Source organism: Muscardinus avellanarius, assembly GCF_963383645.1.
Source record: "Muscardinus avellanarius genome assembly, chromosome: 2".
Classification (NCBI taxonomy): domain Eukaryota; kingdom Metazoa; phylum Chordata; class Mammalia; order Rodentia; family Gliridae; genus Muscardinus; species Muscardinus avellanarius.
The window spans coordinates 116,455,187-116,527,275 of NC_137787.1; positions in this window are offsets into that span (position 1 = coordinate 116,455,187).

Below are 72,089 nucleotides of genomic sequence, written 5' to 3' on the forward strand. Positions count from 1 at the left end.
TAGGAGCTTCCCAAAGATGCTATGGACATCACAAAGAACTGACCATAAAAAAATAAACAGCATGTTTGCTGCACTTAGCCACCACCATATTTTCTTAAGCCACAAAGGTAAGTGCTCTTAGATACTTTCTAGCTTGCCACAGTCCCCACTCCTCCCTAACATCTGAAATACATTTATGTATCTTACTCATTTGACCACTGCAGCCTTAGGATTTATGACCTCCACATTTATCTTTTAAGTCCAGAAACACAATAGCTTTATGTTTGGCATATTGGCTTTTTATCCCAACTTTCTAAGTGTATTTTATCATCCTTGTTATTTATTTTCCCTAAAGACTCTAGTGATAAGGTTAGAAATGTCACAGAAAAACTCATGGTATTTTCCTTTTTTTTTTTTTCCTTTTCTCCAGAAAGGCACAGTAGACAGGCAGTATTCTTTCACTTGGAAGTAATAATAAAATAGGAGCCCAAATACAGGGTCCTTGCAATTTCTCCAAGTTCCTCCTCACAGTACTTCTATTTACACCCTGGGGAGGCTGTGAGCTGGGGCAGTTTCTTGACCCATAAGAGATGTTCAACCAGGAGCAGAAAGGCAATAGCAATTAATCAAATGGAACCACCACAAGTTGTATCTATAGGGCTGGATGAAACCAGAGAGCTGCAGGATAGAGTAAATACATTTGTGATTAGAATTTCTGAACCCTGAAATACTGCATGTGATGAAAATTAATAGAAAGGGGAAGGAAAAGGGAGGTCAGGATGAGTTTTGGTGCCACCTTGATAGCTAAATGAGAAGAGCCCACAGGTCCCTCTATAATTTATTTTCCCTTGGCCTCCTGCAACTTCCTGTCTCCACTAGGGCTGACAATAGTGAGCTGCCTCAGGAATACCCAGGCCCTCACCTCACACCAGAATATCAGGTGAGAGGTTCATCAGCTATATTTTACATACCAGTTGGGTATGCACAGCCACCTTCTAGAATCCCTGTATCAGGGAAGGTCAAAATAACAATCATAATCATAACAACAACAATACTACTACTACTACTACTACTACTACTACTACTACTACCTTTTTCAGCCAAGTAGCCAGATACAAAATCAGCTCACAATAATTAATGCCTATCTATGTACCAGTAATGAATCCATTGGGAAAAAATCTAAATGCCATTCACAATAGAATATAAAGAAAAAATACTAAGAAATAAATCTAACCAAAAAGATAAAAGAACTCTACACTGAAAATTATAGGATACTGAAGAAAGAAATGAAAGCATAATTAGAAGATGGAAAGACCTACCACATTCTTAAATAGGCAGAATAAGTATTTTCAAAAATGCTATACTGGGGCACCATGGCAGTGTCATCTTCCCTCACTGCGCCCTACTCCAGAGACAAACAGGAAAACAAGCAAGGACTTGTAGTAAGTAGCAGCAGATCATTGGAATTTTAAGCCATCAGTTTCTCCCGTGCTAAAATTGGCTACAACTTGAAGCAGTGGTGGCTGCACTCACCATGCCCTCCAGAGATCCAAAACAGCATTCAGAAAAACCAATACTACTAAACATTCACAATTTCTAATCTCTACTATATACTACCTTACCAAACTCATACTCTCATTTTATTTGATCCTATGTGCAGCCTTACCCTATTCCTGCATTTATAACTTCACTTCCCTCCTATCTCAAATTTCACTGTTGAATACAATACAACTTGCTCTTGAATATACCAGTGGACACCTAAAGACTGAAAAAATACATTAAATGCAATAGATACAAACTTCTGAAATCACATGAAGGAGAAATAACAGACAAGCAATGAGCTCCCACAACTGCAAAATATCAGAACTATACAACACAGAATTGTAGAAATCTCCAGAAGGTCAAGTGAGGAATATAACTATAGAAATAATCCAAAAAGAATGTAGAGAGAGACTAAAAGAAATAAAAGATACACTCATTGAAGGCATCGATTCAAATAATAAGCAATCAATTAGATGACATGTAGAATAGAATCTCGCTCCTAGAAGATGATCACTCCAAAATTGAACACATAGTATAGTATATAGCTTAGAAAAAAACAATTCAACAGCATGAAATGTATACTGAAGAAATATGGGCCCATTTTAAAAGAGCTAACCTATGAATAATGGGCATAGAAGAGGGAATAAAGGGTGAAACCAAAGGGATCAATAATCTTTTCAAAGAAGTAATAGCAGAAAATTTCCCAAACATACAGCAAGAGGTCAATACACAGGTACAGGAAACTTACAGAACCTGCTTTAGACAAGATCAGAGAAAAAAGTTCACCATGTCATGTAATAGTCAAAATGACCAATGTAGAAGTCAAGGAGAGAATCTTGAAGGCTACAAAAACAAAAGACCAAATGACATTCAGAGGTAAACAAATTAGAATTAATCCAGACTTCCCAAACCAAGTCATGAAAGCCAGATGAGCCTGTAGTAGCATATTTCAAACACTGAAAGACAACTTGCAGCCAAAAATTTCCTACCCAGCAAAACTCTCTCTCAAATTAGACAGGAAAATAAAAATCTTCCACAACAAGCAGAAGCTAAAGTAATTTATGTCTTCCAAACCAGCACTAGAGAAAATACTCAAAGAGATTAACTGCAAAGAAGAAATAACTAATACATGCCAGAACCAGAGAAATGAAAATTCCACCCAGCCAACAACTATGCAAAGAAAAACAAACACTACGTCAAACAGAACTTAAATCTCAATATATTAGGAAATAAAAATCATCTTTCAATAATCACACTGAGCATAAATGATCTCTATTTCCCAATAAAAAGACATAAGGTAGCAAAATGGATTAAAAACCAGAATCAATCTACCTGCTACCTGCAAGAAACACAACTTACAAATAAACATAGTCACAAGCTAAATGTAAAGGGTTGAAGCAAGGTAATCCATGCAAAGAGAACTTGAAAACAAGCAGCAGTAGGAACTATGATATCAGACAAGTTAGACTTCAAGCCCAAGCTTATTAGACGAGACAAAGTAGGTTGTTTTTACTGATAAAAGGAACAATACGGCAAGAGGAAAAATAATATTTAACATTTATGCCCCAAACACAGGTGCAACTACTTTCATAAAACACTCTTTCCAACATTAAGTCACACATAAGTTCCAATACAATAATACTGGGAGAATTCAACATCCCTCTCATGCCGTTAGACTGATCATCTAGACAAAAGGTCAGTAAAGATGCCTCAGACCTAGAGAACACCATCAATCAAATGGATCTATTAGACACCTATAGAATATTTTACCCATCTACAATGAAGCTCACATTTTTATCAGTTGCTCAAAGGAACCTTCTCCAAAACAGATCACATCCTGAGCCACAAAGTGAGCACTAACAAATTCAAAAAAGTGATATACTTCCCTTTGTCTTTTAAGACCATAATGGAATGAAACTGGAAATCAAATGTAAGAAGAACCAGAAAAATCGCATAAATATGTGGAGAGTGAACACCACACTGCTGAATGAAGAATGGGTCTGTCATAGAAAATAAAGGATACAATCAATAAATTTCTAGAAACAAACAAAAATAGATATAACATATCACAACATCAGGACACTGGGGGCAGGATGTAGCTCAGTGGCAAAGTGCCTGCTTTGCAGGTGCAGCACTCTAGATTCAATCCCTGGTTCCAAAAAAGACAAAAAAAAGAAGAACCCCCTTAAAAACATTGGGACACTTTGAATGCAGTATTAAAGAGAAAAATTTATAGCACTGAGTGACCACATAAGAACAGAAAATCACCAAATAAATAACCTTATGACACACCGCAAAGCCCTTTAAAAACAGGAGCATTCTAACCCCAAAGCCAGTAGAAGACAGGAAATTATTAAAATCAGAGCAGAAATATATGAAGTAAAGAATAAAAAAATTACAGAAAATCAAAAAAGTTAATTTCTCAAAAAAATTAACAAGATAGATAAACCACTAGCCAACTTAACCAAAAAATCAACCCAAATTACAAAGACAAGATATGAAAAAGGAAATATTACCATCAACAGTGTAGAAATCCAGAAGATTATCAGAAACTGAAAAACACTACTTCAACAAAATATAAAATCTGGAAGACATTGACAACTTTATAGACAAATACAACCTTTCTAAACTGAGTCAAGAAGATATAGAAAATTAAAACCAACCAATAACAATCAAAGAGATTAAAATAGCAATAAAGAGCCTAACATCAAAGAAAAGCCCAGGACCAGATAGTTTCCCAAGTGAATTTTAAAAAATCTTTATAAAAGAGCTAATTCTAATACTCCTCAATCTACTTCATGAAATAGAAAAAAAAACTCCCCCAACTCTCCCAAATATATTCTACAAAGCCAACATCACATTAATACAAAAACTAAATAAAGACAGCTCAAGGAAGGAAAACTACAGGCCTATATCATTGGATGCAAAATTGCTAGCAACACACATTCAAAAGCACATCAAGAAAATCACATACCATGACCAAGTAGAGTTCATCTCAGGAATGCAAGGCTGGTTCAACATTCAAAAATCAATCCATGTAATTCATCACATAAACAGAACCAAAGACAAAAAATCAATGATCATTTCAGTAGACACTGAAAAAGCATTTTACAAAATCCAAAATCCATTTATGCTATAAAGACAATATGTCCACAGCCAACATCATATTATATGGGGGAAAATTGCTAGAATTCCCCCTAAAAATAAGAACAAGACAAGGAAGTCCATTATGACAACTTCTTTTCAACATAGTACCTGAAACTCCACCCAGAGCAATAAGGCAAAAGAAAAAGAAAATCAAGGAGAACAAATAGGGAAAAAAAGAACTTAAAATTTCACTATTTGCAGATGGCATTTTACTATACTTAAAAGACCAAACAAACTCTACCAAAAGGCTAATAAAACTAATCAACAAATTAAGCAAAGTATCTGGATACAAAATCAGTCTTTAAAAAATTGGATACTTTTCTGTATACCAACCATAAATCCACTGAGAAAGAAATCCAGAAAACATTTCCACTCAGGATATGATATTAAAAAAAAAAACTTAGGAATAAACTTACCCAAATAGGTAAAAGACCTCTACAAAGAAAATTATAAAACATTGAAAAAAGAAGTCAAAGAAGATGGAAAGATCGTCCATGTTTATGGATAGGCAAAATAAATATCATAAAAATGGCCATCCTTCCAAAAGTGATCTACATATTTAATGCAATACCCATTAAATTACCAAGGTCATGCCTTGGTAATTTAAAAAATCAGTACTTAAATTCGTTTGAAACAACAAAAACCCAGAATAGCCACAGCAGTTCTCAGTAACAAAACATAATAACTGACTTTAAACTATACTACAAAGCAAACAATCACAATAACAGACTTTAAACTATACTACAAAGCCATTGTAATAAAAAAAGTATGATCCTGGCACATAAACAGATACATAGATCAAGGGAACACAAAAATTAACAAATCAGATACTCTCTCTAATATGTAGAAGCTAGGGAAAATGGGTCACAGGAGGAGCTAGATTATAAAAAAGTAGACAATATAGATAAGCAAATAGGGTGACCTGAGGAGAAGGAAGGGAGGAAGAGAAAAATTCTTTAATATTCATGATGTACATTAACAATTATATCAAATTCTATCACTAAGCAAACATTAGAAAGAGGGAGGGGGAGGGAATGGGGTGAGAATTGCATAAGGGCTAATTGGATGATATATGCATGTATGCCTCCACCATCTTGTAATCCATTAAGATGTATGACAAGAATGCACCAATAAAATGTTTAAAATATTGCCATACTACCAAAATCAATCTATAGATTCAATGCAATACCTACCAAAATCCCTATTAAAATTAATGTCATTCTCCACACAGAAAAAAAACAGTTCTAAAATTCATGTAGAAGAACAAAAGACCCATAATATCCAAAGCAATTCTGTTCAATAAGAACCATGAAGTAGGCATCACAATACATGATTTCAAAATATACTATGGAGCTATAATAAAAAATTGCATAATATTAGCACAAAAATAGACACATAGATCAATTTTGCAGAATAAAAACTACAGAGATAAATCTGTATACTTATAGCCAGATTATTTTAAAAAGGAACAAAAATATATAGGTTGGATAAAAGATAACCTTTTTCACAATTGGTTTCAGGAAACTGGATATTCTTATTCTTTTGTTCTCTCACCCTGAACAAAAGTCAACTCAAAATTGATTGAAGGCTTAAAAATTAGATCTGAAACCTTGAAAATATTAACAGAAAACATGGGACCAACTCTCTATCATATAGGCATAAGCAGAGACTTCCTTAAAAGATTCTAAAGCTCAGGAAATAAAACCACTGAGAATCAATAAATGAGATGACATCAATTTTACAAAACTTCAAAGAAACAAGAGTGTGGAGAGAGAAATTAAATAATGGGAGAAAATCTTTATTATATACTCCTCTGATAGAAGATAAATACCTAGAATATATAAAGAACTAAAAAAACAGCCAGGCACAGTGGCACATGCTTATAATCCCAGCATTCAGGAGGCTGAGAGCAGAGGATCATGGTTTGCGGACAGCCACAGCTACTTAGTGAGGCCCTCCACAACTCAATGAGACCCTGTTTCAAAATAAAGAATAAAAAAATAGGGCAGGGGGTGTAGCTCAGAGGTTGAATGCCCCTGGGTTCCATCCCCAGACCTGCAAAATAATTAATAATAATAATAATAATAATAATAATAGTAATAATAATAATAACTCAAACACCTTAACACAAAAAACAATTTAAAAATTTGCAATTGAACTGGGTAGACACTTCTCAAAAGAAGAAATTCAACTGGCCAACAAACACATAAAAAATGTTTATTATATTAGAAATCAGGGAAATACAAATCAAAACTACACTGAGATTCCATCTAACCCCATTAGAATGGCAATCATCAAGAATACAAATAAGCCGGGCGTGGTGGCACACACTTGTAATCCCAGCATTTGGGAGTCTGAGACCAGAGGATCGTGGTTCGTGGACAGCCTCAGCTACTTAGTGAGGCACTCTACAACTCAGTGAAACCCTGTTTCAAAATAAAGAATAAAAAATTGGGCAGAGGATGTAGCTCAGAGGTCAAATGCCTCTGGGTTCCGTCCCCAGGCCCACAAAATAATAATAATTAATAATAATAATAATAATAATAATAATAATACTGGTTAGAATGTGGAAAAATAGGAACTCTTGTGTGCTGTTGGTGATATGGTAAATTAGTATAATCACTACAGAAATCAGTGTGGAGGTTCCTAAACAGACTAGGAATATGACTCAGCTATATGACTCCTCAAGATCTTTCCAAGATAAATCAGATAGATTTAATTCCAAAAGAATTAAAGGTATTATAGTGATCCATGCATAGCCATGTTTATAGCAGCACAATTCACAATATCCAAGCAATGGAACCAACTTAGGTGTCTGTCAACAAATGAATGGGTAATAAAAAAAATATATATGTTGTATAAACACAATAGAGTTTTACTTAGCCATAAGGAACAAGAAAATGGTCATTACAGAAAAATGAATGAAAGAAGAGAATCTATACTAAGTGAAATCAGCTAGTTTCAGAAAGTCAAAGACCTTGTTTTCTGTCATATGTGCAAGTTAGAGAGAAAAATAGAAAATAAAAAGAACTTTAAGGAGTGAAACCAATAAAAGGGTGGAAGGAGATCAGGAAAGTAAGCAAGGAAGGAAAAAAATGAAATCTTGAAGAAGAAAACAGATCAAATATTATGTTCATAGATGAAGGAATCACAGGGAGAGAGAAGCAGGGTGACAAGTGGGGTTTTGAAGGAAACACACCAAAAAATGCTATGTTCACATATGAATGTATTACTTTGAATATCACTACAAAATGTTAATTATATTACACCAATAGAATTATTTACATTTTTATCTTGTCTCAAATTTAATTTTTGTTACTGCATTGTAGTCATACATCTTTTTTAAATTTTTATTGGTGCATTGTAGTCATACATCTTAATGGGATAAAATATAGTGTAGACATATATTCACACATCATTCATTTAGCCCTTTCCCAATTCCCACTTTATTCCCTCCTCCCTCCTTTTCGTGTTTGGCTTAGTGATTGACTTTGATAAATTTTTAACAAAAAATAGTTTTGTATATTTTTGGTACAAATATAATGTGGACTCCCAAGACATCAGGACCTATCTATTTATACAGCATTAATTGCCCTCTACTTTGTGCTTTTTCCTACACTCTGCACAAAAGATGCAAAAAAATAAAAAATAAAATGCAGTCACTAGAGAACATAACCTTGCAGGGCACTAGGAAAAAATAACAGAAATAGAATTCAAGTATCCAGGGTTTGTGTTCATGTGAGGAGTGCCACTGGCCAGGCAGCCAAAGAAGCAATCAGAGTGGCTTGGAACATTCCTGGAAGAGGCACTGTGGAGATGAAAAAGAAATGCTCCCAATGGAGGCATCACTCAAGCATTTGAAAGACCTCTCTGGGTTCAGATAGCTAATCACCACCAAATTCATTCCTGCTGCCTTCCAGTGGCAATGCTGTTGCTCACTGTCCACCAGCATGAATAGGCACTAACTTACTACCCCCTGAAGTCCCAAATTCAGGTTGAGAAGTATAAACAGAACTGATGTTTGTGACATCTGAATTATCACCATCTTAAAAGGGAAGCCTCTTTCCATGAAGTAACATGATTCATTCAGTGTTTTATAAATTTCCTCTGGGACCCCAAATAATGTAAGGGAAACTTTAGTAGATCCAGAGAGATCATCTAAGGAAAGTGGAGGAGAACTAGTGAGATTTATTGAAGGAATTACTACCATGAGCTTTGTGTACATATGTTAAAATACCAATGTCAATCTCAGTACTCTGTATGGGGAAGAAGGGACATGAGGAGTCAAAAGGAGGGAAGAAATACCAAGTGCTGTGTGCATGTACACATTTTCAAAATTATTTACATTGTGATATAAGACTATATACACCAATAAAAACATTTAAAATAAAATAAAAAATATCTTCTAGCAGCAAGTGTGGATCTTAGATGATCAAGAAGAGAGAAAAGAACCAGGGAAGTTTGCAAGGAGATACCCATGTTCATTGCAGCTCAATTCGTGATAGCTAAGTTATTAAATCAGCCTAGATAATCATCAATGGCTAAATGGATGAAGAAAATGTGGCACATGCAGTACCTTTCCTGGGCATGAAAAAGAGGAACTATGCACCACATATCAATGATGTAGAAAGGAGATATTCAGAGAACAATAAAGTAACCATAGGAAAAAAACACATGACCACCCTCAACTGCCCTTCACATTGAAGGCCTGTTTTTCCTTGAGCCTGAATTCATAAAAGGCCCAGTAAATCTTAGAGCATTATATCAGACCAACTAAGTGGTGCCTGCATGTTTTGTTAGTTTACAGAATGTATTTTAGACTGATCAAAAGAAATCTAAAGAAAGACATTTTTCAATGCCCAATGACGTGGATAGTGCACATATGCCATTCAACAATCAGATGATGTCAGCCTAAAGATTCTAAGAACCAGACCTTTGTCTCTGCTCTTCAGACTGACATTACTATGTGCATCACTCATGCTTGTCCTGTGCCCACCACACTGCTCACCATTTACAAAGTTTCTCATAAAAGAAGAGCTATAGTCCCCTAGAAGTGTGTCTCTACCTCTGTGCCTTTCTGTGTATCTAGCTATTTGTCATCTATCTTTATCTCTCCCCCAACTCTCACCAGTCTTTTCACTGTCTGTCTATCTATCTATCTATCTATCTATCTATCTCCCTCTCCCTCTTTCTCTCAAGAAATGGCCCATATTCTTTTAAATAGGCTTTTCTGTTTTCCCCTAAACAAACTTGTCTGTATTTCTTCTCTTTGTCTTGGAAATTCTTTCCATGACAGAATGGAGTAGTGTTCAGCCCAGGAGGACTCTGCACACACTCCATGTGTTAATCTCATCCATCTCCTGATGCTGCTGCAAAAAGGATTTCTCTCAACTGGAAATGAATAACTCACCAATCAAGAATATAATCAGAGTTCTTGAACCAGGGTATAACCTTTCACTTTTTTCTATTTATTTTTAAGATTAATCATAGTTTTTACTGGGCTCATGTCAATAAACAAGCTTCCCCCAATATATACCACCTGCACATCAAATACATCCAAGAAAATAAAAATATATCCACAGGGATTAGTAGCCATGAATCACCAGGAGCCAAAGCAAAGACATCTATATTTTAATAGCCTCAACTATCTGTCTCTTCTAAGAGGAAACAGGGTCAGCACAGTTATCCCCTGCTCATGAAGGGGCTTGAAGAGTACCAGTGCTATGATATGATATGATGTGATGTGATATGGTATGATGGCTGTGCTGTGCATAAAGAAGGGCCTCAAGGATGAAGCATGAGCCTGACCAAGGTGAGTAAGAAAACAGGAAGGGAAGAGGGTATGGAAAAATAAGAAGAGAGAAGGAAGCTAGTGCAAGCAAGAGAGAAAAGAAAAACACCAATGGCAACCATTTGCTTTTCCCAAGGATAATGCTGAACTCCTCCATGACTCAGTTTCATGGGAACATATGACATATGGGGCTTTGTAAATCAATACAAAAAGGGCAGATCAGCTGTGACACATACCTGTAATCCCAATATTTGGGAGGTTGAATAAAGGGTTGCAGGTTGAAGATCAGTCTCAGAAATTTAAGTGAGATCCAAAGAAACTCAGCAAGATTCTGTTTCAAAATAAAAAGTTCTGGTGGTAGAATACCCCTGAATTTAATCCCCAGTGCAAAAAGAAAGAATTAAGACTTGGGTGACTGAGGGAAACAGGACAAATCAGTCATGCTGACACTTGATCTCTATCACCATGAAAGCAGCATCTTGACAAGAAAAAAAAAAACAGAAAAAACTGAGCAATACAATAAAAAATTAAAATGTGGTGGAAACAAAGACAGAAGACAGAACAGAGGACAGCAAAGTACCTTGCTTACCTTTCCTGAGAAACAGTTGTGGCCACAGGGGCCATGGCAGTGCCATCCTGCCTAGCTGTGCCAGGACTACCAGCACTATGGCTTCCAGAGGCCCTAAGAAGAAAAATCCAACAATGTGATGCAAAGAAAGAGGCTGCAAAAATGTAAGCAGTAGGCACCTTGATTCACACTCCCCAGAGATCCTACTGCCCAGAAGCCCAGCTAGAACCTGTGGCAGCAGTGACCAAGCCTACTTTGTCCTCCAAAGATCCAGAGCATTGCTCAAGAAGTAAATGAACTAGCCATCCCCACAGGAGACTGCCCAGCACAGCTGCAGGGACTCCCACAGCAAAAGATAGACTCACAAGGTCTGAAACTTTGTGGTCACCCTTGAGAAGGTGGGGGTGGAATATGCCATCAAACACAGCAGAGGCACAGATTAGCAGACTGCTCCCAGGGCCAATCCAACAAAGAGGCCTACCATCCACAGAGCACAGAATCCTAGTAGTGCCTCTGGAGATCGCCATAGACTACCCAAAAGAAAATCAACAGAACCAAAAGCTGGTTTCCTGAAAAAATAAACAAGATGGAAGAATCACTAGCCAACCTAACCAAAACAAAGAGAGAATCAATTCAAATTACTGAAATAAGAGATGAAAAAGGAGATATTGCCAATGACAGCATGGAAACCCATGGTTCTCAAAAACTACTTTGAAAAACTATACTCCAACAAAATGAAAAATTTAGAAGAAATTCACAAATTTCTAATTTCTTCCGAAACAGAGTCAAGAAAATATAAAAAATTTAAACTGACCAATAACAATCAGAGATCGAAGCAAAAATAAACAGCCTACCATCAAACAAAAGCTTAGGACCAGATGGTTTCCCAGATAAATTTTATAAAACCTTTATGGGAGAATTAACCCCAATTCTCCTCAATGTATTCCATGAAACAGAAAGAAATAGGACTCTACCAAATACATTATATGAAGCCAAAATCACATTAATAGAAAAATCAAATAAACACAGCTATGTTGGGACTTAATTTCTCAGTGCAGCAGTGTTGCAAACAGGGCAGAGTTAGAGGTGCTGGGTCCAAGGGGTGGTGTCCTCTTGATCAGATTGTTATTGATTACTGTGGTATGTTTCATCTTGTCCACTTCTGTACTCAGCTATTTGCCCTTTCTCTTGCCACCAAGAACCAAAGGAGCCTGTGGCCTCACAGAGATAGCCCTCTCACCTTGTATTCCACAAGTACAGAGTTGAGCCAAAAACTCTTTCTTTATAAATTATCCACCTGAGGGATTTTGTTATAGTAGCAGAAATGGACCAAGACACCTCCTTTTTCCAAAGACTTGTTTTTATGTGGCAATTAGCCTGTAACTGAAATTTAAGCAAGCAGAAAGATTTTCCCAACAAGGACTCTGAAGCTTCTGCTCAGCTCTATGAGTGCCACTGGAGGTCATGTGCATAAATCCTCAGAATCCTGGTCTAGTGGCTGTTGCATGTGTTGCAATTATCTGCTGACACACTGATTCTCCCACTGGACTCAGAAGAAATTTTGTGGGTTTTAACTCTTCTGTAAAAACACAGCACACTCAGTGCTGGGAACTCCCTAGAAGCTTTAAAAAATATTTCTGAATAAAGAAATAACAAATTGAGGAAAAAAAAAACAAGAACCCAAAGTAAGTGGCTCCAGATCATCAGAACTGTAAGTAATCAGTTTCTCCTGTGCCAATACTAGCTACAACTTCCAGCAGTGGCAGCCGAGCTCCCATGGCCTCCAGAAATCCAGAGTGGCAATCAACACCAAAAAAGAAATCTGCCCACCTTATGGCCTCAGGCACCACAAAAGCACCATTTACTTCACTGCATCCAACTCTAGAGACAAACAAGAAAACAACCAATGACTTGTAGTAAGCAGCTCATAATATCTTTATATGCCAACCATAAATTTAGTGAAAAAGAAATCCATAAAATGCATCCACTCAGGATATTCCACAAAAACATAAAATACTTAGAAAGAAAACTAATCAAAGAGGTAAAAGACCTCTACAAAGAAAAGCATAAAACACTGAAAAAAGAAATTGAAAAAGACCTTAGAAGATGGAAAGATTCCACATGTTCTTGGATAAGCAGAATAAATATCATCAAAATGGCCACTCTTCAAAAAGTGTTCTGCAGAGTCATCACAATATCCATTAATTAATCAAGGTAATTCCTCACAGATATAGAAAGTTAGTCCTTAAATTCATTTCGGAAAACAAAAAAAGCAAACTAACCAAAGTAGTTCTCAGCAACAAGAATCATGCAGGAGAAATCACAATACCTGACTTCAAACTATACTACAAATCCATAGTAATAAAAAGCACAAAAACAGACACATAGACTAAAAGAGCAGAATAGAAGACTCAGAAACAAATCAACACACTTACAGCCAATGACGTTTTACAAAGGGGCCAAAAACATATACTTTAAAAAAGATAGCCTCTTCAACAAATGGTATTGACAAAACGGGTTAACTATATGCAAGAAAATGGAAAGAATTTCCACTTACACTACACAAGAGTCAATTCAAGATGGATCAAATACTTGAAATCAGATGCAAGACCTAGCATCTCTTTGAAGAGGAAATAAGCCCAACTGTTCAACATATAAACACGGTAAAAATTTCTCAACAAGACCTCAAAGGCACAAGAAATTAAAAGGAGAATAAATATGTGGAATTGCAGTAAACTGAAGAACTTCTGTACAAAAAAGAAAACTATCAAGAACCTCAACAGACAGCTGACAGAATGAAAAAATATTTTTGTCTACTATTCCTCCAACAGAGCACTAATATCTAGAATATACAGAGAACTCAAGAAACTCAATGCTAAGAAAAAATAACCCAATGAAAAAAATGGGTAAGTGAACTAAGTGGATACTTCATAAAAGAAGAAAATTAAATAACCAATAAATTTATGAAAAAAATGTTCAACATCATTAGCAATCAGAGAGATGCAAATCAAAACTACCCAGAGATTTTACCTAACTCCAATTAGAATGGCAATCATTCAAAACACAAAGAACAACAAATGCTGGTGAGACTGTGGAGAAGTGGGAACTCTACTACATTGTTGATGGGACTGCAAATTAGTGCAACCACTTTGGAAAATAGTATGGAGGATCCTCAGAATAATGGGAATGTACCTACCATTGATCCAGCAATACCACTTCTAGGTATATACCCAAAATAATGGAAAACAAACTATCAAACTAATGCATGCATATCTATGTTCATAGCCACAAAACTCACCACTGGCAAACTATGGAACTAGCCAAGATGCCCATTTAGTGACAAATTGATGGAACTGGAGAAAATTATGCTAATTGAGATTAGTCAGTCACAAAAAGTAAGAAATCAGATGTTCTCCCTAATATGCAGAAGCTAGGGAGAAATGGGTAACAAGAGAAACTCCAGATAAAGAAGGAGATTCTATAGAGAAGCAAATAAGGCTACCTAACTGAGGGGATGGAATGGGGAAAGAGAGAAACTCTCTAAAGTACATGATGTACTTAAACAAATATATCAAAGTCAATCACTAAGCTAAGCATGGGAAGAAGGGATGGGGAGGGAATGGGATGGGGATTAGGTAAGGGATAATTGGGTGATGTGTGCATGCATGTCTCCACCATCTTTTATCCCATTAAGATGTATGACTACAATTCCCCAATAAAAATATTTTAAAATAAATAAAATATAATTAAAGTCAGAGCACCTCTAGATTCAATCCCCAGTACCACAAAAATTGTTTCCCAAAATAAATGTGTTAATTCTGAACAAAAATTTATAAAGCCAACAGTGGGGTTAATTCCATTTCTTGACACTCAAACCCTCAACCAGCTTAGTTCTTGAACAGAGAAGGAACCAAGACAGAGATGTTTGCAAATTCCCTTAATGTCTCTTTACATGTGGTGAGGTGCAATATTGTATTCCTCCTTAAGTTACTAGGATTTATTTCCTACTGGCCTGTCTCTGGAATAGACCTGAGCACATTGATCTAACACCCATCAATGCAGAGCTTTTAAATGGATCTTCTTACTCTTTAGTCTTTTAACAGAAAGGTCAAGGAGAACTTGGCCCCACTAGGGTGATTCTCACATGACCTGTTATAGGAATTTATTTGGTGAAGCAAAGGTTTTTTGCTTGTGGAGTGATTGCTAGCAACAGTAAAAGTGGTGTTAAGCACTGAATGCTTCCTGGGTACTATGATAGGCTAGAAAAAAATAAAATAAAAAGATAGAAAGGAAGCAAATAGGAAAGAAAAGGACTGCAGCTTTAAATCTAAAAATTTCAAGTGCACCCACCCCTCTGTTCCTCAGGCCTGTTTTCCTTTAGGCCTGAATTATTTAAAGGTCTATAAATCATAAAGCACTATAGGTCCAGTTAATAAGTGTCTATAAACCCCCTCTGGCCACTTGTGGGCTGCTAGCAAGCAGCCATAGCACAGATAGTTGCCACCTCCTCTAGCTGAGTTCCTGCCCGCTGCCTGCTGGAAAGGGCCAATCTCTAGTTATGAAGCTTATAAGAAGAAATTTCTCTCTCTCTCTCTCTCTCTCTCTCTCTCTCTCTCTCTCTCTCTCTCTCTCTAACTGCCTCTCTCTTTCTCTCCCAACTCCCCCCCTTCTTTCTCTTTCTTCATCCCTCTCTGGCCAAACACATTCTCCATTAAAGTGAGTGCTTAAAAGCACCTAGACAGGGACCCACTCTCTTTAGACTAAACAGCACATATATTTGGGCCCTGACACATTTAGCAGCCAACCTGTTAATTCCTTAAGGCTTTTGTTGTAAGTGTGATCTCTAAATTGATTTTATGTAATTGTTTCTTTTTACATGTACACATCACTGATTTAACCCCTACCCAATTCCCACCCCATTCCCTCCCCATCCCTCTTTCCCTTGATTGGCTTAGTGGGTGACTTCAATATGTATGTTTTAGATACTGTGTGTATTAGATATTGTGTGTTTTAGATATTTTCTCCTTCCCCCCTCCTTTCTCCTCCTTTAGGTTGTCTTGTTTGCTCCTCTATAGGATTTCCTTTTTCATCTAGAGTTCCTCCTATGAACCATTTCCCCTTACCTTTCACATATTAGGGAAAGCATCTGATTTCTTATTTTTTGTGACTGACTAACCTTGCTTAGCATAATGTCCTCCAGTTCCATCCATTTCCCTGAAATGATGTAATTGAGTTTTTTTTTAATGGCTGAGTAAAATTCCATTGTGTACATATCCCACAGTTTTGTAATCCATTCATCTGTTGATGGACATCTTGGCTGGTTCCATAGTTTGGCTATGCTGAATTGTGCAGCTATGAACATAGATACAGATGCATTAGTTTGGTAGTTTGATTTCCTTTCTTTTTGGTACATACCCAGAAGTGGTATTGCTGGATCAAATAGTAGATATGTTCTCATTCTTCTAAGGATTCTCCATACTGTTTTTCAAAGTGGTTGCACTAATTTGCAATTCCACCAATAATGTTTTAGAGTTCCCACTTCTCCACATCCTTGCCAGCATCTGTTGTTGTTTGTGTTTTGAATGATTGCCATTCTAGTTGAAGTTAGGTGAAATCTCAGGGTAGTTTTGATTTGCATCTCTCTGATTGCCAATGATGTTGAATATTTTTTAATGCATTTACTGGCCATTTGAATTTCTTCTTTTGTGAAGTGTCTAGTTCACTTGCCCATTTTGTTATTAGATATTCCTTTACTAGGTTGTATCGCAAAGTCTCAGACCCAGGGTGTTAATTGAAGCTGCATGAGACTGTGGGGGTACCAGGCTGGGTGTTTTTCCATGGGGAGCTGCTACTAGGGTGTGGTATCTCTGCCACCACTACTCCTTCACTGGGTTGGACTGCAAAATCTCAGACCCAGGAAGATTATCAAAGCTGTGCAAGTCCCTGGGGGTTCAGTACTGGGATTTCTCCCTTAGGGATTGCAATTTCACTTACGGTTATTGAGTGCGTTGATCTGGAGCTGTTGTGGGTGTGGTGAACTCACCTCCACCTCTGGCAATATGGCACTGCTGCCACACCCTTGGCAGGCATGAGGCTGGTGTTTTTCTTTTCTGGTTTTTAGCTCCATTCTGAGTCCCTGGAGGGCATGATGAGCTTGGCCACTGGGAGCTTTAGATGTTCTTTGCACTGAAAAAACTGCTGAATTACACCCAAATGATCCGCAGCTACTCACTTCAGCTCCTTGTTTACCTTTCTTCTCTGGAGCCTGGTGGGTTGTTGAGTGAGCTGATATGGAGCTATCATGGGTGCAGTGTACTTGCCTCCGCTGCTGGTGATATGGCACTGCTGCTGCACCATATCTGGTTTGGAGCTCCATTCTGAGTCCCTTCCTTCTCTGGAGCCTGGTGCTGCGAGGGAAGATGGCGCCAACGTGGCTTTGCCACTGCAATGTAGGCTGGTTTCTTTTCTGGTCTCTGGTTGTTCTTCCAGCCTTCTTTTTCTCTGTCCCTTGTATTTACAGTTTTTATTTCTCTGCTGATGATGTTTTCTTGCTATGAAAAGTACTGATTTTGTGGCAATAGAGATTGATTCTTAGCAGGACTCATAAACACTGCTTTTCTCAGTTGCCATCTTCCTGGGAGTGTCACCAATAAAAAATTTTAAAAAAGAAAAATTATAGCACAGAGTACTCACATAAGAAAAACAGAAAATTATCATAAATAACCTAATGACACACCTCAAAGCCCTTGAAACACAGGTACAATCTAACTCCAATGCTAATAGAAGACAGGAAATTATTAAAACCAGAGCAAAAATCAACAAAGTGGAGATAAAAAAAAAAACAACATAGAAAATCAACATAACAAAAGATTGGTTTCCCAAAAAAATTAGCAAGATAGATAAACCACTAGACAAACTAATCTAGAAAGAGAGAATTAATCCAAATTATGAAGATAAGAGATGAAAAAGGAGACATTACTACTGACAATGTAGAAATACAGAGAATTATCAGAAACTACTTTGAAAAACTATACTCCAACAAAATAGAAAATCTGGAGGAAATTGACAACTTTCTAGATAAATACAACCTTCCTAAACTGAGTCAAGAAGATATAGTAAATTTAAGCCAACCAATAACAATCAAAGAGATGGAAACAGCAATAAAGAGCCCACCATCAAAGAAAAGCCCAGGACCAGATGGTCTTCCAAATGAATTCTATAAAACATTTATAGAAGAGCTCACCCCTATATTACTCAAAACTATTTTGTGAAATATAAAAAAGGGACTCTTCCAAATACATTCTATGAAGCCAACATCACATTAATACCAAAACCAAATAAAGACAGTTCAAGGAGGGAGAACTACAGGCTTTTATCTTTGATGAATTTGGATTAAAAAAAATGGCTAAACAAAATACTAGTAACATGCATTCAAAACCACATAAAGAAAAGCATACACCATGACCAGGTAGGGTTCATCCCAGGGATGCAAGGCTGGTTCAACATAAGAAAATCAATCCATGTCATTCATCACATAAACAGAACCAAAAACAAAAATCACATGATCATTTCAATACATGCTGAAAAAGCATTTGATAAAATCCAACATCCATTTATGATAAAATCACCGCAGAGAATTGGAGTAGAAGGAACATATGTCAACATCATAAGGGCAATCTACAATAAGCCCACCGCCAACATTATATTAAATGGGGAAATTTTTTAAGAATTCCCCTAAAAACAGGAACATGACAAGGATGTCCATTATACCACTTCTCTTCAATATAGTACTTGAGATTCCAGCCAGAGCAATAAGGCAAGAAAAGGAAATCAAAGGATTACAAATATGGAAATAAGAACAAAACTTGCACTATTTTCAGATGACATACTATATTAAAAAACAACAAATTCAGCAAAGTATTTGGATATAAAATCAATCTTTAAAAATCAGAAGCTTTTCTGTAAACCAATCATAAATCCGCTGAAAAAGAAATTCAGAAAACACTTCCACTCAGTATTTCCCACAGAAAAATAAAATACTTAGGAATAAACTTAACCAAGGAGGTAAAAGAAAACTATAAAATATTGAAAAAAATAAATCAACGAAGATCTTAGAAGTTGAAAAGATCTTCCATGCTCATGGATAGGCAGAATAAATATCATCAAAATGGCCATTTTTCCAAAAGTGATCTACAGATTCAATGCAGTGCTCATTAAATTACCAAGAAAATTCCTCACAGACAGAAAAATCAGTCCTTAAATTTATTTGGAACAACAAAAAGTCCAGAATAACCAAAGTAGTTCTCAGCAACAAAAACCATTGTAATAAAAACATCATGGTACTGGCACAAAAACAAATACATAGGCCAATGGAGCAGAATAGAAGACCCAGAAATAAGTTCACACACTTTCAGCCAATTGGGCTCAAAACATACACTGGAAAAAAGATAGCCTGTTCAACAAATAGTGTTGGCAAACTTGTTAACCATATGGAGAAAATTGGAAATTTATTCCACCTTCTCACCCTGGACAAGAGTCAATTCAAGATGGATCAAAGACTTGGAAATTAGACCAGAGACCTTGAGACTCTTTAAAGAGGGCATAGGTCCAACACTTCAACACATAGGCACAGATAAAAACTTTCTCAACAAGACCTCAAAGGCACAACAAACTAAAAGTCAAATCAATACACAGGATTGCATGAAATTGAAGAGCTTCTGTACAGCAAAGGAAGTGGAAAAGTGGGAACTCTAAAACATTGTTGGTGGGATTGCAAATTAGTGCAACCACTTTGAAAAACAGTATGAAAAATTCTCAGAAAAATGGGACCAAATTTACCATTTGATTAAGCAATACCACTTCTGGGTATCTACCGAAAAGAAAGGAAACCAAACTACCAAACTAATGCATGTGTATCTATGTTCATAGCTGCACAATTCAGAATAGCCAAACTATGGAACCAGCCAAGATGTCCATCAACAGATGAATGGATTACAAAACTGTGGGATATGTACACAATGGAATTTTACTCAGCCATAAAAAAACACAATTGTAGCATTTACAGGGAAATGGATGGAGCTAGAGGACATATGCTAAGCAAGATTAGTCAGTCACAAAAAGTAAGAAATTTGATGCTTTTCCTAATATGTGAAAGCTAAGATGAAATGGGTCATAGGAGGAACTCTGGGTTACAAAGGAGATCCTATAGAGGAGCAAATAAGGCAACCTAATCAACCACTATGCCAAGCATGAGAGGGAGTGATAGGGAGAAAGTGAGGTGGGAACTTGGTGGGAGCTGGCTGGGTGATGCGTGCATTTATGTCTACACAAGTATTTTTTACCCCATTATGATGTATGAATACAATGCAGCAATAAAAATTTAAAGAAAGAATATTAAATTAAGCCAGGTGTGGTGGCGCATGCTTGTAATCCCTGCTCTTGGGAGGCAGAGACAGGAGGATTGCTCAGGTTTGAAGCCAGCTGCGCTGGCATAAGAGACCCCATTTCCAAATAAAAATATAAAAATAGGTCTGGAGTGTAGCCAAGGTAGAAGGGCTCCCAGGAACCCCAGTACCACCAAATATATATATATATATATATATATATATATATATATATATATATATATATATATATATGTGTGTGTGTCTCTCTGTGTGTGTGTGTGTGTGTGTGTGTGTGTGTGTATTTTTTTTAAAGATGAATGGATTTTGTTTTCCTCTGGTTAAACTAATTACTGTTCTATTATCTGTTCCTAGTTGATGTTTAAATTGCAATGTTTATTTTTTAGGATTTATTTTATTAAAATAATGACAAAGTACTGACTGGCTACTGAAATGGGTAAATAAGGTAAGTATAAATAAATAAATAGTTTCTTTGTGTGTGTGTGTGGTACTGGGGGTAGAACCCAAGGGCTTTTCTACCTCTGGGCTATACTCCCAGACCTATTTTATATTTTGTTTGGAAACAGGGTCTCACTAAGTTGCTGAGAGCCTCACTAAGTAGCTGTGGCTGACTTTGAATTTGTGCAATCCTCCTGTCTCAGCGTCCCAAGCACTGGGATTATAAGCATGCACCACCACGCCCAACTATAAATTATTTCTCCATAAATTGAAAGCTAAACATCAACTGCCAGATATAAAGTATACATCTGTGACCATAGATGTTTTCTAGGGCTAATATCTTGTATGTTTATGCATTCTGTTCCAGAACTTCAAAGGATGCTGATGCAGCAACCAAGAAAAAAACCTGACCTTCTCATGTCTTCTTTAGATTAGGCAAGAGAAGACTTTCACTTCCTGATTAGGTAGGGTCAGTGCCCTCTTGTCAGCTGAAAAGAAACTACAGAAAACAAACTTTCATTCTTCTGCAACCCTTATGATTAAGGGTCCAAAAGTCTCAGAGTGGGAGGTATAATGATGAGGTAGAATAGAAGAAATAAATTTTTAGGTAGAAAGCAGATGCATTGGAAAGGAAAGAAAAAATATTGTTTTAAAGTTTGAAATCTTTAACAGATCTTGATTATTCTTAAAAATACAGGCTCATACTTCGAATTCAGGCTTATATGGGCTGGCTTAAGAAATTTCTGAGGCAGTAAACCTGAGAGAGCTTCACTATTTGTCTGCCTCCAAAAATGTTCCCAGAAAAAGTCATACCTTTTTTTAAAAAGAGCCCTAAACCCTGGGTTCATGTCTCTGCTCCCTGGGATTCTTATCTCAAAGGAATTCCCACCTTTTGTGAACCAGAAAGCTTCAAAGAAGAAGCCCACCATTCCATATGCTTCTTGTCACCCCCTCTCTAGAGGACTCTATACAAAAGTGTACTTCTGAGGAGCTCTGGGCCATTTGGGGCCATTTCAGGACAGCTCATGGACACTGGGAAGCATTTTTCAGCTCTTGCTCTCTCTCTCCACAGCCACTCTCATACTCTCCAGATAGCCTGTGTTTCCCCTGAAAGTGTTTCTTATTTTACTTGAATTAAAACCTCGGCCTTTATCTCTGAAGAAAATGTGTCTATATACCTTAGTTCACAGACTATACTTCTAGACTCATTAAAAGAAGCTTAAAGAAAGGCACCATTGAAAACCCACAATATGAGTACAATTCAGGTGCTATTAACTAAATAGCATCAACCCAAAGATTCTGAGATGAACCAGCTCACTCTATGCTCTATTATCAAAATAATTAAGCTCATTAGGCTGAAACCACCCTTACATACCTCTCAGACTCATCTACAAAATCGCCTATAAAAGAAGATCCATGAACCCCCCCCAAATGTGTCTCACACCCTGGAGATGGCCCACATCCTCCCTTGATGTTTACTTATCACTTTTCTAAATAAATTTCTATGTCTCTGAGTAGCTTGGGCTCACATTCTTTTATGTCATGTAAGCCGGATAACCTCACAGGTCCTGAGTTGAGTTCCCCTCTCTTTATTCCACTGGGAACTCCTCCAGGTCCTTCACAAAATCAACCCTTTCCTGTGACAGTATTAAAGTTAATGCCAAGGGCTTTCTGTGTATCTGTTCATATAATCATCCCAATATTTCTATGAACTGTATAATTTTTAGTTTTTTAATTTTTTATTATTGCATTGTAGTCATATACCTTAATGGGGTACAAGATGGTGGAGGCCTATATGCATATACACTTTACTCATTTAGCCCCTCCTTTATTCTCACCTCATTCCCTCCCCTCTCCTTCTCATATTTGGCTTACTGATTGGCATGTTTATGAATGTGTGTCATGTACATTATGGAATTTTCCTCTTCTCCTCTCCCATTCCCCTCAGTTAGGTCACCTTATTTTCTCATCTATGGTTTCTCCTTCTATGGCAACTAAAGTTCATAGATTACACAGGTGGTACACAGCAAATAAGGGACTCCAGCAGGTCATTCCCCAATCCACTCTTGTGCTGGCAAATTGCTTTCCAAGAGCAGGCAAAAAAGTGTGATGCTGCCTCTTCAACAGGGCAGCCTTTTGGAAGATTTTCATCAAGACTCTTGGAAAGCTTTTATCAAGATGAATTTCTTTACTGAAGAAGACCTAAAAGACTGGTCAAGAAAAGTGGCAGTAACTGCTGTATCCCTGGCCTATGATAAGGTTTTGGAAAAAACAGATTCTAATGTTACCAGATTCTAATATGAGTGGGTGGAGAATCCAATCCTTTCTACACAGAGGTAATGACACTTCAATGATGGAAAAATTATTTTACAGTCTCTCAAGTTGCATCCAAAAATTACTCCTGTGGTCATTTTATTCTCCAAGTAATGGACCCTCATATCCTTAAATTCTATTGTATATTCCTTTTAAATCTTTTTTATGTTGAACAGGGTCTCACTAAGTTGCTGAGGGCCTATGTTGCTGAGGCTGCCTTGAACCTATGATTGTCCTGTTTCATCTTCCCAAATAATGAAATTACAGGAATGTGCCACCATTCCCAGCCTTAAATTCCATTATATGTCCTTTCTTATTCATGGGTTTAGCAGTTTTCCAGCCATTAATATCTCTATGAAGAGCAAAAATTTTTTTATATTAAGCTTAAAATGGTGGAGTGGGACCACCAAGTGCTATGTGCATGTATGACATTATCAATGTGATTTACATTATGATGTTAGACTATAATGTACCAATAAAAGCACATAAAATTTTAGAGTTTAATAAATATATCAGATATTTCCTCTAGTCTTGATCCTTCACTATCAAAGGGATAATTGCCTCTCACATTGGGTTGAAACTAATGTCAGTTCTTAACACATTGACTAGCCCATAATAAAGGCTTAGTAAATGTTAGCTGACATTAATAATAAATTCATATTAGATAACTGGTATAATTAGCATATCAAACACTAGCCTGAGAATCATGCCCTGCTTCTTTAACTAAAATTACATTCTTTGTAGGCAAATTGTTCTTCTAATATGTGTAATAATTTTATTCTCTTAAGTTGGTAAATATTCCTTCTATAATTTGATTTACCCTGTAAGATGAGCACAGTAAATAGTTTTGTCCCCAGATGGAGGTATAAATTTATATCCTTGAGTTTGTGTGGATTCAAAATAAGTGAAGAAAATCTGAATTGACTAATCTACCATTAAGATGTATGACTATAATGTACCAATAAAATTTTTAATCTACTGCACAACTTAGTGAGACCCTATATCAAAATAAAAAATAAAAAATAAGGCTGGGGGTGTAGCTCTAAGGTAGAATGTCCCTGAATTCCACCCCCAGTACCACAAAAAATTAAATAAATAAAAAATTTTAAAAATCTACTGCAAGTCGAGCATGGCACCACACACTTGTAATCCCAGCATTCTGGAAGCCGAGACCTGACAATTGCAGTTTGCGGACAGTCTCAGCTACTTAGTGAGGCCCTCTGCAACTCAGTGAGACCCAGTTTCAAAATAAAAAATATGGCAGGGGGTGTAGCTCAGAGGTCAAATGCCCCTGGGTTCCATCCCCACACCCACAAAAAAAAAACTATTGCATGTTACAAGTTGCAAATTTATTCATACAAGTGTCACTGAAGCATAGTTTCTTTATGTTGTCAATAAATAATCTAGTTTCCTCAAAATTAACTTTTATGTCTCTCAGGATTCAAAACAGCCCAACTTGATTAATTAATAGATAATGCAATAAAATCTTTTAGAAAATATGCTCTGATAGTTTCACCCCCATTCTTTCCCCTTCCCATTTCTCCAAGATGACATCCTGGAGCAAAAGGAGAAGAGGTATTTTTGAAAAGCCATTCTAGGTGGCTCATAAAGAGTGAGCAGGTCCTTAATCTAACACACATACTGCCCTTCCCCCATCATCTGGTTGCTTCCTCTTCCCACAATCCCCTGTGCTAAAAGAGGTGGGCCTTCCTTTTATTTTTCATTTGGATTTCTCTCCCTTACAAAAAAAAAAAAAAGCCAGAAAGTCCCCACTTGTAATCCTTGTACTTTGGGAAGTGAGTGAGACAAGAGGATTACAGGTTCAAAGCCAGCCTCAGCAGTTTAGTGAGACCCTGTTTTGAAATAAAAAATAAAAAGGACTGAAGGTATATTTGGAGGTAGATTATCCCTGGTTAAATCTGTAGTATTTTTTTAAGTGCTTAGGCTCTGATCTTTGTTCTGGTCTTTAATTAATAAAATAGATACTAAAAGAACTTAGCAAATTCTTTCTTTTATGAAATATGTGACTTTTCTGCTTGTTACCTGTCTTCTTAAAGAGGTCATGCTCTTGTTGTCTTCCACCCTAGAGCAAAAAGCCATGTTCCAGAAAATGGAAGGTTGCTAATGGAAATTGAGGAGGTGGGGTTAAAATGCCTTGATTTAATATTGGCAAAAAGTATACTGAAAATGTGTTTTGGAAATTAGTGAAAACCTGGCTGTCTAAATGGCCACATTAACTTGGGGAACAGCCACATGTAAATAACTGCAGAAGTGGAAGATATAGCAGATGGTTAATAACTGATGTGGTGATGTGGAGGAATTAATGGTGAATAATGACTAGAATGCTAATGGATGGTGCTTTTAGCACTAGGAGCTGCAATGAATCAACTGGGTAATAATCAGAAAGGCAAGAACAACAAAGGGTATGTTGGTTTGTGTTAACTGAAGTTCCCATATGGATCCAAGATTCCTGCAACAGGAGGACCATCTGCTTCCATAAAGCAGCACCATTTAACATCAGAAAAGGACAAAGCCTCTGTCTTGTTCTGGGGAAACTAGTGACTAGAACAATGTGAAGGGTCACACTGGTCTTAACCTATTTGTTTACTTTCTCCCTGTTTTTGAGATAGATACATATACTCCACCCTTCCTGCTCATCTTTTGTTTTTGTTTTTCTTGGTGGTACTGGGGATTGAACCCAGAGGCATTCTTTCTCCAAGCTGCACCAGGCATGTGCCACCAACTCAGCTTTCTGCTCAACTTTGTCCATCCAAATTTGGCAGTTTCTCCCTTTCCTTTCTTTTATCCCTTCCTTCCTTTCTTCTTCTTTTTTCTATCATTCAGTTCAATCCTGAGACTCCTTCATCACCACTGGTCAGAATTTTTAATCCTACTCCCAGTATTCAGCATGATATAAGTTAGCATTTTACTTCATAGTGCTGTTTACTGGCTTATGTCATTTAAAAATGGTCTCTTCACAGCCAGCCTCAGCTACTTAGTGAGGCCCTCTGCAACTTAGTGAGACCCTATTTCAAAATAAAAAATAAAAAATAGGACTGAGGATGTAGCTCAGAAGTTGAATGCTCTGTATTCAATCCCTGGTGCTGCAAAAAAAAGGGGGGGTCTCTTGTATTTTAATCACCTTCTCAGTGGGACTACATATGCTCCCATTAAAGAATGTTCTGGTCAGAATTCTTGAAGCTTTAATCACATAACTTAGAGGAAATAAGATTTATTTTCTTACAGTTTAGTCAATGTTGAGGCTTGGGACCACAGATCTCAGGTCATGGTGGCAGGAGGAAGACAGAGGAAGAGCACATGGGCTGTGTATCTCATGTCATGGAGGCTAGAAGCAAGAGAAAGAGCAATGAGAGGAGGAACTATATATAATCTCCAAAGCCTTGCCCCAGGGACTACCCCCTCCAGCTATACCCTACTAGCCTACTGGGTACCACCCAGGTAAATCCATTACAGTGGAATCCACTGTCCACTATTAGAATTATTAATCTTATTACTCAATTGTATCAGTATTAGGAATGACCTAAAAAGATTTTTAAAAAGAAGTTTTGGTTATTAAAATATATCAGTTTGTACAAAGAGGAGTACAGACCTGTAAAAGGGAAAAGCTGGTAGGGCATGAGTACTGCCAGGAGTCAGGTAGCTGTTATAATGCAAAAGTAACCTGGCTAAAGTAATTAGCAAGTAGATAGTAGAGTGGGGCTTTGGAGTTTCACATTCTAAAGACAGGTTTGCATAATAAAGGATAAATAGCTAAGAATTCCCCAAGAGGATGAGAGGAGGGGATTGACGTTCTGAAAGGGGAGCAGATACCAGATGGCTCTTGACCTTGTGAATCATTCTGGTTTGAACAAAGAAACCTGGGCATAGACCAACAGTTAGGCAGGAAAAATTAAGGTGCAGACTTAGACCTATGTCATAGAATTTCATAAGAGAGAAAGATGGAGGACTTTAAGTCTATAAAAGCTATTGTGTATTTTGTATTTCGGTGACTTTGCTTCAGGTCACCCTTCTATATTATTCTGTAATAATATAGTGCTGTACTTGTATTCTTTATTTCTATCTTTGTACTAATAAACTCATTTAAATCTTCAGCAAAAGTCTGGACTATTGCATATTTATCATTAGTCTGGACAAGGACCTGTAGTTACAGAAATAATCTCCAGGAGCTTAACCATGCTCCCCAGGGACAATTCCCCCAAACCATAACAGGTCAAACCAAAACATCAATTATATCAGCTCCAAACATTAATAAGTAAGCTCATCTATAATAAAGAGAATCTAGAGCTTTACTTCTTTGTGCCTATTTTCTTGCATTAGTGAAGGTTGCCTGGGTATATGACTAGTAAGTTTGAGAACAACAATGATAGTTATCAATACTGTGGTTTAAATAATGTTGAAAAGAGAAGTCTGCATTTTTACACCTGCTTTGATACATTGCAATTAGCACAGTGAAGTTCAAAGTGATACAAATTTAGCCGGGGCTTGGTGGCACATGCTTGTAATCCCTGTGCTTGAGAGGCAGAGACAGGAGGAACGCACAGGTTTGAAGCCAGCCACACTGGCCTAAGAGACCCTGTTTTCACATTAAAAAAAAGTATAAAGTAGGTCTGGGAGTGTATCCTGGAGGTAGAAGGGCTTCTAGGACCACCAGTACCACAAAAAAAAGTGATACAAATTTATGTGCATACATCATTTAGTGTGTTTCTTGCCTTTCACCTTCATTTTCCTTTTTTTTATTTTTTATTGGTGCATTATATTCACACATCATATTGGGGTAAAAAAAAACTTGTGTGTACAGACATGCACACATCACTGATTTAACCCCTACCCAATTCCCACCCCATTCCTTCCCCTTTCCTCCCTCCCTTGCTCGGCTCAGTGGTTGACTTCACTATGTTTAAGTACATTGTGTGTTTTAGAGATTTTCCTCTTCCCCCCTCCTTTCTCCTCCTGTAGGTTGTCTTGTTTGCTCCTCCATAGGATTTGCTTTTTCATATAGAATTCCTCCTATGACCCAATTCTCCCTAACTCTCACATATTAGGGAAAGCATCTGATTTCTTATTTTTTGTGACTGACTAATCTCACTTAGCATAATGTCCTCCAGTTCCATCCATTTCCCTGAAAATGATGTAATTGAGTTTTTTTTCTTTTGATACTTTTTCCTTCAGCTTCAAGTTACTTATTATTATTTTTTTAATTGAGTATTTTATTTATTTATTTATTTTTAATTTTTTTATTGGTGCATTTTATTCATACAACTTATTGGGGTAAAAAACTTGTGTGTACAAACATGAACTCATCACTGATTTAACCCCTACCCAAATCACAACCTATTCCCTCCCCAACCCTTCCTCCCTTGCTTGGCTTAGTGATTGACTTCGATATGTTTAAGTACATTGTGTGCTTTAGAGATTTTCCTCTTCTCCCCTCCTTTCTCCTCCTTTAGGTTGTCTTGTTTGCTCCTCTTTTCTCCCTAACTCTCACATATTAGGGAAAGCATCTGATTTCTTATTTTTTGTGCCTGACTAATCTCACTTAGCATAATGTCCTCCAGTACCATCCATTTCCCTGAAAATGATGTAATTGAGTTTTTTTGATGTATGAGTAAAATTCCATTGTGTACATATCCCACAGTTTTGTAATTCATTCATCTGTTGATGGACATCTTGGCTGGTTCCATAGTTTGGCTATGGTGAATTGTGCAGCTATGAACATAGATACACATGCATTAGTTTGGTAGTTTGGTTTCTTTTCTTTTGGGTAGATACCCAACAGTGGTATTGCTGGATCAAATGGTAGGTTTGTTCCCATTCTTCTGAGGATTCTCCATACTGTTTTCCAAAGTGGTTGCACTAATTTGCAATCCCACCAACAATGTCTTAGAGTTCCCACTTCTCCACATCCTTGCCAGCATCTGTTGTTTGTGTTTTGAATGATGGCCATTCTAGTTGGAGTTAGGTGAAATCTCAGGGTAGTTTTGATTTTCATCTCTCTGATTGCCAGTGATGTTGAGCGCTTTTTCATGCATTTATTGGCCATTTGAATTTCTTCTTTTGTGAAGTGTCTATTTAGTAAATTTGCCCATTTTGTTATTGGATGCTTTATTTTCTTAGTGTTGAGTTTTTTGAGTTCTCTGTATATTCTAGATATTAGTCCTCTATCAGTGGTGTAGGTGGCAAAAATCTTCTCCCATTCTGTTGGCTCTCGATTGAGGTTCTTGATAGTTTCCGTTGCTGAACAGAAGCTCTTCAGTTTCATGCAATCCCATGTATTGATTCTCCTTTTAATTTGTTGTGCCTTTGGGGTCTTGTTGAGGAAATGTTTGTCTGTGCCTATGTGTTGCAGTGTTGGACCTATGCCCTCTTCAAGGAGCTTCAAGGTCTCTGGTTTAATTCCCAAGTCTTTGATCCATCGTGAGTTGATTTTTGTACAGGGTGAAAAAGTGGGATTAACATCCAATTTTCTGCATATGGTTAACCAGTTTTGCCAACACCATTTGTTGAAGAGACTATCTTTTTTCCAGTGTATGTTTTTGGCCTCTTTGTCAAAAATCAATTGGCTGAAAGTGTGTGGACTTGTTTCTGGGTCTTCTATTCTGCTCCATTGGTCTATATATCTGTTCTTTTGCCAGTACCATGCTGTTTTTATTACAATGGCTTTGTAGTATAGTTTAAAGTCAGGTATTGTGATTCCTCCTGCGTGGTTTTTGTTGCTGAGAACAACCTTGGATATTCTGGGCTTTTTGTTATTCCAGATAAATTTAAGGACTGATTTTTCTATGTCTGTGAGGAATGATCTTGGTAGTTTAATGGGCATTGCATTAAATCTGTAGATCACTTTTGGGAGGATGGCCATTTTAATGATATTTATTCTATCAATCCATGAACATGGAAGATCTTTCCATCTTCTAAGATCTTCTTCAATTTCTTTTTTCAGTGTTTTATAATTTTCTTTGTAGAGATCTTTTACCGCCTTGGTCAAGTTTATTCCTAGGTATTTTATTCTTTTGTGGGAGATCCTGAGTGGAAGTGTATTCTGAATTTCTTTTTCAGTGGATTTATGGTTGGTGAACAGGAAAGCTTCTGATTTTTTAAGATTGATTTTGTATCCAGATACTTTGCTGAATTTGTTGATCAGTTCTATAAGCCTTTTGGTTGAGTTTGTTGGGTTTTCTAAATATAGTATCATGTCATCTGCAAATAGTGAAAGCTTAAGTTCTTCTTTTCCTATTTGTACTCCTTTGATTTCCTTTTCTTGCCTTATTGCTCTGACTAGAGTCTCTAGTACTATATTGAAGAGAAGTGGTGATAGTGGACATCCTTGTCTTGTTCCAGTTTTTAGGGGGAATTCTTGAAGTTTTTCCCCATTTAATATGATTTTGGCAGTGGGCTTATTGTAGATTGCCTTAATAATGTTGAGATACCTTATTTGCAGATGACATGATCCTTTATCTGGAAGACCCAAAGAACTCAACCAAAAGACTTCTGGAGCTGATTGACAAATTCAGCAAAGTCGCAGGTTACAAAATCAACCTAAAGAAATCAGTGGCCTTTCTTTATGCCAACAACGAATCCACAATGAAATAAACAAAAACAACAATTCCATTCACTATAACCTCAAAACCAATAAAATACCTAGTAATAAACCTAACCCAAGATGTAAAAGACCTCTACAACAAAAACTATAAAACATTAAAGAAAGAAATTGAAGAAGACCTTGGAAGATGGAAAGATCTCCCGTGCTCATGGATAGGCAGAATAAATATCATCAAAATGGCCATTCTGCCATAACTGATCTATAGGTTCAATGCAATTCCCATTAAAAAACCAATGACATTCTTCAGAGACCTAGAAAAATTAATCATGAACTTCATATGGAGAAAGAAAAGACCTAGAATAGCCAAAGCTATTAATAACAAGAATCATGCAGGAGGCATTACAATCCCAGACTTCAAACTATACTATAGAGCAATAGTAGTAAAAACAGCATGGTACTGGCACAAAAACAGATATACTGACCAGTGGATTAGAATAGAAGATACGGAAACAAACCCACACATCTTTAGTCAATTAATCTTTGACAAAGGGGCCAAACACATACGCTGGAGAAAAGACAGCCTTTTCAACAAGTGGTACTGGGAGAACTGGCTAACCATTTGTAAAAAGATGAATCTAAACCCCTATATCTCACCTAACACAGGAATCAACTCAAGATGGATCAAAGACTTAGAAATTAGACCTGAGACTGTGAAGTTAGTAGAGGAGAACATAGGCTCATCACTACAACATATAGGCACAGGCAGTAACTTTCTCAACAAAACCTCCAAAGCTCAGGAAATTAAAGCAAGAACCAACAAGTGGGATAGCATCAAATTAAAAAATTTCTTCTCATCAAAGGAAACTATCAATAACCTAAAGAGGAAGCCTACAGAATGGGAAAGGATCTTTACCAGCCACCATTCTGATAGGGGGCTAATATCCAGAGTATACAAAGAGCTCAAAAGACTCTACACTAGCAAAACAAACAACCCAATCAAGAAATGGGCAAATGAACTAGACACTTCACAAAAGAAGAAATACAAAGGGCTAATAGATACATGAAAAGATGTTCTTCATCACTGGCCATCAGGGAGATGCAAATCAAAACTACACTGAGATTCCATCTAACCCCAGTCAGAGTAGCAAGCATAAAGAAATCAAACAACAAATGCTGGCGAGGATGTGGGGAAAGAGGAACTCTTTTACACTGTTGGTGGGAGTGCAAACTAGTTCAGCCACTATGGAGATCTGTGTGGAGATTCCTAAGAAAGGTGTGAATAGATCCACCATATGATCCAGCTATACCACTCCTGGGTATCTTTCCAAAGGGGTTGAATTCAGAGAAATACAGCAACGTATGCATACCTATGTTCATAGCAGCCCAATTTGTAATAGCCAAAATATGGAACCAACCCAGATCACATCAACAGATGAATGGATAGCAAAACTGTGGGAAATACACACAATGGAATTCTATTCAGCCATAAAGAAGAACAAAATTATGTCATTTGCAAGAAGATGGAAAGCCCTGGAGAACATCATGTTAAGTGAAATCAGCCAAGAACAGAAGGAGAAGATACACATGTTTCCTCTAATATGCCCAAACTAGAAAACACAAAGAATACCAGTGGGACTCCAGATATTAGAGGGGAAATACTAGCTAAGTTTTAATGGGAAGATAGGAGAGGAGAAAGGCCGATCTTGATTAATGAGGGTCTACACCTGAACATGTGTAAAATTATGGATAAGACATGGTTAACCTGGACAACCATTGGTGGGAGGGGGGAAGAGAAAATGGGGGTGGGGGGGGGAAGAGGGCACGAAATATAGTGTAAATGTATACTATTTATGTTCAATAAAAAAATTGTTAAAAAAAATAATAATAATAATGTTGAGATATGTTCCTTCTATTCCAATTCTCTGCAGTGTTTTTATCATAAATGGATGTTGAATTTTATCAAATGCTTTTTCAGCATCTATTGAGATGATCATGTGGTTTTTGTCTTTGATTCTGTTTATATGATGAATTACATGGATTTATTTTCGTATATTGAACCAGCTTTGCATCCCTGGGATGAACCCTACCTGGTCATGGTGAATGATTTTCTTGATGTGGTTTTGAATGCATGTTGCTAGTATTTTGTTTAATAGTTTTGCATCCAAGTTCATCAGAGATATAGGCCTATAGTTTTCCTTCCTTGAACTGTCTTTATTCGGTTTGGGTATTAGTGTGATATTGGCTTCATAGAATGTATTTGGGAGAGTCCCTGTTTTTTGTATTTCCCGAAATAGTTTGAGTAGTATTGGGATTAGCTCTTCTATAAAAGTTTTATAGAATTCACTTGGGAAACCATCTGGTCCTGGGGTTTTCTTTGATGGTAAGCTCTTTATTGCTATTTCAATCTCTTTGATTGTTATTGGTTGGTTTAAGTGTTCTATATCTTCTTGACTCAGTTTAGGAAGGTTGTATTTATCTAGGAAGTTGTCAATTTCCTCCAGATTTTCCATTTTGTTTGAGTATAGTTTTTCAAAGTAGTTTCTGATAATCCTCTGGATTTCTACACTGTCAGTAGTAATGTTTCCTTTTTCATCCCTTATCTTCATAATTTGAGTTGATTCTCTCTCTTTTTTTAGTTATGTTGGCTAGTGGTTTATCAATCTTGTTAATTTTTTCAAGAAACCAGCTTTTGGTTTTGTTGATTTTCTGTATTGTTTTTTTATTCTCTATTTCGTTAATTTCTGCTCTAATTTTAATAATTTCCCATCTTCTGCTGGCTTTGGGGTTCAATTGCTCCTGCTTTTCAAGGGCTTTGAGGTGTGTTGTAAGGCTATTTATTTGAAGATTTTCTGTTTTTCTTATGTGCGCACTCAGTGCTATAAATTTTCCTCTTAATACTGCCTTCAGGACTTCTGGGAAGATGGCGACGGAGGAAAGCGGCACTTACAAGTCCCGCTAACAATCCAACTCTACTACCACAAAACCAGTGCCTTTCAGTGCCAGAAAACACCACCAGCAAAGAAATAAAAACGGTAAATACAAGGGACAGAGAAAAAGGGCTGGAAAATCAAGACACCGGAAAAAAAACCAGCCCGAAGTGCCACGCCCGCGTGGCGTGGAGCGGCCAAAGCCGCAGCGCAGATTAGGTGGAGCCGCGGAGTGGAGTGGCCTGAGCAGCCGGAGCGGCCAGAGCTGCAGCGCAGATTGGGGGGAGCCGCGGAGTGGAGCGGCCTGAGCAGCCAGAGCCGTCGCAGAACCGCCTGAGCGGCTGGAGTGGCCAGACACGCGGTGCAGAGCAACCGAAGCCGCGGTTCAGAGCAGCCGAGCAGAGCGGCCAGAGCAGCCGAGCGGAGCGGCCAGAAGAGCCGGACCAGCCATAGCTGCAGTGCAATTGGCTGGAGCGGCGGCGCGGAGTGGCCTTCTTTGTCTCTTCTAAAAAGTTTGGGTTTGAAGTCTAACTTGTCTGATATCATAGTTGCTACTCCTGCTTGTCTTCGAGTACCATTAGCATGGATTACCTTGATCCAGCCCTTTACCTTGAGTTTGTTCCTATCTTTACTTGTAAGGTGTGTTTCTTGTAAGCAGCAGATGGATGGATTCTGGCTTTTAATCCATTTTGCCACTTTATGTCTTTTTATTGGGGAGTTGAGGCCATTTACATTCAGTGTGATTATAGAGAGATAATTTTTAATTCCCAACTTGTTAAGATCTTATTTCTGTTTGAGACACTGTTTATTCTTCTTTGCTTAGTTGTCTGCTGGATGGGAATTCTTGTTTCTTTGGTTCTGGCGTGTATTACCCATTTCCTCTTTGCAGTTAATCTCCTTGAGTATTTTCTCTAGCGCTGGTTTTGAAGACATAAATTCCTTCAGTTGCTGTTTGTCATGGAAGCTTCTTATTTCCCCATCTAATTTGATGGATAGTTTTGCTGGGTAGGAAATTTTTGGCTGGAAGTTGTTTTCTTTCAGAGTTTGGAATATCTTACTCCATGCCCTTCTGTCTTTCATAACTTGGTTTGGGAAGTCTGGAGTGTTTCTAATTGGTTTGCCTCTGTATGTCACGTGGCCTTTTGTTTTTGTTGCCTTTAAGATTCTCTCCTTGGCTTCCACATTGGTCATTTTGACAATTATGTGGCGTGGGGATCCTTTTCTCTGATCCTGTCTAAAGGGAGTTTTATAAGTTTCCTGGACCTGTGTATCGACCTCTTGCTCTATGTTTGGAAAATTTTCTGCTATTACTTCCTTGAAGAGATTGTTGATCCCTTTGGTTTCACCTTCTTTTCCCTCCTCTGTTCCAATTATTCTTAGGTTAGCTCTCTTGAAATGGTCCCATATTTCTTCAATGTCAGATTTCTGCTGCCAGTTTTTTTTTTCTAAGTTAGAAACTATGCGTTCATTTTTTGAATGATCATCCTTAAGAAGAGAGATTCTATTCTCCATGTGGTCTAATCTGTTGTTTATACTTTGAATTGAGGCCTTTACTTCATTAATTGCATCCTTTATCTCTTTTTGACTCTCTCTAAATTCTTTCGAAAGTCCTCTATTATTTCTAAAGTTATTTTCCTAATTTGATCTTCTAGAGATCTTTGGATTTCTGTGTTATCAGATTCTGATGTTGTGGGATTGTGGGCATTCACTGCTCCGTTGTTATTTCTCTTTCCCATGATTTTGGAAGTTTGTGCCTTCTCTGGGTTCTTCCCTGAGTCACTACGAGTTCACTTAAGGTGCTCTGGATCTCGTGTCTGTGGTATCTCAGTCACCACTACTCCTTTACTGGGTTGTATCACAAAGTCTCAGAACCAGGGAGTTAATCAAGGCTGCTTAGACCATGGGGGGTGCCAAGTTGGGCTTTCTTAGCGGGGAGTTGTGACTATGGTATGATATCTCTGCCACTGCCACTCCCCCACTGGGCTGCACTGCTAAAATCTCCGACCCAGGGAGACTATCTGCACAAGTCCCTAGGAGTGCAGTACTAGGATTTCTCCCCTAGGGGCCACAATTTGACTCACGGTTATTGAGTGCGCTGATGGAGCTGTAGTGAACTCGGTGGATTCGCTGCTGCCACCACTGGAAATATGGCACCACTGCCACGCCCTTGGCTATGATGTGGTGTATTTCTTCTCTGGTTTTGAGCTCCGCTCTGATTCCCTGCCAGGTGTGCTGCAACGGAAACTATCAAGAACCTCAATCGAGAGCCAACAGAATGGGAGAAGATTTTTGCCACCTACACCACTGATAGAGGACTAATATCTAGAATATACAGAGAACTCAAGAAACTCAACACTAAGAAAATAAAGCATCCAATAAAAAATGGGCAAATGAACTAAATAGACACTTCACAAAAGAAGAAATTCAAATGGCCAATAAATGCATGAAAAAGCGCTCAACATCACTGGCAATCAGAGAGATGCAAATCAAAAATACCCTGAGATTTCACCTAACTCCAACTAGAATGGCCATCATTCAAAACACAAACAACAACAGATGCTGGAGAGGATGTGGAGAAGTGGGAACTCTAAGACATTGTTGGTGGGATTGCAAATTAGTGCAACCACTTTGGAAAACAGTATGGAGAATCCTCAGAAGAATGGGAACAAATCTTCCATTTGATCCAGCAATACCACTGTTGGGTATCTACCCAAAAGAAAAGAAACCAAACTACCAAACTAATGCATGTGTATCTATGTTCATAGCTGCACAATTCACCATAGCCAAACTATGGAACCAGCCAAGATGTCCATCAACAGATGAATGAATTACAAAACTGTGGGATATGTACACAATGGAATTTTACTCAGCCATCAAAAAAAAACTCAATTACATCATTTTCAGGGAAATGGATGGTACTGGAGGACATTATGCTAAGTGAGATTAGTCAGGCACAAAAAATAAGAAATCAGATGCTTTCCCTAATATGTGAGAGTTAGGGAGAAATGGGTAATAGGAGGAACTCTTGGAAGAGGATCAGTAACTTTTAACTCTATTTACATTGTCTTTGGATATACAATATTTTTCTTATTTGTTAGGGAGTTTATTTACTCTTTTGTTGCCTGTGCCATTGAAATCATATCCAAGAAATCACTTCCAATTTCAATGTTGTGAGGTTTTATGACCCAGATTTTCTTCTAAAAGCTTATAGTCTTAAGATTTATATTTAGGTCTTTTATCTATTTTGAGTTAATATTTGTATATGTGTTAGGTAAGGGTCCAATTTTATTCTTTTTCATTTATTATTATTTTTCAACAATATTTAGTTAAAAGACTAGTATTTCCTCCACCAAAAGTTCATGGAAACCTTGTCAAAAATAACTTGACAATGTATGGAAGAATTTATCTCTAGGCTTTTATTTAGCTCCAATGGTTTATATATCTGCCTTTAGAACAGTACTACACTGTTTCAATTATTGTAGCTTTATATGGTTTGAAATCAGAAAATATACATCTTCTAGCTTTGTTCTTCTTTGAGACTGTTTTGGGTATCTAAAGTCCATATTCCATATCAGGATAGATTTTTTCTGAAAAATAAATAAATAAATGTATGATAGTTTCACCTAAAAAAAAAAGAAAAAAATATTCTCTGGTAAGAAAGAAAGCAAAAAGAAATATTGAAATGTTATCTTTAAGTCATCAAAAGTTTGGTACCAGACAAATGAAACTGTTATGTGAGATTATCAATGTTAATATTGTATAAATTGCTATAATACTAGATGTCAACCAGTAAGCCAAGCGTGGGAAGGAGGGATGGGGAGGGAATGGGGTGGGGATCGTGGTAGGGGCTAACTGGGCGAGATGTGCATGTATGTCTACAAAAGTATTTTCTTTATACCACTGTGATGTATGAATACATTGCACCAATAAAAAATAAATTAACAAAAAAAAAGAGCTTCAATGGCTATATTCTTTCTTGTCCCCTCCCCTTTGGGGGGCCTTTCTGTCTCTCTGTTTTCTATTTTTTCTTGGCCTAAAGTAAACTTTCACACTCCTATCCCTACCCTTCTGTTCTCCTCAACTTCATTGGTTGACTTATTGAGACTGAGAACGCAGTAAGAAAACTCTGGCATCAAAATTACCTGCTCACTTGTCCAGAATGCTCACTAGACTGGAAGCACCTCTTTGCCAAGGGATGACTTATGTCTGCAGTTCCTGGCAGTATTTCTGTAAAACTAAACTTCTTAGATATCAGTGAAAAGTTCTTCAATGCCAAAGAAGAGAAGACTCTTAGAAGTGATTTTTCCTGAGAAGTGAGGTTTTAGACTGTATCTCTAGGATAATAGACTATATGAGAGAACTCACTCTCAATTCAAATCATTCTTTATAACTTGAGAGGTAAAATTCTACCACCAAGACATCTCCAGCTATCAACACAGACTATGCAGCTTAGGGGGAAATGTGTGGCCTGATGACTTTAAGGAAGGTTGACTTAGAGGGAACACACTCCCTTGTGACTCCATTATGGTTATTGTTCTTTCTACTTGCAGAAGAATATTTGATCAAACCTCTTCTAGTTCCACTTTAGAGGGGGTCTTCTAGAATGTACAACAGAAAACATTTGTGCATAGGCCATAAAATACTTCAGCTACCTACAAATAGCCTTCCACTAGCAGCACCATGATAGAAGAGAAGCTGTTACCCCTCTGCAGCATGTACCAGACATTGGTTCCAATCAAACCAAGCCAGCATGTTTTGCCTCTGGAGGCAGAAAGATGTTCTCTGGAGAATCCAATAATGCAAAAATTATTAAAATAAAAGAAAATGCATTAGGCTGGAATGCTTGGGAGAGGTTGCCATATGTGGGCTGATTGAGCAGAGTCCTAGACTTCTGTCATTACCAGCTATAGACACCTCTGTGGACAAGTTTCTCAACTCCTCTCTGCACCACTTTCTCCATCTACTACCTGGATGTGAGTTTTGCCTGCATTTTTATATGTTAGAAACTTGTACCCCAGTGTCAGAGGTAGTAGATCTCTGAGAAATGAGTCCCACTGGGAGTTGCTGGGTCACACCAGAAGTGCTTCCCTCCAAAGGGATAAGTTGTGTGTGATGTGAGTTATTTTCTGCAAGACTGAGTTTTAAGAGAAAGACAGGCCTCTCCTTGGTCTCTCTCAAGCTTCCTGTCTTTTCATTTGATTTTTTTCTCCCATCATCATGGCACCACCATGTGTGACACAACAACGGGGTTCTTTTCCAGAGGCTCCATTGCTAGTGCTGCCCAATTTTCAACATTCAGTCTTCAAAACTGTGACCCAAATAAACCTCTTTTCTTTAAAAGTATTCAGCCTCCAGTATTTTTGTTATAGCAACAGAAAACAGACAGTACAGTACTCACAGGGTACTCTGAGGATTAGTGAATACATGTAAAGTCTTGGGATGGTGCTCAACATAGGCTGAGTATCTCATAGGAGAAACTATTGTTTCTGGTATTACTAATATTTAAAATGTCCCCACAGTTTATGTGTTAGACAAGACAGCCATGCTAGAGTTGGGATTTGGAGGACTTCTGGGAAGATGGCGACCAAGAAAAGCAGTGTTTAGGCATCCTACTGACACTCGATTTCCATTTCCTCAAAAACAGCACTTTACATAGCCAGAAAATACTATCTTTAGAGGAATAAAAACTATAAATACACGAGACAGAGAAAAAGAAGACTAGAAAACAACCAGAAAGCAGAAAACAAACATGCCCGCCTACTGGCAGTGGGCACTACACCAGCACCATCTTGCCTCACAGCACCAGACTCCAGAGATGAAAAAGAAAACAAGGAACTGAAGTGAGCAGCTGCAGATCAGTCGGTTTTAATTCATCAGTTCTTCCTGCACAAAGACCACCTAAAACTTCCAGCAGCTAAGCCCATCACACCCTCCAGGGATTAAGAGCAGAGCTCAAAACCAGAAAAGAAATATGCCAGCCTCACAGCCAAGAGCGATGCAGCAGTACCATCTTGCCAGTGGCAGCTGAGTTCACCATGACCGTCAGAGATTCAGACCAGTGCACCCCAAAATCATAAGTGAAATTGTGGCTCCTGCAGGAGAAATTCCAGTGCTGGGACCTGCAAAGCTTTGGTAAACTCCCTGGGTCTGCGGTCTTGCAGTACAACCCAGTGAAGGATTAGTGGTGGCAGACATTACCAAACCCTAGTCTCAGTTCTCAATGGAAAAACACCCAGCCCAGTGCCCCCAAGGTCTTGCACAGTCATGATTAACTCCCTGGGTCTGAGATTTTGCTATATAACCCAGTGAAGGAGTAGTGGTGGCTGAGATAACCACACAATCCAGAGATCCAGAGCAACATTAGTGAAGTTTTGGTGACCTAGAGAAGAACCCAGAGAACATGGGAGTGGGTTCTGCTGCTGATCATATCAGAAGCTCTGACAGACTCAGGCTCTGATCAGTGAAAAGTTGGGGGGAGTCCTATGATTAACACTAAACCCAATGAGTAGGATCTTCAGAAACACCACAGACCTCCCAATTGTGGTAAACAGGGAGAGGTCAGAAGACAGTGTAGAAATCCAGAGGATTATCAGAAACTACTTTGAAAAACTATACTCCAACAAAATGGAAACTGGAGGAAATTGACAACTTTCTAGATAAATACAACCTTCCTAAACTGAGTCAGGAAGAAACAGAAAATTTAAACCAGCCAATCACAATCAAAAAGATTTAGACAGCAATAAAGAGCTTACCATCAAAAAAATCCAGGACCAGATGGTTTCCCAAGTGAATTTTATAAAACCTTTATACAAAAGTTAATCCAAATACTCCTCAATCTATTCGTGAAATAGGAAAAAAAAAAGGGACTCTCCCAAATACATTTTATGAAGCCAACATCACATTAATACCCAAACCAAATAAGGACAGTTCAAGGAAAGAAAACTACAGGCCTATATCTTTGATGAATTTGGGTGCAAAACTGCTAAACAAAATACTAACAACACACATTCAAAAACCACATAAAGAAAATCATACACCATGACCAGGTAGGGTTCATCCCAGGGATGCAAGGCTGGTTTAACATACAAATATCAATTCATGTAATTCATCATATAAACAGAACCAAAGACAAAAACCACACGATCATTTCAAGAGATGCTAAAAAAAGCACTAGATAAAATCCAACATCCACCTGGGCATAGGGGTGGTGGTGCACGCTTATATTCCCTGCGCTTGAGAGGTGGAGACAAGAAGATTGAGCAGATTCAAATCCAGCCTCGCTGGCTTAAGAGACACTGTTTCCAAATGAAAATATAAAAATAGGTCTGGGAGTGTATCCCGAAGGTAAAAGGTTTCCAGGAACCCCAATACCACTAAAAAATAATAATAATAATCCAACATCCATTTATGATAAAAGCACTGCAGAGAATTGGAATAGAAGGAACATATTTCAACATCATAAAGGCAATTGACAATAATCCCACAGCCAACATCATATTAAATGGGGGAAAACTACCCTGAGATTTCACCTAACTCCAACTAGAATGGCAAACATCCAAAGCACAAACAACAACAAATGCTGGCAAGGATGTGGAGAAGTGGGAACTCTTAAGACATTGTTGGTAGGATTGCAAATTAGTGCAACCACTTTGGAAAACAGTATGGAGAATCCTCAGAAAAATGGGAACAAATTTACCATTTGATCCAGCAATAATAATTCTGGGTACCTACCCAAAATAAAGGAAATCAAACTACCAAACTGTCTGCTGTCTGTCTCTCTCTTCTCTCTTCTCTCTTTTCTCTTCTCTCTCTCTCTCTCTCTCTCTCTCTCTCTCTCTCTCTCTCTCTCTCTCTCTCTCTCTTTCTCTCTCCCTCCCTCCCTCCCTCCCTCTCTCTCTTCTTCACACCATTACATCCAGAGGACCTGCAGCCCTGGCTCCTACTTATAAGCCTCTCTAGCATGGATTAAAATCTATAGAACCATGAGCAAAGAAAATTCTCCCTCTGAGTTTTGCAAGTTAGATGTTTGGGTCACAGCAGAAAGGAAGTTGATTAAAACAATTTTCTTACACTTTCTGTGAATCTTTACCCACATTTTTATCATTTTTCCATTCACATTTATCTTTATCTAGACCATCACACTTTTTATAAAATTGTTGGAGGAGGGAAAGTATAAATATTACTTGTTTTATGTATGAGAGAGGGAAAACATAAACAAGTATGTAGTATACTTACACTATTAAAATTTCATGGGGGAAAGGGAAAATTACAGAGAGAAAGTCTAAGAAATTCTTGTAGGGAGTATTAATGAAGAAAAATTTTGGAATCAGTGCTATGAACTGCTAGACTAGATATCTGAAGAAACGAAGGGTAATTCTCTGGGAAGTGATATATCACCAACTGGTATGTGGTTGCTGTGGGTGACTCCAGCCTATATCACCTCCCCCTGCTTGATCCACAGCACTTGAAGGGCAATTCATGACAGTTCTCAGGAAAATCCTAACCAAGAAAAGAGAAGCTACTAGGCTGGTTTTCCTTTTTCCTCTAACAGCTCTCCAAAGTCTCATGCTCAGCTTCATTTCAGCAATCTCCCAAGACTCACTCCCCATAGTTCACCATCCTGAAAGTTATCAATCAGAAAAGAATTGAAACATAAATATAGATGACTGAGAGTGACTCAATGATTCCACATTCCAAAGTTTAAGAGAAGAGAATGACTTCATGCTTAGGCAGAAGGCAAATAGTGGGACTTCAGGCATCAACTCCAGGTCATTGGTGGAATTTTGTTAGGGGCATGGGTTGTTGTTTCTGTATTATTTTGTTGTGTTTGTGGCTGTTTTGACAAGAAAGATGTCTTTCTTACCACATTCACCCATTCCATGCAGCTAGGTGGCTGAGCTGACTATGTAGATAGATGAACTCAGCAATACCACCTGGTTGGAAAACTGCTAAAATCAAAGAATACCCCCATGAACATGGCCTGGTATGTCACTCTCACCCAACAGATACTTGCAAACTGTATGTTAAGCACATTTTTAAAAGATCTTTGGCTATCTGCAGCACTTACTTTTAATTTTACAATTGGGAGAAAAACCTACAGGAGCCCTATGCTATATAAGCTGCCTAAGTCACCCAGAAGGCATGATCAGGCTCCTGCGGTGCATCCAAAAGGCATCCGGAATAGGGGTTCACTGCTATCCACTTCCCATGCCTGTGTTGAATGCCAAGCAGAGTCCTGGTTGGGGCCTATGTCATGTCAGCAGTATTGTCTGAGACATGACATCATGGGGTATCTGATCCATGCCCCCAACCTGTTTGCCACTCAGTGGAGACAAGACCCCTGAGAAACTACATAAATAAAGGTGCAGAGGCCAGGCAAGCCAAGAGGTCCCAGGCACAGGGAAAGTTTTCAGCTGAACCCTGGGAGCAAACAGTTAGACTGGGTTGTAATTACACAGAGCAAGATTTTTTATTTACCCTTTGTCTTTGTTTTTGTCCTTAATGAGCTCCTGCTAATGGTATGCATGAATTGAGAAGGCCTTAACTGTACTTGCTACACCTTGTCATTCCCAGAGCTAGTTACTAGGAACTTCTCACTGCTGACTGAAGCAAACTCTGGGCTCATTACACTTAACAGGTGCCCTGCCAGCAATAATAATCACTCTGATCTACAGACAAGAAAGAGGAAGAAATTTAAAAACAACGAAGATAGCTCTGTACCCTGCCAGAAATAGTTGGAGGTGGTTCATTGTTCCATTATCTGAATTGCTTCATGCTCGCCCCTAGAAAATGGCCACCCTCACTCTTTCAGCCTTCCATTCACCATGATCTAAATACTGTGCTTGCTACCTGGGTGTGGTGGTGCACGCATATAATCCTAGCATTAGGGAGGCTGAGACTGGAGGATCATGGTTTGTGGACAGCCTCAGCTATTTAGTGAGGTCCTCCACAACTTAGTAAGACCCTGTTTCAAAATAAAGAATAATAAATAGGGCGGGGATATCATTCAGAGGTTGAATGCCCCTGGGTTCCACCCCCAGACACACACACACACACACACACACACACACACACACACACACAATCTTGCTGAAGATGGCATTGTATAGCCTCAAAAGGCATGGAAGGAAGAAAACAGCCACTACCCATCTTTTCTCCTACAAGCCAACTCCTAATTAGCGTTTTTTTTTTGTTTTGTTTTGTTTTTTTGGTGGTACTGGGGTTCCTGGAAGCCCTTCTACCTCCAGGCTACACTCCCAGACCTATTTTATTTTTGGAAACAGGTCTCTTAAGCCAGCGCAATCCTCCTGTCTCTGCCTCTCAAGCGCGGGGATTACAAGTGTGTGCCACCACGCCCGGCAAGCTTTTTTTTTTTCTTTTTTTTTTAACATTTTCTCCTGTGGTCTTTATTCACATTTAGAGGTAATATTGTTTTACCCATTTTACAAACAAGAAACTGACACCATTGGTTTTGTACAGTGTTTCTCAAATTTTAGAGTATATCAGAACCACTGAGAGGCTTGTGAAGATATAGATTGCCGACCTACCCTCAGGGTTTTTTATTCAGTACAACTGGGGACTAGGTGGGGACTCAGAATTTGCACTTCCAAAAAGTATCTGAATAAGGCTGATATTGCTGATCTGCTCTGATTTGAATGTTGTTATGGTTTGGATCTTCTGTAAGAAATATAAGTCCTTTCTATCAAATAAGTTGGTCAGGTGGCAGCCATTTTAGTTTATATAAGATTTAGTTCCCCATAATCTTTATTTGTCAAACCAGAAAAGTCAAAACTCTTGCCTGTCTTTAAACTAGCCAATCATGCAGAGTTGTGAAACCAAGCCCTTGTCAGTCAGGATACCAGGTTGGATTGGGTCAGGAATAAAACTCAATCAGGCTTCTTTCTCAGTGTGCTTGCTTACCAAACTTTTGTTGGTCATGTTAGAAAGGGATTATAGACGAAGACTTCCGGGAAGATGGCGACTGAGAAAAGCGGGGCTTAAGAGCCCCGCTAACAACAAATCTCCATTACCACAAAATCAGTTCCTTTCATAGCCAGAAAACACCATCACCAGTGAAACAAAAAATCACCAGGCTCCAGAGAGAAAGCGGACTGAGAACAGAGCCACAGAGAAGATACACCGGCCTCGCGCCCAAGGACGCGGCAGAAGCGGCAGCAGCGTCACACTGCCGGCGGCACCAGCGAATTCACGAGACGGCTACAGCAAGACGAGGTGAGCCACTGCGGAACAGCTAGGCGGGATTTCTCCGTGCAGAGAGCATCTAAAGCTCCCAGTGGCTGAGCTCAGCACACGCTGCAGGGATTCTGAGTAGAAATCAAAATCAAGAAGAAAAACGCCAGCCCCATAGCCGAGGGCGTAGCAGTGGCGCCATATTGCCACCGGCGGCAGCAGCAGAGAATTCACCGAATCCAGTACAGCTATATCTGCGTACTCAAGAACAGTGAGTCAAATTGCGGGCCACAGAGGAGAAATCCCAGTACTGTACTCCCTGGGACTTGACCCAGTAGGGGAGGGGTGGTGGCAGAGATATCACACCATAGGAGAACGTGCAACCTGGCACCCCCCACAGTCTAAAGCAGCCTCTGTCGACTCTCTGGGTCGGAGACTCTGTGATAAAACCCAGTAAAGGAGTAGTGGGGTCTGAGATACTACTGACTCGAGATCCAGAACACCTTAAGGGAAATCATAGTGACCCAAGGGAAGAACCCAGAGAAGGCACAAACTTCTGAAATCATGGGAAAGAGGAATAATACTGAAGCAATTAATGCCCACAACCCCACAACATCAGAACCCGATAAAACAGAAAATCAGAGATTTCTAGAAGATCAAATCAGGAAAATAACTGTAGAAATAATAGAGGTGCTTTGAAAAGAACTCAGAGAGAGCCAAAAAGAGATAAAGGATGCAATTAATGAAGTAAAGGCCTCAATTCAAAGCACAAACAACCGATTAGAACACATGGAGAACAGAATCTCGCTCTTAGAAGATGAGCAATCCAAAAATGAATGCATAGTTTCTAATCTAGAAAAAAATATCCGACAGCAGGAATCTGACATTGAAGAAATATGGGCCCATTTTAAGAGAGCTAACCTAAGAATAATTGGAATAGAGGAGGGAAAAGAAAGTGATACCAAAGAGATCAACAATCTCTTCAAGGAAGTAATAGCAGAAAATTTTCCAAACATAGAGCAAGAGGTTGATACACAGGTCGAGGAAACTTATAGAACTCCCTTTAGACAGGATCAAAGAAGAGAATCCCCACGCCACATAATTGTCAAAATGACCAATGTGGAAGCCAAGCAGAGAATCTTAAAGGCAACAAAAGCAAAGGGCCAAGTGACATTCAGAGGCAAACCAATTAGAATCACTCCAGACTTCCCAAACCAAGTCATGAGAGCCAGAAGGGCTTGGAGTAACATATTCCCAATTCTGAAAGAAAACAACTTCCAGCCAAAAATTTCCTACCCAGCAAAACTTTCTATCAAATTAGATGGAGAAATAAGAAGCTTCCATGACAAACAGAAACTGAAGGAATTTATGTCTTCAAAACCAGCACTAGAGAAAATACTCAAAGAGATTAACTACAAAGAAGAAATAGGTACACACTCCAGAACTAGAGAAACAAGATTTTCCATCCAACAGACAACTAAGATTGGTTATCTGTGAAGATTCATTATTTATGTTAGTCTTTTACCTATCTCTAAAGGGTATTGTTTGCCTTTATTTTTGTTAATTTTTAGGATTTCTAGTTGGAATATTAATATACCTTCAGATATAGCAATTGGAAATATTTTATCCCATTCTATTAGTAACTGTTAACTCTGTTTACATTGTCTTTGGATATACAATATTTTTTTTTTATTTTTTAGGGAGTTTGTGTACTCCTCTGTTGCCTGTGCCATTGAAATCATAACCAAGAAATCACTGCCAATTTCAATGTTGTGAGGTTTAATGACCCAGATTTTCTCCTAAAAGTTTATAGTCTTAAGATTTATATTTAGGTCTATTATCTATCTTGAGTTAATATTTGTATATGGGATTAGGTAAGGGTCCAATTTTATTCTTTTCTGTGTAATTATTATTTTTTAACAATATTTAGTTAAAAGATTATTATTTCCACCACCAAATGTTCGTGTAAACCTTGTCAAATATAACTTGACAATATAGGGAAGAATTTAGCTCTAGGCTTTTATTTAACTCCAATGGTTTATATATCTGCCTTTAGAATAGTACTACACTGTTTCAATTATTGTAGCTTTATATGGTTTGAAATCAGAAAATATATATCTTCTAGCTTTGTTCTTTTTCAAGATCGTTTTGGGTACCTAGAGTCCATATTCCATATTAGGATAGATTTTTTTCTGAAAAATAAATATATAAATATATGATAGTTTCACCTAAAAAATAGAAAAAAATATTCTCTGGTAAGAAAGAAAGCAAAAAGAAATATTGAAAAGTTATCTTTAAGTCATCAAAACTTGGTATCAGACAAATGAAACTGTTATGTGAGATTATCATTTTTAATTTTAGATAAATTGCCATAATACTAGATGTCAACTACTAAGCCAAGCATGGGAGGGAGGGATAGGGAGAGAATGGGGTGGGGATTGGGTGGGGGCTGACTGGGAAAAGTGTGCATGTAAGTCTACAAAAGTATGTATCCTACTATGATGTATGAATACAGTGCACCAATAAAAAAAAAAGAAATGGATTATAGAAAAGCCACAAATAAACATCATGAAATCAAAAGTAACTAAGCAAGACAATTTATTTTTTCAGAGATGTATACAAATGCCACTGGAAAACTAGAGCAAGCACACTATAGGGCATGCAGTCTTTTATCCCCCTAATACATAGGCCATTGCACCATCCTCATTGCCTTCACAATCTAATTTGTTTGGCTACTTTTCCTTGGGAAAATTTTATAAAAGGAGAAATATGAAACCAGTACTTCCTGGAGTGGAACATATAGACACATGTACAAGCATTATAAAATGGATGATGTACCAGTATTGGAAAAAGACATCAAAATGTATTAATGTCCTGGTGTTGGAAAATTGCTTTGATATTAATTTCCAAAATGTAAAATATAGTCAGAACCTAGGTGCTGTGCAGGAACTCAGGCAGCTATTGAATTCAGAGTTCCTCTCTGCTTTGCCCTTCATTCTAATGATTAACCTGTGGTAAAAGCCTTAGAGTCAACTGAAGTCTTTAGCCCTAAAAATACAATGGAGGTAATTGGTGTCTCTGTTTACCTCCTCTCCTCTGTGATCCGGCCTAGGCATAGAAAAGGTAAACTTTGTGTGCAGCTTCAAAGCACCCTAGTTGATGAGCAACTAATACTGCCCAATACAATAGAGACAAGGGCCAGGTAGATTCTTGACCCTTGCACTTAGTAAGTGCACTGTCCAGAGACAAAGAGGAACACCTGGCTAAGGAATAAATAAATAACTAGCCCATTGCCTTATAATGCTGATGAGAAAGATACCAATACAAAATCTACTTAAAGGTTGGGGTCCCAAAAAGGGACCAGAGTTCCATTTTCAGGCTCTCCAACATGTGGGTCAGCATGCTGCTTTTTCCTTATCTTCTCTATTTCCTACTACCCTATTTCCTATTGATTTTGTAATAAAGATTTGTTAAAGTTGCACTGAGCTGCCTATTAATTTTAATATTTCTATTCAACAAGCTTTAGTTGAATAAGAAAAAGAACCCCCACCATTTAAACTGTAACAGATACCTAAGCTACAGTTACAAAATGGAAACCTGCCAATTTCTATGTAATCTTGTAACTTTGTTTTTTTGTCGTTGTTGTTGTTGTTGTTTTGTTTTGTTTTGTTTTTTGGTAGTACTGGGGTTCCTGGAAGCCCTTCTACCTCTGGGCTACACTCCCAAACCTATTTTTTATATTTTTATTTGGAAACAGGGTCTCTTAAGCCAGCGTGGCTGGCTTCAAACCTGCATAATCCTACTGTCTCTGCCTCCCAAGCATGGGGATTACAAGCATGTGCCACCACGCCTGGCATAATCTTGTAACTTTGATAGGAAAGATTGCTTTTCTTTCTTACAATGGCACACCTTTTGCAAAAAGTACAAATTTTCCATGTTGAACATCTACCAAGTATTTGTTTGTGTTGCCATTTAACATTTCCCACATCTGAAATTTCCTCCAAAAGCTCATGTGTTGAAGGCTTGGTCCCCAGCTTGTGGCACTACTGGGATGTAGTGCAAACTTTAGGATGTACCAGTATTGGAAAGAGGCTTCAAAATGTATTAATGCACCAGTATTGAGAAAGATTTTCAATTTTCAAAATATATCTTTAGTAGTAAAAAAATAAAAAATAAAAAAAAATCTAAGAGCTTCAAGGAAAGGGCTGCAGACTTCCAGGTGCCAAAAGGTAATTAGCAAGAGAACAGAAGCCCAAAATCATAGGGACTTCTTATATTTCTAAGAAAAGCAAACTTGCTCAAGGATGGGGGTGGGGGGAATCCCAGACTCCAGATAAGCAACTTAACACATTTTGGAGTGTAACAAAAGGCATGGGGGAGAGCTAGTCTATAGCTATACCTTTTCCTGTTGCCCCTTTCCTCCTAGTTTTTGCTGATTAGGGGAAGCATCTGATTTTTATTTTCTGCGATATTTCTCTGTGCATGCCGCATTGCAAGTAGCAATCCCACACTTGATGGCCCTAGTAGTGGCCTGGCTACCCGGTGGACTGATCCAGACCTCACTGGCTCAAACAGTGGCCTTGCCTCATGGGAGGCCCCGATTCTGGTCTCGCTGGCCCCCACACCAACGTAACCCCTCAGCTGGCTCCGATCCCGGCCTAGGAGGCCCCAGTAGCAGCCTTGCCTCACAGCAGGCTCCAATGCTGGCCATTGGCCCTGGCACCTCCCTAACCCCTCAGCAGGCTCCGATGCCGGCCTCGCTGGCCCCAGCACCGGCCTAACCCCTCGACAGGCTCCGACCCCAGCCTCGGAGGCCCCAGTAGCGGCCTTGCCTTCTGTCAGGCTCCGATGCTGGCTGTTGGCCCCAGAATCAGCCTAACCCCTCTGCAGGCTCCGATCCTGGCCTCGGAGGTGCCAGCACCGGCCTTGCCTCACGGCAGGCTCCGATGACAGCCTCACTGGCCCCAGCCCCGGTCTAACCCCTCGGCAGGCTCCGATCCGGCCTCAGAGGCCTCAGTAGCAGCCTTGCCTCACGGAAGGCTCCAATGCCAGCTGCTGGTTCCAGTACCAACCTAACCCCTCGGCATGCTCTTATCCAGGCCTCAGAAGCCCCAGCACCAGCCTTGCCTTACGGCAGGCTCTGATGCTGGCTGCTGGCCCCGGCATCGGCCTAACCCCTTGGCAGGCTCCAATCCCAGCCTTGGAGGCCCCAGTAGTGGCCTTGCCTCATGGCAGGCTCCGATGCCAGCCATTGGCCCCAGCACTGGCCTAACCCCTCAGCAGGCTCTTATCCTGTGTAAGGCTGAATTTAAATGTGATGAATGTTACAGTTGTAACAGCGCTGAGGGCTCTATCCTCAATTAAACTAAAATTTGTTGAATAGGAAATTAAAAACTAATAGGCAGCTTGGTGCAGCTTCAACAAATCTTTATTTAAAAATCAGTAGGAAGCCAGGTGTGGTGGCACACGCTTGTAATCCCCATGCTTGGGGGGCGGAGACAGGAGGATTGTGCAGGTTTGAAGCCAGCCACACTGGCGTAAGAGACCCTGTTTCCAAATAAAAATATAAAAAATAGGTTTAGGAGTGTAGCCCGGAGGTAGAAGGGCTTCCAGGAACCCCAGTACCACCCAAAAAATTCAGTAGGAAAATAGAAAGGGAAGAGAAGCAAAGCAGCATGCCTGGAACCCATGCTGGAGAGCCCAAAAGTGGAACTCTTCCCTACTCTCCATCCTTGGCCTTTAAATGCAAATTTTGTGTTGGTATGTTCTTATCAGCATTACCAATGCAATGGGCTAGTAACTTCTTTTTGCCTTGTCTAATGTGTAGGAGTCAATAATATATCTTGTTTCCACCTCTATTATATTGTGCTTTATTTGTTGCCCATTAACTATAGGTGCTTTGAAGCAGCACACAGAGTTTAAGTCTTCTATACCCAGGCCAGGTCACAGAGAAGGGGATGTAAACAAAGGCACTGATTGCCTCTGCATATTTTTAGGAATAAGGGCTTCATTTGTCTCTAGGACTTTTAAGGCTAAAGGCCTTAATTTTCTTTACATTCTTACTATAGCTTAGTCATTAAAACAAAGAGCAAAGAGAGACGGGGGAGCTCTGCAGTGTAACAGCTGCCACCCCTCCCTGCCTGAATGCTTATGCAACATTTAGGCTCTGACTGCTTTTTATATTTTGGAAATTAATACTAGAGCAATTTTCCAATACCAGCATAACAAATTACTTTATCTGGCAGAGGAAATTTTAAAGTAGCATAGCATTCAAGAAGTGGAATGGGTATTGTTGGCTTTTTTTTATACGTATTTGCAGTGAGAATTAAAAGCAGAAAACAAAGCAAAAAGATTTTTTAAACTTGGAGTTTGGCTATAAAAGAAGCTCCTGAACAGTTGGATCCAAGGAAGGTGTTGGTGCTGTAGAGATTAGCTTGATTAAAAAGAAGTCAAGCACTTTGCACCAGGACAATAGGAAAGATGCCTCAAGAGCATCTCAGGAATTGACCAGATACTACCTACCTTCTCAGGCTTGAGGGCAATAAAAGACTTTGCTTTGAGAAGACAGACCCAAGGCACACTACTGAAACAGGGCCTCTTGGTAATTTGTTTCTCTGGGAAACATTTCACCATATTAGGCTGCCAGGAACTCAGAGGCCACTGTAACAATGATCCAAGTATGCCTGGTTACTGTTCCCACTGGCATTGTTATAAGACTGTTTCTCTTGGTTTTTTCTCCCTAAAAGAAAGATTTCATTCAAGGGATGCAGATAGGGTATGCATTAAAGGCTTTGTTGGGTGAGCTAAACAGGAGGGTCACAAAGCTGGTTAGTCTGGGAGCAGAATTAGGAGAAGTTCAGTCTGTCACATGGTTAGTTTCTATACTTTCAAGAAATTCCCAGGATTCGAGATGCTGAGACAAGAGAATTGCAGTTTGAGGACAGACTCAGCTACTACTTATTGAGGCCCTTTACAGTTCAGTGAAATCCTGTTTCAAAATAAAGAATAAGAAATAGAACTGGGAGTGTAGCTGGGAGGTAGAATGCCCCTGGGTTCCATCCCCAGTACTGAAAAAAAAAAAGAAAGAAAGAAAAGAAAAGAAATCTCACTCCTCCTCATGCATAGTAAGTTGGGTGATTACTTTTGGATTTCCTGCCATGGCTTAATGCAAATGCACACAATTTCATCATGTGGGAATCTAAAGCTGCAATGTAATAGGCTGGAATTCTCTAACTTCAGCTGTGGGTTCCCAGGTACAGGGGAAGAAGGCTTTGGGTCAGGGGTCTGTGTGCTACTGTATGGATTCTTGAGATAATTCTATCAGTGTTTTTGTCTTACCCCCTGTGGTAAAGCCCAAAAGAGGAAATGGAAGGTTGAACAATGCCATAATTAACCTAACTTACAAGTTTTTCAAAAGTCAAGGTTGTCTCTTAGGGTCATAATACCTGAATGTATGGAACTATATCAAGGCTCCCATTTAAGGGTCATGCTTCTTTTTATATTATTGGTACATTGTAGTCATATATCTTAATGGAGCACAAGATGGTAGAGGAATACATACACACGTCACTCATTTAGCCCCTCCCCACTTCCCACTCTATTTTCTTCCTCTTCCTTTCTCATATTTGGGTTAGTGACTGCTTCTTGTTAATTTAATTGGTACTGGTACCAATCAGTATTGCAAAAGAACACGAACCTCCTTTTCTTTCCTAGAATACAGCCCAGAGGAGAAGACATAGGAACTTGAGAAAGTGGGTATCCCCTCCCTCTCTGAAGTATATAAATATTATGTACCTAGGGCCCTCAAGGGCATTTAAAACCTGGAAACTGTAGCTCTTGTGAACTGGTCAGCCTTGACAGATCCTGAAAATTTGCCTGCCTAGACTTTCAAGTTTTTGCCCCATGCCATGAAAGGAGGTAGAAGTTTTTGAAACCTATTAATCTTGCTGAAAAAGTCAGCCACCAGCCCCCGCGGGCCCACGGGTCTAGTGGGGAAGAACGTGCCTCTCTGTCTCTGTCTATGTGTCTCTATCAGGCTTCTGTCCCCCTCTGAGGTAGCAGCGTCTACCTTAAATCGAGGGGAGTGGTCTCCTCTGTGGGAATCATGGAGCTCTGCCTCCTGGCTTCCGGCCCCGCCCCCCTGCGCTGGCTGGGGCCTCAGACCTTTCACTTCCAAGAAGCATTTATCTCAACTGACTTTAACTAGTTTACTTTTAAATCGCTATTTATAGATTACCTCCAAAAATAAAAATATCATCTGAGCAATGTTAATATTTAAGCAATAATTTATCAAAGAAGCAACCCAAAAACAGTTGACATTGTAGTTTAATATATCTTATAGAGGCAAACATCTAGAAAGAGAAAATGTATATGTTAATTATTTTAAGTACATCTTGATTTTTACCGTATGAACAAATTTGAGGCCACTTATTTGTCATTAATTTAAATTATATAAACTAAAAGATATTTGAATTTATGATTCCTTAATTTATGAGCACTAATTTATCTATAAGCCAATTTAGTATCCTGTAGACAATATATAAAACATAAGAAATATTACTGTACATAAATATAATTTAATAAATATATATTTAATATATAATTAAGTAAACAAAAGTTTAAAACCTTTCAGTTACCAGATATTGGGTTCCCACAAGTAGGAGATAAGACAGTTAAAGATGCTCTCCATAAAGAGTGACTTCCAGATTTAGAGCCTTCAAAAACCAAAACATATCGTGTTATAGATTTTATTGCATCTATAGCAGGAAAAACCCATGAAGTTGAGTGTACTTGGGGCATATTCAGTGTTATATTTAGATATAGAATTGTCCCTTGAAGAGTCATGAAGATTGTAATCCCAGAAGTGGATTGTAATCCCAGAAGTGGATAAATTCATTGTAATGGATTTATTTGGGTGTGGCTAGAGCTGGGTCCCTGGGGGTATAGCCTAGAGACTTACATAAAGAGTTCCTGCTCCCTCTGTTTATTCTCTCACTTCTGGTCTCCATGATGTAAAGAGGACAGGCCATGTGCTCTCCGTTGGCCTCCTGCCACTATCACTGCATGCTGAAATCTTCAGTTTCCAGCCTCACATGGACTGAACCCAAAACCATAAGAAAATAAATCTTTCCTCTAACTTATGTGGTCATATATTTAGATTATGACTGCAAGAATGCTGGCAGATACAGTCAGTCATGAGTGAAAATCAATTTATTTAAATGGACATTTTGTCCTCCATGGCAGGGAGATCCACACCAAATACTACCATTTTTATTCCCTCTGAGATTCCCAAAAGGGATGGTCTTTGTCCTTTGAATCCAGGATGAAACTAAGAGGTAATCCTTGACTAGCTGCTCAGTTAGGACAGCAAGAGAGATTTTTTAAAAAGAGAGGGTCAAAAAGCCCTTAGTTAGACAAAAAAGAATAAATCAGAATAATAGTCAGACTAAATGGGCAAAAGCAGGTGAATTTATCAAAAAAATTACTATGAGCTCAAAAAGGAACTGGGAGGGGAATAAGGCAAGATGGTGGGTTCAAGTCAACCATGTGTGTATGGGAGGTGGGGGGGGGGCATGAGGTTCCAAGATGGTGACATAGTATGAGCAAAGATGGCACCTGCAGAGCTACTGAGGTGGAAGGAGCCCCACAGGTGATGGTGGATAGCTGTGGATATCTATAAACAGCTCATTGAGCAACACTGCAAGCAAGCCCTTAACAAGAATACCACAGATTTCTGGGAAGATGGAGACTGAGAAAAGCAGTGTTTACAAGTTTGGCTAACAATTAATCTCTATTGCCACAAAATCAGTGCTTTTCATAGCCAGTAAACACTATCAGCAGAGAAATAAAAACTGTAAATACAAGGGACAGAGAAAAAGAAGGCTAGAACTACCAGACACCAGAAAAGAAACCAGCCCACATTCCGCCAATCAAGCCACGCTGGTGCCATCTTCCCTCACAGCACCAGGCTCCAGAGAAGAAAGGGACTCAGAACGGAGCTCAAAACCAGAAAAGAAATTTGCCTGCCTCACAGCCGAGGACACAGCAGCAGCGCCATATAGCCAGCAGCAGCAGCAAGTTCATCATGCTTTCTACAACTCCAGATCAGCACACTCGACAACCCACAAGGCTCCAGAGAGAAAAGGTAAACAAGGAGCTGAAGCAAGCAGCTGCAGAACATCCGGGTATAATTCAGCAGTTCTTTTCAGTGCAAAGGACGTCTAAAACTCCCAATGGCCAAGCTCAGCACGCCCGCCAGGGACTCAGAACAGAGCTCAAAACATAGAGCAAAAGGGCAATACACAGGTCCAGGAAACTTATAGAACTCCCTTTAGACAGGATCAGAAAAAAGGTTCCCCACGCCACATAATTGTCAAAATGACTATTGTGGAAGCCAAGAAGAGAATCTTTTTTTTTTTTTTTGGTATATTATATTCATGCATCATATTGGGGTTAAAAACTTGAGTGTACATACAAGTACACATCACCAATTTAACCCCTACCCAATTCCCACCCCATCCCCTCCCCATCCCTCCTTCCCTTGCTTGGCTTACTGGTTGACTTTGTTATGTTTAAGTACTGAAAGAGAGAATCTTAAAGGCAACCAGAAAAGAAATATGCCAGCCTCATGGCTGAGGGCATGGCAGCAATGCCATATGGCCAGCAGCTGCAGCGAGTTCACCAAGTCCATGACAGCTACAGATCAGTGCACTCAACAACCATAAGTGAAATTGCGACCCCTAAAGGAGAAACCCCAGTACTGTACCCCCAGGGACTTGCACAGCTTTAATAATGTCAATGGGTCTGAGATTTTGCAGTCCAACCCAGTGAAGGAGTAGTGGTGGCAGAAATACCAAACCCTAGTCACAGGTACCCATGGAAAGCACCCAGTCTGGCACCCCCATGGTCTCGCACAGCCCTCATTAACTCCCTGGGTCTGAGACTTTGTGATACAACCCAGTAAAGGAATAGTGGTGACTGAGATTACCACAGACTCCAGATCCAGAGCACCCTATATGAAGTTGTAGTGACCCAGGAAAGAATACAGAGAAGGCACAAACTTCTGAAATCATGGGAAAGAAGAATAACAATAGAGCAATGAATGCCCACAACCCCATAATATCAGAACTTGATAACATAGAAATTCAGAGATCTCTAGGAGATCAAATCAGAAAAATAACTGTAGAAATAATACAGGACTTTCTTTTTTTTTTTTTTTTTTTTTTGGTGGTACTGGGGTTCCTGGAAGCCCTTCTTCCTCCGAGCTACACTCCCAGACCTATTTTATATTTTTGAAACAGGGTCTCTTACGCCAGCACGGCTGGCTTCGAACCTGCGTGATCCTCCTGTCTCCGCCTCCCAAGCGCGGGGATTACAAGCATGCGCCACCACGCCCGGCTAATACAGGACTTTCTAAAAGAATTCAGAGAGAATCTAAAAGAAATAAAGGATGCAATCATTGAAGTAAAGACCTCAATTCAAAGTATAAACAATCAATTAGACCATATGGAGAATGGAATCTTGCTCCTAGAAGATTATTACTCCAAAAACAAATGCATAGTTTATAATTTAGAAAAAAAATGCTACAGCAGGAATTTGACATTGAAGAAATATGGGCAGAATTTAAGAGAGCTAACCTAAGAATAATTGGAATTGAGGAAGGAAAAGAAGGTGAAACCAAAGGGATCAATAATCTCATCAAGGAAGTAATAGCAGAAATTTTTCCAAACATAGAGCAAGAGGCCGATACACAGGTTCAGAAAACTTAAAGAACTCCCTTTAAACAGGATCAGAAAAGAGGTTCCCCACACAACGTAATTGTCAAAATGACTAATGTGGAAGCCAAGGAGAGTATCTTTTTTTTTAATTTTTATTGGTATATTGTATTCATGCATCATATTGGGGTAAAAAACTTGTGTGTACATACAAGTACACATCAATGATTTAACCCTTACCCAATACCCACCCTATCCCCTCCCCATCCCTACATCCCTTGCTTGGCTTACTGGTTGACTTCAATATGTTTAAGTACCCAAGGAGAGAATCTAAAAGGCAACAAAAACAAAAAGCCAACTGACATTCAGAGGCAAACAATTAGAATCACTCCAGACTTCCCAAACCAAGTCATGAAAGCCAGAAGAGCTAGGAGTAACATATTCCAAACTCTGAAAGAAAACAACTTCCAACCAAAAATTTCTTAACCAGCAAAACTATCTATCAAATTAGATGCGGAAATAAGAAGCTTCCATGACAAACAGAAACTGAGGGAATTTATGTCTTCAAAACCAGTGCTAGAGAAAATACTCAAGGAGATAAACTACAAAGAAGATATAGGTAATACACACCAGACCAAAGAAACAAAATTTCCCATCCAGCAGACAACTAAGCAAAGAAGAATAAATAGTATCTCAAACAGAAATAAAATCTTAACATGTTAGGAATTAAAAATCTTAATGTTTCCGGGCGTGGTGGCGCATGCTTGTAATCCCCACGCTTGGGAGGCGGAGACAGGAGGATCGCGCAGGTTCGAAGCCAGCCGCGCTGGTGTAAGAGACCCTGTTTCAAAAAATATAAAATAGGTCTGGGAGTGTAGCCCGGAGGTAGAAGGGCTTACAGGAACCCCAGTACCACCCAAAAAAAAAAATTAAAAAATTTTAAAAAATCTTAACATGTTAATAAATCTTATAATAAAAAATCTTAACACGTCAAGAATTATCTCTCAGTAGCTGGGCGTGGTTGTACCCGCTGGTAATCTCAGCATTCAGGAGGCTGAGACCTAGAGGATTGCAGTTCACAGACAGCCTCAGCTACTTAGTGAGGCCCTCTGCAACTCAGTGAGACCCGGTTTCAAAATAAAGAATAAAAAATAGGGCAGGGGGTGTAGATCAGAGGTCAATGCCCCCGGGTTCCATCCCCAGACCTGAAAAAAAATTATCTCTCAATAATCACACTGAATGTAAATAGCTTCAAATCCCCAATTAAAAGACATACACTGGCAAAATGGATTAAATACCAGAATCCATCCGTCTGCTGCTTAAAGTAACACACCTTTCAAGTAAAGACAGGAACAAAGTCAAGGTAAAGGGCTGGAGCAAGGTAATCCATGCTAACAGAATTCAAAGGCAAGCAGGAGTAGCAACTATGATATCAGACAAGTTAGACTTCAAACCCAAACTTATTAAAAAGAGACAAAGAAGGTCATATTTTACTGTTAAAAGGAACAATCCAGCAAGAGGAAATAACAATAATCAACATCTATGCCCTAAACATAGGTGCAGCTACTTTCATAAATCAAACTCTTTGTGACATGAAGTCACACATAAATCCCAAAACAATAATACTGGGAGACTTGAACACACCTCTCACAACATTAGACCGATCTTCCAGACAAAAGGTCAGTAAAGATGCCTCAGAACTAAAGAACAACATTAATCAAATGGTCCTGTTGGACACATATAGAATATTTCACCCAAATACAGTGGAGTTTATATTTTTCTCAACTGCTCACAGAACCTTCTCCAAAATATATTACATCCTGGGACACAAAATGAGCATTAGCAAATTTAAAAAATGTTACATACTCCCTGTGTCATTTCAGACCATAATGGAATAAAACTAGAAATCAACTATAAGAAGACCCAGAGAAACAACATAAACCTGTGAAGACTGTAAGAGATAAAATCAAGAAATTTCTAGAAACAAATGAAAATAAAAATACAACATATCAAAACCTCTGGGTCACTTTAATGGCAGTATTAAGAAGAAAATCTATAGCACTGAGTGCTCACATAAGAAACACAGAAATTTTTCAAATAAATAACCTAACGACATACTTGAAAGCCCTTGAAAAGCAGGAACAATTGAACCCCAAAGCCAGTAGAAGACAGGAAATCATTAAAATTAGGGCAGAAATTAATGAAATAGAGAATAGAGAAACAATACAGAAAATGAACAAAACCAAAAGCTGGTTCCTTAAAAAATTTAACAAGATAGATAAAACACTAGCCAACCTAACAAAAAAAAAGAGAGAATCAACACAAATTATGAAGATAAGAGATGAAAAAGGAGAAATTACTACTGGCAGTGTAGAAATACAGAGGATTATTAAAACTACTTTGAAAAACTATACCCCAAAAAAATGGAAAATCTGGGGGAAATTGACAACTGCCTAGATGAATACAACCTTCCTAAACTGAGTCAAAAAGATATAGAACACTTAAACCAACCAATAACAATAACAATCAAAGAGATTGAAACAACAATAAAGAGCTTAACATCAAAGAAAAGCCCAGGACCAGATGGTTTCCCAAGTAAATTCTATAAAACCTCTATAGAAGAGCTAACTCCAATAATCCTCAAATTATTTCGTGAAATAGAAAAAAACTGGGACTCTCCCAAATACATTCTATGAAGCCAACATCACACTAATACCCTAACTGAATAAAGACAGTTCAAGGAAGGAAAACTGCAGTCCTATATATCTGATTAACTTGAATGAAAAACTATTAAGCAAAATACTAGCAACACGCATTCAAAACCACATCAAGAAAATCATACACCATGACCAGGTAGGGTTCATCCCAGGGATGAAAGGCTGGTTCAACATATGAAAATCAATCCATGTAATTCATCATATAAACAGAATCAAAGACAAAATGCACATGATCATTTCAATAGGTGCTGAAAAAGCATTTGATAAAATTCAACATCCATTTATGATAAAAAAAAAAACACTGCAGAGAATTGGAATAGAAGGAACATATCTCAACATCATTAAGACAATCTACAATAAGCCCACTGCCAACAGCATATTAAATGGGAAAACTTCAAGAATTCCCCCTAAAAACAGGAATGAGACAAGGATGTCCTTTATCACCACTTCTCTTCAATATAGTACTAGAAACTCTAGCCAGAGCAGTAAGGCAAGAAAAGGAAATCAAAGCAGTACACATAGGAAAAGAACTCAAGCTTTCACTATTTGCAGATGACATGATATTGTATTTAGAAAACCCAACAAACTCAACCAAAAGGCTTATAGAACTGATCAACAAATTCAGCAAAGTATCTGGATACAAAATCAATCTTAAAAAATCAGAAGCTTTCCTGTACACCAACCATAAATCCACTGAAAAATAAATTCAGAAAACATTTCCACTCAGGATCTCCCACAAAAAAAAAAAAAATACTTAGGAATAAACTTAACCAAGGAGGTAAAAGATCTCTACAAAGAAAATTATAAAGCATTGAAAAAAGAAATCGAAGAAGATCTTAGAAAATGGAAAGATCATGTTCATGGATTGTCAGAATAAATATCATTAAAATGGCCATCCTCCCAAAAGTCATCTACAGATTTAATTCAATGTCCAACATCATTCCTCACAGACATAGAAAAATCAGTACTTAAATTTATTTGGAATAACAAAACCCAGAATAGCCAAAGTCATTCTCAGCAACATAAATGATGCAGGAGGAATCAAAATACCTGACTTTAAACTATACTACAAAACCATTGTAAAGCCAGGTGTGGTGGCACAGGCTTGTAATTCCCGCACTTGGGAGGCTGAGACAGGAGGATCACACAGGTTCAAAGACAGCCTCAGCTACTTAGTGAGACTCTCAGCAATTTAGTGAGAACCTGTTTCCAAATAAAAATATAAAATAGGTTGGGAGTATAGCCCAGAGGCAGAAGGCCTCTGGGTTCCACCCCCAGTACTATACAAAAAAAAAAAAAAAAAAAAACAAACATTGTAATAAAAACAGCATGATACTGGCAAAAAAAAAAAAAAAATACATAGACCAATGGAGCACAATTAAAGACCCAGAAAGTCCACACACTTTCAGCCAATTGATTTTTGACAAATAGGACCAAAAACATACACTGGAAAAAAGATAGACTGTTCAACAAATGGTGTTGGCAAAACTGGTTAACCATATTCAGAAAATTGGAAATTAATCCCACTTTCTCACCCTGTACAAAAGTCAATTCAAGATGGGTCAAAGACTTGGAAATCAAACCAGAGACATGGAAGCTCCTTGAAGATAGCATAGGTCCAACACTGCCACACATAGGCACAGACAAACACTTTCTCAACAACACCCCCAAGGCACAACAAATTAAAAGGCAAATCAATACATGGGATTGCATGAAACTGAAGAGCTTCTGTTCAGCAAAGGAAACTGTCAAGAACCTCAACTGAGAGCCAACAAAATGGAAGATTTTTTCCATCTACACCTCTGATACAGGACTAATATCTAGAATATACATAGAACTCAAGCAACTTAACACTAAGAAAATGAAGCATCCATTAACAAAATGGGCAAACGAACTAAATAGACATTTCATGAAAGAAGAAATTCAAATGGCCAATAAATACATGAAAAAATACTCAACATCATTGGCAATCAGAGAGATGCAAATCAAAACTACCCTGAGATTTCACCTAACTCCAAGTAGAATGGCAATCATTCAGAACACAAACAAAAGTTGTTGGCGATGATGTGGAGAAGTGGGAACTCTAAAACATTGTTGGTTGAATTGCAAATTAGTGCATCCACTTTGGAAAACAGTATGGAGAATCCTCAGAAGAATGGGAACAATCTAACATTTGATTCAGCAATACTACTTCTGGGTATCTACCCAAAAGAAAAGAAACCAAACTACCAAACTAACGCATGTGTATCTATGTTCATTGCTGTACAATTCACCAAAATAGCCAAACTATGGAACCAGCCAAGATGTCCATCAACAGATGAATGGATTACAAAACTGTGGTATATGTACACAATGGAATTTTATTCAGCCATTAAAAACCTCAATTACATCATTTTCAGGAAAATGGATGGAACTGGAGGACATTATGCTAAGTGGGATTAGTCAGTCACAAAAAATAAGAAATCAGATGCTTTCCCTAATATGTGAGAGTTAGGGAGAAATGGGTCATAGGAGGGACTCTAGATGAAAAAGGAAATTCTATAGAGGAGTAAACAAGACAACCTAAAGGAGGAGAAAGGAGGGGGAAGAATGAAAATCTCTAAAACACACAATGTACTTAAACATATCGAAGTCAACCACTAAGCCAAACAAGGGAAGGAGGGACGGGGAGGGAATGGGATGGGAATTGGGTAGGGGTTAAATCAGCGATGTGTACATGTATGTACACACAAGTTTTTTACTCCACTATGATGTATGAATATAATGCACCAATAAAAATTTTAAAAATCAGATGCTTTCCCTAATATATGAGAGCTAGGGAGAAATGGGTCATACATGGAACTCTAGATGAAAAAGGAAATCCTATAGGGGAGCAAACAAGACAACCTAAAGGAGGAGATGGGAGGGGATAAGAAGGAAATTCTCTAAAACACACAATGTCACTGGGCATGGTGGCGCATGTTTGTAATCCCCGTGCTTGGGAGGTGGAGACAGGAGGATCGCGCTGGTTCAGAGCGAGCCTCACTGCCTTAGAGACCCTGTTACCAAATAAAAAAAAATACAAAATACATCTGGGAGTATAGCCTGGAGGTAGAAGGGCTTCCAGGAACCCCAGTGCCACCAAAAAAATAAAATAAAATAAAATAAAATAAAATAAAATAAAATAAAGCATACAATGTGCTTAAACATATAGAAGTCAACCACTAAGCCAAGAAAGGGAAGCAGGGATGTGGAGGGAATGGGTTGGGATTTTGGTAGGGGTTAAATCAGTGATGTGTACATGTATGTACACACAAGTTTTTTACCCCAATATGATGTATGAATATAATGCACCAATAAAAAAATTTTTTTAAAGGATAGAAGTTGGGGGAAAAAGACACTGCAGCAATTTACTTAAATAAAAAATGAATACTAAAAGGTTAGAGATAAACATAGTCATATGACTATAGGAAGTGAGAATTTCAGGATGGTTTAAGAAGAGGCTGTTTTTAACCTCTCTCTCTTGTCTTTAAGGAATTTGAGATGAGGAAAATGAATAAAGTAGAAAGAAAATAAAAATGTTAATATTGAGAATGATTATATAACTTAGTATACAAACCCGGACTCTTTGAAGAGTGACAGGAACATTAATCTAATTACTTCAGAACAGGTATAAACCAGAACTATCCCAGACACAATGGGGTCAGAGGTCACCTGCATCACAGCTAGCACTCTGTCAACTGACATACAACATTCAGCAGGAAATGAGATGGTCCCAGCCTTCAGAGAGCATCATGTACTTCAGATGCAAACATGTACTTCAGAACTGAAACCCTTCAAGGAAACATGGAAATAGCTACATATCTTACTACTAATAATTTTTTAAAAACTTTTAACTCCTATTTCAGGTTAATTGATTATTTTATTTTATCTTTTGTCCTTGATAAAGAACATCTTCAACCCTTGAAGAAAAGGGGATATTTCCTCTCACCAGTGGTATGAATATTTTAAATAGGTAAAGTAGAAAATAATCTTTCAAGCTTCAATAAAAGGGCTGCTCCACTAACCAGACTCCCTTTTATATCATGGTCATCATTAAAAATTAATCTCCTAATTTTACTTTTGCAAATAATATTAGAAAAAGTACTACCTTTCTTTAGTGTGTGTGTGTGTGTGTGTGTGTGTGTGTGTGTGTAAAAGCACGACAAAACTAAACTAGGAAGCTTAAATCAGAAGAGGTAAATTAGGCATGGTAACACATATTTGTAATCCCAGTACTTAGGAAGCTGAGACAGGAGGATTTCAGGTTCAAGGATAGCCTCAACAAGTAGTGAGACTCTTATTAACCTGAAAATAGGGCTGGGGGTGTAGCTTGGAGGTAGTATGTCCCTGGATCCAATCCCCAATGTCACAAAAAAATTGAGCTCAGTAGCAATTGCCTGTAACCCCAGTACTTGGGAGGCTGGGAGATCAGACAGGAGGATCATGGGTTCGAGCTAGCCTTAGCAACTTAACAAAATTCTATTTCAAAAAAGGGTGGCTGGGGATATAGCTCAGAGGAAGAGTGCCACTGGGTTTAATCCCCAGTTCTGGAGCACAGAGACAGCTACAACATGGCTCCACCTAAGAGGGCCTACCTGGTTACAGTGTCCAGAGTTCCCCCCACCCTCAGAGACCCAGGCAACAGCAACTGCTGCTAAATACCACATTTACCAAGTAGCTGTGGTTTCCTCACCACAAGTGAGAAAATGTCATTGCTCCTTTATCTTAGAAATATGGGTAGATGGGAGGAGATCAAAAGAGCATCAGCCGTGGTTTTCAGGGTTTCCCCCCAGCTGCTATAAACATCCAATCTCCACTGTTGGTGGGAGTATAAATTAGTACAACCACTGTTGAGATCAATGTAGAGGTGCCTCAAAAGACTGAGAACAAAAACACCTTGGTAAAGCTCCAAAGAATTAACGTCATAATATGTAGCAAGACCCTGGTGCAAAATATAATAAAGCAAGGGGTGTAACTCAGAGATAGAGCAACTGTGGGCTCAATCCCCAGTGTCATTCACAGACACAAAAAGAGTTAGAGAATAGTACCCAACAAGATGAAATGGTTAAATTCTAATACATTTATATAGGGTAAAGTTGTGTAACCATTAAAACTGGTCACTTAAATTATACTGATGCAGAAAGATGCTTATGATATACATACTGTGTGTGCACACACATGTGTATATTACTAGAAATTAAATCCAGGGGCATTCTACCTTAGCACTATACCTCCATCCCTTTTGACTTTTTATTTTAAAACAGGGTTTGTTTTTTTTTGGGGGGGGGGTCCAAGATGGCGACGGAGAGACGCAGCGTCCCTCACTAGCTGAAGCAAACTAAGTTCAACTACTGAGACAGAAGTGTCTTAATAAAGAAAAAATTAAACATATGATCCAAAACAGACTTGGGGAGTACAGCAGAAAAAATCCAGCAACTGAACTGCAAGATTCACCACAACACACAAAGAAAGCAGATAGTGAGCTGAAGACTCAGCGGCCAGCGGAGTGCAGGAGCAGGCGCAATGGCCTCAGGGACACTGGCCCAAATGGGACTTTTGGGTCTTTAACATTCCCAGAGAACCTCTAAAGTCTGAAAGTGACCAGAGAGTTCCAATACCTGAAGTTGCTAGCTAACTGGAGCTCCTGAGTGGCACCCAACAAAGGAGGCCCCGCAGACATGCCCGGAGATTGGCAGGGACTGGGAAGTGGACCTGCTCACTGTGGGAGCAAAAAGTCAGCAGGATACAGGAGAGCTGCCAGAGCTTTAGAGCCACAGATTGGACTGCCATTGTGAATTCAGAGGAGCCAAGGAAGCAGCAAGCACACAGTGAGTACGATATATGTGAGTGCCAGTGTGCACAAAGTGGGCCAATTCAACTCCGGGACCAAAGAAGAGCGCTTAAGGTACGATACCTGCATGGGGCCACAAGGGGACACTCCAAGCAAATACAAGATTCACCATATATCAACAACATGGTAGGACTGTTATCCTTTTATTATTTTTTCTTTACTATTTTTCTATCCTTTTATATTTTATTTTTTACTATTGTGGTTTGGTATTGTTTGTTTTACTTTTTTGGGTCTTGGGGTTTGTTTTGGTTTTTGGTTTTCTGGGGGGATAACTTTTTTTTCTGGGTGGATAAGTCTTTTCTAAAGTCCTAATACAAAGACTAGGCTAAAAATAATACCCACTAATGATGGGAAGACAGCAGAAAACCAGACCTGAGAACTCTGAAAATATGAGATCTAGGAATAATGGAGAAATGACAGAAATCACGAATACTCACCTACAAGAAATGCAGGAAGGGGAGTTCCGAATCTTGATCTACAATATGATGAAAAGATTTAAAACAAGTTTAGAGGAGATGAAAGATGAGTTAGAAACACCAAAAAAGAATCAGAAAGAGGTTTGGAATGAAATGAAAGAGTCAATAAATGAAATGAAGTCAGCAATAGAAAGAAATTCTGGAAGATTAGAGGAAATGGAAAGTAGAATATCACTGTTAGAAGACAGTTCATCCAACACCGAAAACACAGTCAATAGTATGCAGAAGTCATTACTGCAACAAAACCTAAACATACAGCAAATATGGGACAACATGAAATGCCCTAACTTACGGATAAAAGGCATTGAAGAAGGGATAGAGGTACAGACCAGGGGCATCCGTAATCTCTTCACAGAAATAATTTTGGAGAACTTCCCTAACATGGAACAAGAGATAGATCTTCATGTTCGAGAGACATACAGAACACCATTAAGACAAGATCAAAAAAGAACCTCCCCATGCAACATAATAGTCAAAATGACTAACATAGAGGCCAAGGAAAAGATCTTAAAAGCAGTGAGAACAAAAGGTCGGGTGACATACAGAGGCAAAATAATAAGGATCACCCCAGACTATACAACCCAGGTCATGAATGCCAGGAGAGACTGGTATGACGTGATCCAGACCTTGGAAGAAAATAACTTCCAATCAAAGCTGCTTTATCCAGCAAAACTACTATTCAAAGTCGACGGTGAAATAAAAGTATTTCAGGATAAACAAAATCTCAAAAAATTTATGAATTCAAAACCAACACTAGAGAAAATACGTAAAGAAATAAACCATAAAGAAGAAAAAAGAAGCAGACTTCATAACCAGAGAAGAAAGGAAAGTGATCATAGGGGCTTCTAAGTAAAGAAGAAAGAAAAAGCTCCCAAACAGATGGCAGAACACAAAATGAGAGAAAACAAAAATCATATTTCAATAATAACTCTTAATGTCATAGGACTTAACTTACCAATCAAAAGACATAGATTGGCAATGTGGATCAAAAAACATAACCCAAATATATGCTGTTTGCAAGAAACTCACCTAACAGCCAAAGACACTCACAGACTGAAAGTGAAAGGATGGAAAAAGATATACCATGCTACTGGAGAACATAAAAGGGCAGGGGTAGCAATCCTGATATACAACAAAACAGACTTTAAACTAAGACACATCAGAAGAGACAAATCAGGGCATTTCCTTTTATTAAAAGGAACAATACACCAAGATGATAATAATGATAGTAAACATTTATGCTCCAAATGTGAATGCAACCATGTTTGTAAAACCCTTTGGGACATCAGATCTCAAATAGACCCAAATACAATAATTCTGGTAGACTTCAATACGCCTCTCACACCACTGGATTGATCTTCAAGGCAAAAGTTGACTAAAGACTCTTTAGAACTAAAGAAAACTATAAACCAAATGGACCTAATAGACATATACAGAACATTTCATTCAGAAACTACAGAATACACATTCTTCTCATCAGCCCATGGAACCTTCTCCAAAATAGATCACATCCTGGTACACAAAGAAAGCACCAGCAAATTCAAAAGATGTAATATAATTCCTTGAATCTTTTCAGACCATAATAGAATTAAAGTAGAAATCAACAACAGGAAATTCAAAAAAAATTATGCAATGGAGACTGAATGATACACTATTGAATGATGAATGGGTAAGAGCAGAAATTAGGGAAGAAGTAAATAAATTTTTGGAAATAAATGAAAACAGAGACACAACTTACCAAAATATCTAGGACACTATGAAGGCAGTATTAAGAGGAAAGTTTATTGTATTGAGTGCTCACATAAGAAAGATTCAGGGACTTCTGGAAAGATGGCGACCGAGAAAAGCGGGGCTTAAGAGCCCCGCTAACAACCAATCTCCATTACCACAAAATCAGCGCCTTTCAGAGCCAGAAAACACCATCACCAGAGAAACAAAAAATCACCAGGCTCCAGAGAGAAAGCGGACTGAGGACAGAGCTCAGAGCCACAGAGGAGATACACTGGCCTCACGCCCGAGGTCGAGGCAACAGCACCATATTGCCGGCAGCATAAGCGAATTCACCAGACGGCTACAGCAAGCCGAGGTGAGCCACTGCAGAACAGCCAGGCGAGATTTTTCAGCACAGGGAACATCTAAACCTCCCAATGGCTGAGCTCAGCACACGCTGCAAGTTCTCAGAGTGGAATTCAAAACCAAGAAGAAATGAGCCAGCCTCACGGATGAGGGCATAGCAGTGGCGCCATATTGCCACCGGCGGCAGCAGCAGAAATTTCACCGAATCCAGTACAGCTACATCTGCGAAATCAATAACAGTGAGTGAAATTGCGGGCCACAAAGAAGAAATCCCAGTACTGTACTTCCTGGGACTTGACCCAGTGGGGGAGTGGCGGTAGCAGAGATATCACACCATAGGAGAACGTGCAACCTGGCACCCCCCATAGTTTAAATCAGCCTCTATCGACTCCCTGGGTCGGAGACTCTGTGATACAACCCAGTAAAGGAGTAGTGGGGTCTGAGATACTAGAGACTCGAGATCCAGAGCACCTTAAGTGAAGTCATAGTGACCCAAGGGAAGAACCCAGAGAAGGCACAAACTTCTGAAATCATGGGAAAGAGGAATAACACTGGAGCAATGAATGCCCACAACCCCACAACATCAGAACCCGATAAAACAGAAAATCAGAGATTTCTAGAAGATCAAATCAGGAAAATAACTCTAGAAATAATAGAGGTGCTTCGAAAAGAACTCAGAGAGAGCCAAAAAGAGATAAAGGATGCAATTAATGAAGTAAAGTCCTCAATTCAAAGCACAAACAACCGATTAGACACATGAAGAACAAAATCTCGCTCTTAGAAGATGATCATTACAAAAATGAACGCATAGTTTCTAATCTAGAAAAAAATATCCAACAGAAGGAATCTGACATTGAAAAAATATGGGCCCATTTTAAGAGAGCTAACCTAAGAATAATTGGAATAGAGGAGGGAAAGAAAGTGATACCAAAGGAATCAACAATATCTTCAAGGAAGTAATAGCAGAAAATTTTCCAAACATAGAGCAAAGGTTGATACACAGATCAGGAAACATATAGAACTCCCTTTAGACAGGATCCGAGAAGAGGATCTCCACGCCACATAATTGTCAAAATGACCAATGTGGAAGCCAAGCAGAGAATCTTAAAGGCAACAAAAGCAAAGGGCCAAGTGACATTCAGAGGCAAACCAATTAGAATCACTCCAGACTTCCCAAACCAAGTCATGAGAGCCAGAAGGGCTTGGAGTAACATATTCCCAATTCTGAAAGAAAACAACTTCCAGCCAAAAATTTCCTACCCAGCAAAACTTTCTATCAAATTAGATGGAGAAATAAGAAGCTTCCATGACAAACAGAAACTAAAGAAATTTATGTCTTCAAAAGCAGCACTAGAGAAAATACTCAAAGAGATTAACTACAAAGAAGAAATAGGTAACTCACATCAGAACCAGAGAAACAAGATTTTCCATCCAACAGACAACTAAGATTGGTTATCTGTGGAGATTCATTATTTATGTTAGTCTTTTACCTATCTCTAAAGGGTATTGTTTGCCTTTATTGTTGTTAATTTTTAGTATTTCTAGTTGGAATATTAATATACCTTCAGATATAGCATTTGGAAATAATTTATCCCATTCTATTAGTAACTTTTAACTCTGTTTACATTGTCTTTGGATATACAATATTTTTTTATTTTTTAGGGAGTTTGTATACTCTTCTGTTGCCTGTGCCATTGAAATCATATCCAAGAAATCACTGCCAATTTCAATGTTGTGAGGTTTTATGACCCAGATTTTCTTCTAAAAGTTTATAGTTTTAAGATTTATATTTAGGTCTTTTATCTATTTTGAGTTAATACTTGTATATGGGATTATGTAAGGGTCCAATTTTATTCTTTTCCATGTAATTATTATGTTTCAACAATATTTAGTTAAAAGATTAATATTTCCACCACCAAATGTTCATGGAAACCTTGTCAAAAATAACTTGATGATATAGGGAAGAATTTAGCTCTAGGTTTTTATTTAACTCCAATGGTTTATATATCTGCCTTTAGAACAGTACTACACCGTTTCAATTATTGTAGCTTTATATGGTTTGAAATCAGAAAATATATATCTTCTAGCTTTGTTCTTTTTCAAGATCATTTTGGGTATCTAGAATCCATATTCCATATTAGGATAGATTTTTTTCTGAAAAATAAATATATAAATATATGATAGTTTCACCTAAAAAATAGAAAAAAATATTCTCTGGTAATAAAGATAAACAGACCTTCCATGTTCATGGATTGGCAGAATTAATATCATTAAAATGGCCATCCTCCCAAAAGTGATCTACAGATTTAATGCAATGCCCATTAAACTACCAAGATCATTCCTCACAGACATAGAAAAATCAGTCCTTAAATTTATCTGGAATAACAAAAAGCCCAGAATAGCCAAGGTAGTTCTCAGCAACAAAAACCACGCAGGAGGAATCACAATACCTGACTTTAAACTATACTACAAAGCCATTGTAATAAAAACAGCATGGTACTGGCAAAAGAACAGATATATAGACCAATGGAGCAGAATAGAAGACCCAGAAACAAGTCCACACACTTTCAGCCAATTGATTTTTGACAAAGAGGCCAAAAACATACACTGGAAAAAAGATAGCCTCTTCAACAAATGGTGTTGGCAAAACTGGTTAACCATATGCAGAAAATTGGATGTTAATCCCACTTTTTCACCCTGTACAAAAGTCAACTCATGATGGATCAAAGACTTGGGAATTAAACCAGAGACCTTGAAGCTCCTTGAAGAGGGCATAGGTACAACACTACAACACATAGGCACAGACAAACATTTCCTCAACAAGACCCCAAAGGCACAACAAATTAAAAGGAGAATCAATACATGGGATTGCATGAAACTGAAGAGCTTCTGTTCAGCAAAGGAAACTATCAAGAACCTCAATCGAGAGCCAACAGAATGGGAGAAGATTTTTGCCACCTACACCACTGATAGAGGACTAATATCTAGAATATACAGAGAACTCAAGAAACTCAACACTAAGAAAACAAAACATCCAATAACAAAATGGGCAAATGAACTAAATAGACACTTCACAAAAGAAGAAATTCAAATGGCCAATAAATGCATGAAAAAATGCTCAACATCACTGGCAATCAGAGAGATGCAAATCAAAAATACCCTGAGATTTCACCTAACTCCAACTACAATGGCCATCATTCAAAACACAAACAACAACAGATGCTGGCAAGGATGTGGAGAAGTGGGAACTCTAAGGCATTCTTGGTGGGATTGCAAATTAGTGCAACCACTTTGGAAAACAGTATGGAGAATCCTCAGAAGAATGGGAACAAATCTTCCATTTGATCCAGCAATACCACTGTTGGGTATCTACCCAAAAGAAAAGAAACCAAACTACCAAACTAATGCATGTGTATCTATGTTCATAGCTGCACAATTCACCATAGCCAAACTATGGAACCAGCCAAGATGTCCATCAACAGATGGTTGAATTACAAAACTGTGGGATATGTACACAATGGAATTTTACTCAGCCATCAAAAAAAACTCAATTACATCATTTTCAGGGAAATGGATGGAACTGGAGGACATTATGCTAAGTGAGATTAGTCAGGCACAAAAAATAAGAAATCAGATGCTTTCCCTAATATGTGAGAGTTAGGGAGAAAAGAGGAGCAAACAAGTCAGCCTAAAGGAGGAGAAATGAGGGTGGAAGAGGAAAATCTCTAAAGCTCACAATGTACTTAAACATATCGAAGTCAATCACTAAGCCAAGCAAGGGAGGGAGGGACGAGGAGGGAATGGGGTGGGATTTGGGTAGGGGTTAAATCAGCGATGAGTACATGTTTGTACACACAAGTTTTTTACCCCAATAAGTTGTATGAATATAATGCACCGATAAAAAAAATTTTAATAAAAAATAAAAAATAAAAAATAAAAAAAGAAAGAAAGCAAAAAGAAATATTGAAATGTTATCTTTAAGTCATCAAAATCTTGGTATCAGACAAATGAAACTGTTATGTGAGATTATCATTTTTAATTTTGGATAAATTGCTATAATACTAGATGTCAACCACTAAGCCAAGCATGGGAAGGAGGGATGGGGAGGGAATGGGGTGAGGATCGGGTGGGGGCTGACTGGGCGATGTGTACATGTATGTCTACAAAAGTTTGTATCCCACTATGATGTATGAATACAGTGCACCAATAAAAAAATAAATAAAATAAACTTCAAAAAAAAAGAATTTTCACAACTCAAAATAAATAATAAATAAATCCCCCCCCAAAAAAAGAAAGATTCAGAATCACCAAGTTCAGACCCTATTGGCACAACTCAAGGATCTAGAAAGACTGCAACAGTCCAACCCCAAAGCCAGC